A 72,089-nucleotide genomic window follows, 5' to 3' on the forward strand; every position below is an offset into this window, starting at 1 on the left:
GTCTGCATGCAGGTTTGCAGTGATGTTTATATGGATCCATTTAAATATTTAAATGTTAACATAGGTGATTTAGATCAGACTTCATGCTGGCTGCAACATCAGGAATCCGTTTTCAGGTTGAATGCCTCTAAGTTCAATATTTCACTTGCTCAGAGTGGGCCAGACCAGAGGACTCACACCATGCAAATTCATATACTACTGATATACTTCTAAAAGGCAATGAAAAATTTTATAGCAGGATCTAGATTCTTTTACCTTCTGGGATATTTGTATTATCCAAGAATTAAGAAACTTTGAGAAAGTGAAAATCACTTTGTTAATGTTACTTAGTTCACATTATGCTCAAATAGTTTGGATGCTGAGAAATTTCATTCAGACTGAGATCACCTGGAAAACTACCTTTTATTATTTTTTTTGTTATCTTGGGGTGAGAATGTTCATATTCCTCAAATACAGGTTTAACTTTCTCAACAAATGCTAGAAACATAGAATCTACCCCCCTTGCTTTTTTTTTTTTTTAAGAGTTGAAGAGTTTTGTTTGCATGTCTTCATGACATCATTGGCTTCATTTCAACAAATTTTCGTAACAAGTAAAAACATTTAGTTTACTCTGATCACATGTTACATCAGTTTTTTCCTACTGATATGAATGAAGGCACATCACGTTTATCATTAATTTCTCTTTGCATTACATTTTAGGATGAGTTGCTTTTGGAAAAATTTTGTTGACTAAACTAATACCATCTATAACATTTAGATTCTTATTAAACTGAAATATTTTTTGAATTTAGTCTGCTTTTTTTTCTCTTTTAAATTAATATCCCTCTTGAGAGCCACCCCTCTGACTGTCAATTTTAGAAATGTAATGATTTTTACACAAGTAATGATAACCAGAAAGGGAAAAAGATGGAATAGCATAACTAGCGATTTATAATTTGGAACACAGATAATAATGATGGTAATATTAATCATAGCATTTACATAGCAAAAGAAAGGGAAGGAAAAGGAGAATGTGGAGAGAACATTGGCAGAGGTATCATCCGAGTTGCACTTTACCTTCTGAGCAGAGCCATTCTGTGAATGTCACTTGCACACTGTAGAGCTCAGAAGAGTTGATATGATATTGTAATTGATGATGGGTAGGTGGTATATCATGGTGTAAAGCAAGATCAACACTAAGCCATTATTCCTTTGGAGGCCATAAGATGAGGAAGTTATGGAATCTGTGCACATTGTTTTAATCCACAGTTTGTTTAGTCTAACTATAGTAATCTGCCAAGTAGAAGTTTAAGAATGTAATCTTTTCAAATAAATACTTCCCCCCCTTTCTGGAGGGGTTCATTAGTTCACCATCAAGGCTTCTGTGTACTGCCAAATTGATAAGGTGAGAAGGGGTTAGCTGGATGATGAAGGGGATACGAATGTTCCAGACATAGGAAACCAGGTGTATGGGTACCAGGAGGTGAGAGATCATGGCACATGCAAGGAATAGGAAGCTCTGTCTTGGAGCACAGAGTGTCAGGTAGAGAGAAGATAGAGACACAGCAAAGGCTTAATCTCTCAGAGTCTTAACAACAGTGAGGACTAGTAAAAGGTTTTGAGTGGGAGACTGCTATCATCAGATTTAGAAACGCTGCAAGCTGGAGATTGCATTGGAAGAAGGATAAGAAGAGATGAAGGGAGACCAGTTAGGAGGTTTTTCAGTAATCCAGGTCAGAAATGATGGTGGTCTGAAAGAGGGTGGTGCAAAGGAGATATTTAGGAGCTAGAATCATGGAAGAAATATGCATTCATTAAAAAAATATATCAGGGGCTTCCCTGGTGGCGCAGTGGTTGGGAGTCCGCCTGCCGACGCAGGTGACACGGGTTCGTGCCCCGGTCTGGGAGTATCCCTACACGCCGCGGAGCTGCTATGGCCGCTGGGCCTGCGCGTCCGGAGCACCGCAACGGGAGAGGCCACAACAGTGAGAGGCCCGCGTAACGCAAAAAATATATATCAAATACTTGGTACGTTTTATGGGCTGTTCCAGGCATTGGGGGTATAGCAGTGAACAAAATACATAAAAACAAATCACCTCCTGGACTTCCTTGGTGGTCCAGTGGCTAAGACTCCGAGCTCCCAATGCAGGGGCCAGGGTTCGATCCCTGGTCAGGGAAATAGATCCCCCAATGCCGCAACTAAAGATCCTGCGTGCAGCAACGAAGCTCCCATACGTGGCAACAAAGATCCTGCATGCCATAACTAAGATCCAGAGCAGCCAAATGAATGAATGAATAAATAAATGAATATTAAAAACAAAACAAATCTCTTCCCTTGGGAAGCTTACACTCTAAGGGCAATATTGACAATAAAAAGCATAAGTAAGCAACATATGTAGCATGCTCCATAATGATAAGTGCCAAGGAGAAGATCAGAGAACAGAGGGAGAAAGGCAAATGTGTGTAGGCTGTGTAAGCAGGGTTGCAGTTTCAGGTATGGAGTGAGAAATTCTGAAAAGACCTAAGGAAAAAGACTTAAAGGAAAGAGGGAGCTAGTTATGTGGATATCTGGAGGAAAAGGTTCTGGAGAGAAAAGAGTAATGTACAAAGGTCTTGAAATGGGAGCATGTCTGGTGGGTTGAGAAACATCAAGGGACTAGTATGGGGCTTCCCTGGTGGCACAGTGGTTAAGAATCCGCCTGCCAATGCAGGGGACACGGGTTCGAACCCTGGTCCGGGAAGATCCCACATGCCCAGGAACAACTAAGTCCGTGCGCCACAACTACTGAGCCTGTGCTCTAGAGCCCGTGCGCCACAACTACTGAGCCCATGTACCACAACTACTGAAGCCTGCATGTGCTCCGCAATAAGAGAAGCCACCGCAGTAAGAAGCCTGAGCACCACAACAAAGAGTAGCCCCCACTCACTGCAACTAGAGAAAGCCCGCGCACAGCAACGAAGCCCAAATGCAGCCAAAAATAAATTAATTAAATAAATTAAAAAAAAAAAAAGGGACTGGGCTTCCCTGGTGGCACAGTGGTTGAGTGTGAAGGTATTTTGTAGATGTGGTTAACATCTACAACCAGCAGTCTTTAAATAAAAGGAAATTATTCTTGATAATGTGGATGGGCTTCACTGAATCCATTGCAAGCCTTTGAAAGCAAAACCAAGCTTTCTCTGTGCTATAGACTGAATGTTTGTGTCCCTCCGAGGTTCACAAGTTGCAATCTAATCTCCAATGTAATGGTATTTGGAAGTGTGGTGTTTGTCTCAGGGTCCAGCAAAGAATCATGACATTAGAGCTATACAAAATGTAGCCAATATTCAATTCACAAATCACTTGGTTTTTGCACAAAACACAGGTTAGTCAAAGTAGGGAAAATAGGAAAGGGGTTAAGAACCACTCCAAGGAGAAGTCTGGGAAGGAGGCATCTTAGCACAAGCAGTGGTCTCTGGTCCTGCCACAGGTTGTGAGCGAAGTCGCCCTCTACTCTGACACAGCCTCCAGCAGCTGTCCGTCTAGAACAGCTCTCAGCAGGGGGTATCGGGTCCTCTAGTGAAGAGCCTTCAGTGGGTTCATTTCAAGGAGTGTGCAAGTGGGGTGTAACGATTATGCCCCAGGGGGTCTTGTCTCTATCAGTTACTCCTGTTCCAATGAACTCTTCCTGCGATGCTGCCTCCAAGATTCCTTATTTAAAGGAACACACTTAATTTATCACTCTAACACACTTGCAGTTCTATACCAGCCGTTTCAAAACAACTAATATTGAAGTTGACATTGGCCATCATAACTTGGGGCCTTTGGAAGGGCCTTTGGAAGCCCTCATGAAGGAAATTAGTATCTTATAAAAGAGACCTCACGGGACTTCCCTGGTGGCACAGTGGTTAAGAATCCGCCTGCCAGTGCAGGGGACACGGGTTCGAGCCCTGGTCCGTGAAGATCCCACGTGCCTCGGAGCAACTAAGCCCACAAACCACAACTACTGAGCCCACGTGCTGCAAATACTGAAGCCCGTGCGCCTGGAGCCCATGCTCTGCAACAAGAGAAGCCACTGCAATAAGAAGCCTGTGCACCGCAACAAAGAGCAGCCCCTGCTTGCTGCAACTAGAGAAAGTCTGCGCGCAGCAACGAAGACCCAACGTAGCCAAAAATAAATAAATTAAAAAAAAAAAAGAGACCTCAGAGAGCTCCCCTGTCCCTTCTGTCCTGTGACAACACACCGAGAAGATACGCTGGCTGATTGTGAACCAGGAAGCAGGCTCTCACCAGACACTGAATCTGCTGGTGTCTTAATCTTGGACTTCCAGCCTCCAGAAGTGTGAAGAATAATTTTCTGTTGTTCATAAGCCACCTGGTCTTTGGCATTCTGTTACAGCAGCCTGAACTAAGACACCCTGAGTAAGAAGAAATTCTGCCTCAAGACTGCAATATCAACTTCTGCCCAAGAGTTTCTAGCCTGCCAGCTTCCTCTACAAATTTCAAATTTTATAGCCTCCACGATCATATAAGCCGATTCCTCAATTCCTTGAAATACATCTGTCTCTTTCTCTCTGTCTGTCTGCCAGTATGTATGTATATAAAACCTCCTACTGGTTATGTTTCTCTGGAGAACCCTGACTAATAAGGTAGTAAAGTAGCAGGTAAGAAGACTGGACAACATATGGCCTTGTAGGTCATGGTAAGGACTTTAGCTTTTAGATAAGAAGTTAATGAAGGATTTTGAGTTGAAGCATGACATGATCTCATATTTCAAAGAGTCAATCTGGCTGCTGTGTTTGGAGTAGCAGAAAGGGGAACAAGAGGTGAGGGAGATGGATTGGGGGTAGCAGTGAAGATGAAAAGAGGTGACAGAATTCTGGATATATTTTCAAAGTGGAGCAAACAGAATTGTTTTCATGATGGATATGGGAGTGAGAGAGAGGAATTGAGGATGACACGAATCTTTTTGGCCTGAGGAACTAATTAATGGGGTTTGGAACAGGTTTGGGAGAACACTAAAAGCTCACTTTCGGCAATGCTACCTTGAAATGCCTATTGGCCATATGGGCAGAGATATCAAGAGGGCACTGGATATCTGTCTGGTGTTCAGAGGGAAGATTTGGGCTGGAAGTATAAATGTGGGAATGATGATTGATATTGAATGTGCGTGCTGGGGATTAGGATGTTGGTGAGGTGAGAGATGAAGGTGAGGGAAGAGGAGGCAGGTATACCTCCAGGATTCTGGCTTAGACACTTGTTAAAAGTGTCATTCTGTTAGGGAACACAGATGGGGTAGAGAAGATGCTAGGTTTTCCATGTGTTGATTTAAAAACATCTATTTAACTGGAACTGGAGATAATCTAGGAGCCTATGTAATCTAATTTGATCCTTTTATAGATGAAAAAACTGAGATTTCAGAAGAGCTAATTTGAATTACATTGACCAGTGCTCTTTTTGCAGTTCTAGGGTGCCTGTAATTATAGGGATGACTATAAAAGTAAAAGGCACATCTTCCCAATTCTGAGGTTGACCTAGTCATCCCTAGACCAAAAAACCCCCCAAAACCAAAGAACTCAAGTGGTCAGATTGGCTCTCAGGTCAAGTGGAAACTCCTATCTATTTGGGGGAAGGATTTGATGTCCAGTGTAGATTACGACTATTCCAATATTTTCAGGCTCAGTATTTTAATTTCAAGAAACTTTACCTATCTATTTATCTATCATCTATCTCTCTGTCTATCTATCTAGGTGGCTTGTGGGACCTTAGTTCCCCAACTAGGGATTGAACCTGCACCCTTGGCAGTGAAAGCAAAGAGTTGTAAACACTGGACCACCAGGGAATTCCCAATTTCAGGAAACTTTAGACTACGGTGATTTGGGGCCAGGCCTGGTTGGATTGTTTTAGGTGGAATAATTGGGCATCCGCATTGTAGCATTTTATTCTACTTTAAAATAATCCCAGATTGAATAGCTTCAATTGCCATCAGAGATTTTCATTGGCTGATTTTGGAATATTGTTTAAACATAAAGGAAAGCTTGGGTAAAAGTAGAGCTTGTATAGGGTGATGGTTCAACTCTCCAAGAATTCCACTGAGGCTGTATGATAGTGAGGTCAGCAAACATGGGTTCAAATCCTGAGCTTGACTTCTAAGTAGCCATGTGATTTTACGTGTTTGGTGAACTTCCCTGGTCTATAGTTATCTCATCTTTGAAATGGGGATAATGATGTCACACACATGGAATTGTCCAAGGAGGTAAATCTATCACCCAGCTTGGGAGAGGAGGCTCTTAATTGCTCCCCTTCCCCACCGTAAAATACTTACTGGCCATTTACTCACTAGCCAGGTTGGTGTTGAGAAGGTATTGAGGGTCAGTTTTAACCCTTTTCTTTGGTCTGATTCCCCACTCTTTCTAACCCTCATTTCCATTAAGAAGTGTAGATTTCTGGCAAGTGAGAATGGTGGCATGGGGGCAGGGGTGGGGAAGAGTGTTTCTGAAGCAAGCATGGGAATATTCTCAAAGGGAATAGGAGAGAGGCTGGTGAGCCTCAGCAGTCCCATGGCAGAGCCCCAGCGTGATAGCAAGGGCTCAGAAGAAGGCTTTAGGGTGTGTCCAGGGAGGGTGGCTCACCGCCACAGTCAGGATTTCTGTACCCTGCAAAGGAGAGAGCCATCGGTCTTCAAAGTCCTAGTTTAGGACCACAGGGTACCATGACAGTTGAAAATTGGGAGTCTTTCTGTATTTACCTGAAAACAATGTAAGCCTCTCTGATTCTGGTGTGACCCTTACAAGCAGCATGGTTGATGGCTAAGATGGATTTTCCCATTAAACTATTGAGAAGTGGGTTCAGAGTTAGCATAATATCCAGGAAGTACCTCGCAAAAAAGAGACGTAGTACTTATTTCTCACAATGGTCAATGCCAAAATTCATCCAAGTGCTAATTTTAGACAAGTGTGTTAAGAGCCAAACCAAGTTTATTGTGAAAAGACGAAAGTTGTCAGTACATTTTGGGCCTCAGTTATTTTACTGAAGTTTCACTAAAGGCTTTCTCCTAGCCTGTTGAAATTTGCCACTTGACAAGCTGGAACAGGTATAACTTAATCAAAAGAATAAACAATCTGTTTCAAAATGAGTTAGAAGATGACTATAACGGACTCTCCACCTTCTCGTGTCATTCTCTGCTAACATAATAGGGTCTAGGTATATCCACAAATGCTTGCGATTCACAGATACTCTAGTAGAACTAAAGTATGGAGAGGACTCCAAGTTACAATATTCAATATAATGATGTTTTGGAAAGCAGACTTTTTTTTTTTTTGGCTGCACCATGTGGCATTCCAGATATTAGTCAAACCCGTACCCCCTGCAATGAAAATGCAAGAGTCTTAACCGCTGGGCCACCAGGAAAGTCCCTGGAAAGCAGGCATTTTTGACTCTGATATATACTTACATCAAGTAAATGTAGAATATATATTTTGATGTATATTCTACATTTAATTTTGATTCTCTGTATTAGAAGAAGTTAGTTGATGGGAAAGAGGGAGAAATTTATTGTAGAAATACCTTCAGATGAAATTTACTTATATGTTACAGAATCTATAGTATAACTTTCCTTAAACAGATTTCCAGATACTAAGAGAGAAAAGGAAAAAGACCTTGATCACATAATCCATTTTCCTTTCATTTGAAGGTTAAGCTATGTTCTGTTCAAAATAAAAAGATAGAAACACCAAAAGTTTAAGTTTGGTCCATCTATTATTGTTGCTACTTATGGGTACATTCTCCCAATTCTCTGCCTCAAATCCCAAAGATGCTTTTATCCTTGCAACACGTGTTCATCTCTAATTTCCTTGTGCTGAAATGTTTGGCATTGGAATGTGAGGTATTTCTCAGAAAACAGTAGTAATGTATAGGCTGGAATGTTTGAGCAATGTTTCTTATATTGCATGAGATTCATTATGAAATACCACTAGATATAGTCCTTCATTGTATTTAGTGAGTTTGAAGTTTCCATTTTGATGTAGAATAGAAAAGGAAATGTGAATTATATAAAATTTAAGTGTAATTAAAAATAAAAATACATCTTAAATATTTTTAGTACAAACCTTGCAGAGCCTTCAATGAGCCACAAAATCTTGGGAATTATTGTAAAACTGTTTCTCTTCATTTTTTCACAAAATCAGTTCCTCATATATTTCTGTGTATTATATGAAATTAGGACCTGCCTGAACCTCAAAAGATGGTATTGAAGAAAAAAAGGTAATTAGGAAAAGCAGAAGTCCAAACATTAAAATTCTGATTACTATTAGATGAAATCAACTTAAACTTTGTAAATTAGTTTTCAAAAGACCAAGAACTTATTTTTCTTTCATTTTATATCCAATAACTGCATCAAACCTAACATCAATCTTTCATTTTAAAATTGCCAGGAAACGCTCAGGAAGGATCCTAAAAGAAAGATACATGAAAATCATTAGGAAATTAATATTAAGTACATTTGTAAAATATCTTTAAGAATACTTATATTTATCATATACCTTGTCTATGTTCATCTTAAATAAGGTTAAGAACATTTACTCTGAGTCACTATTATATGTTCTTTCCAATGAAATCCATTTCCTTTTGAAAAGGAAAAGGAAGGAAGTTTAGCCTTCTTTAGGGTAGGAGTGACTTGAAAGATTTAGTCTTCAAAATAAATATACTTGAATATTCTTCAAAAGATCTAAGATACAAGGTGTATAGAACTGAATAATTCAGATGCTAAAGGCTCTTAAAAAAAGAAACATGACATTGGAAAGGAAATAAGAATAGGAAATAATTTTATACTTTATAATCCAGAAACTAATAAAATGTTCCACTAAGAGACTGTGGAAGCAGAATTGCTAAAAGAAAATGCAAACAGTATACTTGGTTTTGAGCATAATGCTGAACAAATTAACAAAAGCGTTTAAATTCCTTACATGTAAACGAAAGAGTTAACACATACCCCAGAGTGTTCTTGTGAAGAATCAATGTGTTAACATAAATGCCTTAAATGGTGATGGACACACAGTAGGCTTAATTTTTTTCTCCCCACCCTATACTTAAGAATTTTGAGGAACTTGTCACATTCCAATGAGTCTGAGAGAAACTAAACAGAATAAGTCAGTGTAACTATATAGAGCACCAAACATTTGTAGTCAGAGGAATATCAGGGCAATATTAATAATAGTGATAATTACAATGATAGTAGTGCATAACATTTATTACTTATAGTATACTATAATATTTTATAGTATATACAACATATATACTATATATAGTATATATTATATTACTTATATAATATAGTATACTGAATATTTTGAATGTATTATTTTGTTTATTCCTCACAGCCCTATGATATGTTGTCTCCATGAAGAAACTGAGCTTCAAAGAAGTTAGATAACTCATCCATGTTCATGTAGCGAGCAAGTCAGAAAAACACAACTTTACCTAACTCCAGAACACAAACTGTGAGTCTCTATGTTAAAGGTCTAGGTAATCTTTGTTTAATTAACAAACATTTTGGTGCCTCCTATGTGTCCATCAACTCTTCGAAGTGCGAGGATATAGGGCTTCCCTGGTGGCGCAGTGGTTGAGAGTCCGCCTGCCGATGCAGGGGACACGGGTTCGTGCCCCGGTCCGGGAAGATCTCACATGCCGCGGAGCGGCTATGCCCGTGAGCCATGGCTGCTGAGCCTGCACGTCCGGAGCCTGTGCTTCTCAATGGGAGAGACCACAACAGTGAGAGGCCCGCGTACCGCAAAAAACAAAACAAAACAAAAAAAACAAACAAAGTGCGAGGATATAGTGATGAAAACCAGGCAAAATTACTTCCCTCAGAGAGTTACCTTCTAAAGGACTGTGATCACTGAGGGCTTACATAATGTGATAAGTCAAATGTGAAACCCTTCACAGGTTTTAATTCATTTATTCACCAAGAAGATCCTTGAGCTTTACTACCTAAACCTTTAAGGTAGTTTCAACCATAGTTCCTAGAAGAAGGGGCTAAAAAGCCTGACACAAGCCACTTAATGCTTTTGATCTCCTGAATTTTTTTTTAAGGCTCTAGGTCAGTAGTTCTCAAAGTATGATCTTTGAAACAAATGCCTGTGACAGTTGCTTGTTAAAATAGAGATTCCTGGATCCCAATTCAAACATCCTATATTAAAATCTCTAGAAGTGAGATTTTTCTATTTTTAATTTTTTAATTTTTTTTTTTTTTTTGGCAGTACGTGGGCCTCTCACTGCTGTGGCCTCTCCCGTTGCGGAGCACAGGCTCCGGATGCGCAGGTTCAACGACCATGGCTCATGGGCCCAGCCGCTCCGCGGCATGTGGGATCCTGCCCGACCGGGGCACTAACCCATGTCCCCTGCATCTGCAGGCGGACTCTCAACCACTGCGCCACCAGGGAAGCCCTATTTTTTAAATTGACTTCCCAAGTGATCCATGTCGGGGAAGCCTGACTTTAGGGACAGGCAGGAGGAGGCTGTTTTTCTTTTCCTGACCAAAGGCACCTCTTCACTTTCCCCTGACCAGACTCACTGCCACACAGCCTTCCTCCCAGAAGAGTAATGGGGTAATGTGCTATGATGAGACAGTCTTTAAACCCGCAGTTTCCAATCTTGGCTGTACATTAGAATCACCTAGAAGGATGTATCCCTCAGAGACCAGGCCACAGACCATTTAGATCAGACCATTTAGATCAGAATCTTGGGAGCAGGTATCAGGCGTTAGCATTTTTTAAAATCCCAGGTGAATTCTAATGGGCACCAAAGTTGAGAGCTCCTGCTCCCAAGAAATGTTTCTCAAATTTGAATATGCATACAATCACCTGTGGGTCATATTAAAATACAAATTCTGATTCAGGAGATCAGGAGACTCTGCATTTCCAATAAACTCCCAGGTGATGCTGATGCTGCTGGTCCATGGACCACATTTGAAGTAGCAAGGCTCAAGGGTCTCTAAAATTATAAAAGATTATTTAGCAATACCTATGCTTCAGTATAATTTTGCACAAAGTAAGAGCTCAGTGATTATCTGTTGTATATTTAAATGAATATCTAAAACCTGACTATGGTCTCCTCCAAAATCATTGTCCCATAATTCCATCATGTAATAATGCTTAAAAACTATCCTCCTTCATATACATTCATTTATAAGACAGGACTTCCAGAATTATACAAATTTCTTTCTTCAAAAAACAAACCCACAAAAAACTTAAAAAACATATGGAAATTATTCAGTTCCTTTACCCAAGCTATACCAATCTTGCTTGAATGATTAACAAATGTGGTTTTAAAAATGGATGGATTCTTTAAGCCTATTATTTTTATTAATTTAATTACATTTAATTGTACTTTTATCAAATGCCTGGTTTTAAATCTGAATAAAAACATGTAATAGATAACCTTTATTTATAATGCTGACAAACATCACTGTGGCTTACCTTTCCACCACTGTTAAAAAGCTTATAGAAGATGGAATAAAGATGATTTTCTGCTCAGTCAGGATCCCATCTACCAGCTTGTTTATCACTGCCTCAGGTTCCAGGGTGGGTCCCAAACTGAAATCAGAAGTAGTCTTCAGAAACAAAACATTTCAATGATGTTTTAGCTTTGATTTGGTGCTAAGTGAGTAAGTTAAGTTACCATAGAAACCATAACATAACTGACTTGTAGCATCTAGCCCAACACAGATGCTCAAAAATGATAGCTGTTTTAGCATTAATAATAACAAAAACAGGAGGAGTCTTTCAAGATGGTGGAGTGGAAGGACCTTGCGCTTACTTCCTCTCATGAACACACCAAAACCACAACTAACATCTGAACAGCCATCGATAAAAAAGACTGGAACCTACAAAGATCTTCTACATCTAAAGGCATAAAGAAGAAAGCACAATGAGACGTGAACAGAGTATCTGTCATGTAAGAGCTGCTGTGATGGTTTATGATGATGCCAATAAAAAGTGGGTGCCAGCTGGTGGTTCAGTCAGGTTCAGCAGAGTTCATATATATCATCATACAGGCAACAACACATTCAGAGTTGTGGGCGGGAAGATTCAGTACCATCAGGTTGTGATAAATTGTGCCATTCCTAAAGGGTTGCTAGACAGGTGTCTGGTCTCAACTTTGGCAGCAAAGAAGATGCCAATGTCTTCACAAGTGCCATGACACATGCCTTAGAAGTGTTGAATTCACAGGAAACGGGGCCAATATTGCCTTGACAAAATTCACAACTACCTGCCCAAGTTCAGAATAGCCCATCACAAGAAGAGTTGGAAATTCAAAGAAGGCAACTACAAGAACAGCAATTACAAAAGGAGCTGGAGCAGGAAAGGCTGGAGAGAGAAAGAATGGAAAGGGAGAGACTGGAGAGGGAGAGGTTAGAAAGGGAAAGGCTGGAGAGGGAGCGACTAGAACAGGAGCAGCTGGAGAGAGAGAGAGACAAGAAAGGGAACGTCAGGATCGTCTGGAGGGGAGAGGCTGGAGAGGCTGGACTGGGAAAGGCCAGAACAAGAGCGGCAAGAGCGGCTAGAAAGGGAGCAGCTGGAATGGGAGCGAGAGCCAAGAATGGCAAATGCCGCTGCCCCTGCCTCTGTGGAGATGACTCCTCTGCTTCTGACCCAGGCTCGCAGGCAGCCTCTCAGCCGCAGAATCTCTAGCCCAACAGGACATTGTCATGGGACCGCCTGCAACTCCACCCCCTCCTCCACTCCCATCAGGTCCTGCCCAGGCATCAGCCACGCTCCCTCCGCCCCCAGGGCCCCCTCCACCCCCTGCACTGCCGTCCTCAGGGCCCCCCCTCTGCCTCCTCCACCACCTCTTCCTAATCAGGTACCCCCCTCCCCCCACCTCCTGCTCCTCCCCTCCCTGCAGCTGGAGATTTTTCAGGATCCATGTCTGAAGACCACGGCCCTTTAACTGGACTTGCAGCTGCAATTGCTGGAGCAAAACTTAGGAAAGTGTCACGGATGGAGGATGCCTCCTTCCCAGGTTGTGGGAATACCATTGGTGTGAATTCGGCCTCCTCTAAAACAGATACGGGTGGTGGAAATGGACCCCTTCCATTAGAGGGTAGTGGTTTAATGGAAGAAATGAGTGCCCTGCTGGCCAGGAGGAGGAGAATTGCTAAAAAAGGGATCAACAATAGAAACAGAACAAAAAGAGGACAAAAATGAAGATTCAGAGCCTATAACTTCTAAGACCTCTTCAACAAGTACACCTGAACCGACAAGAAAACCTTGGGAAAGAACAAATACAATGAGTGGCAGCAAGTCACCTGTTATTTCCAGATGGGATTCTCCAAGGTTAAAATCAGGTTGTTTTTGACAACAGGTCCTATGATTCATTACACAGACCAAAATCTGTGCCCTTGTCACAGCCCAGTGCCAATGGAGTCCAGATGGAGGGACTGGACTATGACAGGCTGAAGCAGGACATGTTAGATGAAATGAGAAAAGAATTAACTAAGCTAAAAGAAGAGCTCATTGATGCAATCAGGTGGGAACTGAGCAAGTCAAATACTGCATAGAGAATCAAACTAAGGAGAGATAGGACTTTAATCTGGAGAAAGGAAAAAAAAAAAAACCTACAAAGAACAACTGTGTTACCAACAACAAAACCCTTACATTTTGTGAGCTGTAAGAAGAAAACGGAGACAAGCAGTCGGAAGGAGGGAAAAACCAGCATAGTTTGAAAGACTTCAGGCATCACTACTCTGGTGGTAAGCTATTTCCCTCCCATTTTGCTGCTTTTTTCTGACCTTTACAACACGATGGAAGAGAGTCGTATAGGAGTTCCTGTATCAGTTATGCAGAAAATACTGAATCCGTCAGGCAAGATCACCGTGCATTGAAATATTTTCATGTCAAGAGAAAATCGCACATTTTCCACAATCCATTGCTAAAGTAAAGAGGAGAAAGGCTTGAGAAGTTTTTTTCAGAGAATGGTGATGAGGTATTTAGCAAGTTATGCTATTGTATTGTAAATGTTTCTCTCAGGTTTGTCTTCCTATCATATTTGATATTCCATGAATAATTAAGTTCAGCCCTATGTAGGTTAAGTTCATAAAATGTGGAACAAATGCAATTGTATGTGCTTTCAAAAGGTGATATTTATAAGAATGTGTCCTAAAAATGATTTGTTCGGAGTGAGGAATTTTAGAATGATAAGAAGTCTTTCGAGTTTAGCCTTCATGCAATTTTGTAGATTCAAACATAAAATTTGTCCAGAATTTAAAGATTTAGATGGCTTCCTAAATTGTTACAATGCTTTACCAAATCTGTGACTCCTACATAACACAAACCGGTGGTCAAATGTAAAACAGAATATTGTAGATTTACTGTAGGTTTTCAACCTTTTTTAGATTTATGCATGTGGACTTTTTTTTTTTTTGGCGGTACGTGGGACTCTCACTGTTGTGGCCTCTCCCGTTGCGGAGCACAGGCTCCGGACGCGCAGGCTCAGTGGCCATGGCTCATGGGCCCAGCCGCTCCGAGGCATGTGGGATCTTCCCGGACCGGGGCACGAACCCGTGTCCCCCTGCATTGGCAGACGGACTCTCAACCACTGCACCACCAGGGAAGCCCGCATGTGGACATTTTTATAATGTAATTACAATCACCACAAAATTAGCTTTTTAAATTGCAGACAGTAATGCATGTCAAACTAATATGTAGTGGCCTTTTCAAGGCCTAGTCCCAGGGAAAACATTTTGTAGAGTATAGGGGAATGGGAGGAAGGGAAGGAATAATTTTTTATTTAAAGTTAATTTCTGGGCTTCCCTGGTGGCGCGGTGGTTGGGAGTCCGCCTGCCGATGCAGGGGACATGGGTTCATGCCCCGGTCCGGGAAGATCCCACATGCCGCGGAGCGGCTGGGCCCGTGAGCCATGGCCGCTGAGCCTGTGCGTCCGGAGCCTGTGCTCTGCAACGGGAGAGGCCGCAACAGTGAGAGGCCCGCATACCACAAAATAAATAAATAAATAAATAAATAAATAAAGTTAATTTCTGCACTATCTTCGTTCTCAGTTACCTGCATGAATAATAATGAGGAATATTTTGTGACTTTTATTGGTAAATATGTTAACAGCACCAAGTACTTAATCTTTTACATCATGTCTTCACCTAATTGTATTTTAACTTGAGTAAGTTCAATGGTCTGAAACATGATTCTGAGCTTCACATGAATTACATCTTACTGTGGAACTCAAAAGTTCCATCCCTGAATTTGGCAGTTGTTATTACCTTGGCGCTCTGCAGTTATACAGGTGTTCAGGTACATGTTCCTGACTACAAAGCTGCTTTTGAATCTTGTTACGTTGAAATACTAGAAAAGTAACAATGATGACAGCAATTAAGGTCACAGAAATCATTAGATAAAGGGAAAACAACAAAGGGGTGTCCCGCATAATTTTCTTTTAATAAAGTGAGACTTAGGTGGTGGGAAGAAGGAACTAGATACTCTACTTACCACCGTGTGTGTGTGTGCGTGCGTGTTTGTGTGGGCACTCACGTGTGTGTATGTTATCCACTCTCTTTTCTTTGAAACTTCTAAGATTAAAATAGGGGAGAAATCCTGTATGTTGCAATGATAGAATTTTTTGAAATTTTAGGAAATCAAAATTCTCCAGGCTCTCCATCTTGATTTATGCTTGAGTTGTTATGTGCCATATTTGCTTTGAAATCTTTATCAGTAGTTTTAAAATTTTGAAGAAATAATCCACTTTCATTTGCTTTGTAGATTTCTTAATCTAAGTTCGTAAGACAGAACTTGTTGATAGCGTAGTTAGAATTCTAAGTGCTGCAAGTTTGCAGCCATTACCACTCAAAGAGGTTTGAATGAGGGAATTTTTTCCCCTTGTTAAAATAGTTCCTGTTTCTGTAGAAACTTCATTTTTAGATCTGTGATGGATGAGCTATCATAATTCAAGTATACAGTTCTTTTTTTTTCTATCAACTATTCATTGTCATCCAATAGTGAAGACATTAAAGATGCAGGCAAGCTTATGAAGTACTACTTTCTAAAAGAAATAGGAGGCATTTTCATCTTTATTATTGTACTTTTGGTTACGCAAACACTTTGATGATACAAATGTTTATGTCCCCCATAAATCTGGTCAGAAATCACTTTTGATTCTGTTGATTAAGTTAAACAGTCTATAGTGGGATAGAGTACTGGGTACAAGTGTTCCAAAGTAAGGTAACAGACTACGGTAAAAATGCTAGATCTTAAAAAAGAAACTGGTTTATGCCCTAAACGTTTTGTGCCTTGGTCTAATATTAACATGATGTCTGTGTAAAATGACAAAAAGAACCAGTGTTGAATCACGTTTATTTCCTGTCACTCTGCATTATCCCAGATTGCTAAATGTGTTCTTTCCAAGAAGTTTGATTGAATTCCTGTATACATTTACTGTCCTATGTGACAGTTTTGTCATTGTTAGAGATTTCAGTAATTAAAATGGGAAACAGAAGCTTAGGTTATTTTCCTTATCAAAACTACATTCCTTGGAGCCACAATATTACGATGGTTTTTGTGCTTTTGTCTTAAGCTGAGTGCAGTTTAGGGGATCCTTTCTAATTACAGGAAGGTACTTCTTTCCTTCAACACTGTGATCTGACCTGTGACAAATCTGTACTATACACTATGTAAATGGCTAACAAGTCAACTGCAAACCAACTGAATGTACAAATCTTAGTGCTGGTGATGAAATCTCTTCAGAATACTCATCATGATCTCAAAGTTTGTCTCAAAATTTGCAAGCATCAAGTGTCAATCAAAACTGAAGATGAAAAACTAATGAATGTTGAATTCTCATGCTTTAATTGTACTTCCTTATTAGAATTTTTGGTTCTCTGCTATTTTTACCGTACTGTTTCATTTAAATTTCCTACATGCTAACTTCATTTGTGCGATTGAAATAAAATTGCAGTATATATTAAAAAAATAACAAAAAGACCCCCATTTAGTGCTTATTATGTACTGCATACTGTGTTAAACAATCTACATAAGTTATAACATAATAACATAAGTTATCATAAGTTATAACATATCTCAAAACATAATAACATAAGTTATCATAAGTTAACATAAGTTTAGTGAGATAACATAAGTTATCTCACTAAAGTTTTCCAACAACTCTATGAAGGAGATACTATAGTCCTTATTTTGCAAATGAGAACTATAGAAGTAACTAGGACTCGAAAATAATTTAGCTAGATTAGGACTGACAAATTTCACTTTTAAATCTCTAGAAGTCTTGGGAAAGAAGTCAGATGCCATTATACTAGTTTTATTATCCTATTAAGACTATTTAATGAACAATTTCTAGAGTATCAGAGGAATTAAAATATAGGAATATGCTCAGCTCTAAGTCCTTGATCTCCGTATGTAACCCTTATATTTCTTAGGTCTTGATTTAATTTTCAGCTTTCTTACTTAGTTCCATGTTACATCTTTACTGTGTAACCATCCTGGTATACGTACTACTGAGTAGCAAGTAGTCCCTAAAAAGTGGCCTCTGTTATCTGGGTGTTAGAATAAGGGCACTTAGGATGGAGTTGCACAAGAGTTGGTCCTGAGTATTTAACATTTAAAAAAAAATTATTTATTTTATTTATTTACTTTTGGCTGCGTTGGGTCCTTGATGCTGCACGCGGGCCTTTCTCCAGTTGCAGTGAGTGGGGGCCACTCTTTGTTGCGGAGCACGGGCCCCAGACACGCAGGCCTCAGCAGTTGTGGCTCGCAGACTCTAGAGCGCAGGCTCAGCAGCCGTGGCGCATGGGCTCAGCTGCTCCGCGTCATGTGGGATCTTTGCGGACCAGGGCTCACCGTGTCCCCTGCATTGGCAGGTGGACTCTTAACCACTGCGCCACCAGGGAAGTCCCTAACATTTTTTTAATGACTTAGAAAAAAGATACATAATCAAATTTATTCATGAAATTTGCTAATGTCACCAAACTGGGTGACTAACATTTTGGGGAGGCAGATTTTAAATGTGTGCCACTAGTTGAGAGAAGTAAGGCAAAAAAAATTGGATGAGATTCTTTAGGAACAAATACAGAATATTCATTCAGAAAGAAGAACAAGTAGTAAAGTAAAACTGGGACAATTGGAAAGTGTAGTATTGTACTTAAAAGTGAGCATGATAATTGGATACATGAAGGAGAGCAGAGCTTAAAACATACATGATATAACCTTTCATTCTCAGCATAGGTCAGTCATTTATTAGAACACTGTGTTCACCCCAGCACCCCGACGCAACAGTATTACATATGAAAAGCTTGGAGATGTCACTGCAGAGGAAATATAATAATGAAAGCGATGGCTTTTGGCTCAATAGAGGCAAAAATGAAAGGCAATGGAAACTTGAAGAAGACTAAGCAGTCCTTTAGCCTGTGGGATAAGAAGGTAATGGGTGTTGAGGAGGGTGACTCTAGAAGCTGAAGGATGCTTGTGCCTTGAAAAGTGTTCAGAGGGAAATTCACTTTCAAGCATATCGCTACCAGACTTCAATATTCCCAAGCTCCATCAAAGCTCACAAACGCCTGCGTAAACAGTATAGCATACTCTCTCGAATTCACACTGTGGCCTTGCTAACCTACCAATTCAATGGTGTTGCATTTATTGAACTTTCCTTAGTTACTTGATCTCTTTACCTAAGGTCTTAGCCTCTGTCAGAAGAATTTTCATTAAACTTAAAGGCTGTCCAATATCATGATATTAAAAAGATCAAAAGAAAAGTCTTCCAGAAAATATTCAATTTCTTGGCAGACTAAAATCTTAATCATTAAAATATCAGTACGTGGAAATATTTTATTCCCTGATAGTCTAATTTTAACAAGAGTTGCAAATCCTATTAAATAAATGTAGGTAACGGATTTTGTAGAAACTATCCAAAATCACTCCAGGCCAATCTGCTGGGGTTGAGAAGAAGAATCCTGTAGGATCACAAGAATACTTAGGGAGAAAGAGTACTTTCAGGTAGAAGAACTGTGTTTGATTATCTAATTTTACCACTTAAGTAGCTGAATAATTTTGGGGATGACATCTCTACTCTTTAAAGCTCAGGTTTTTGTTTTTATGTTTAATATGAAAAATGGAGATAATGCAGTGGTATGCTGGTAAATGTGTAACAACTGGCTCTCCTGGGGACAGAATTACCAGTTTTGTAGCATTTTCCAGTTTCTATGGTATAAATACTCCCACCAAAATAGCCAATTTCAAGCTACCAACATGGTGTCACTGAATGAATATAAGTCAGCTTTAGCACTCTGTGGGTAACATGATGGTTAAATGGGAAATGTACATATAAGTACTTATACAGTTATACTATACAAATGTTACTTGTCACCTTCTTATATAACATCTTATTTTACGGTACTAGCCAATGAAAACAGAAAATATCTTTCTGTAGCACACACACAAAAGCTAAATTTTTAGAGAAAATAAATTTTGTTATGTATATTACATATAGGAGAGTAGACGTTTTAAGAGGATGAATCAGAACATACAATTTTTGTTATCTAATAAATCCAGATTATGCTGCATTATTTATACACTAACAGAAAAGAAAAAAATAACTTATTTAAGGGAAAAGCACTTAATTAAAAATTGTTTGTATATCTAATAATGGAGCCCCAAAATAGATGAAGCAAAAAATAACCGAATTGAAGGGAGATATGGACAGTTTAAAAGTAAGAGTTGGAGACATTAATTCCACTTTCAACAATGGACTGAACAGCTAGACAGAAGATCAGCAAGGAAATATAAAACTTGAACAACAGTATAAATCAACTGGACCTAAGAGCATCTATAGAACACTTAATCCAACAACAGTAGAATATGTATTCTTCTTAAGGGCACAAGAAACATTCTCCAGGACAGATCATATATTAGGCCACAAAACAAATCTCATTAAATTTAAAAATATTGAAATCATAAAAAGTATGTTCTTCGACCACAGTGGGATGATATTAGAAATCAATAACAGTACACACCAATGTTCATTGCAGCATTATTTACAATAGCCAAGATATGGAAGTAATCTAAGTGTCCATCAATAGATGAAGGGATAAAGAAAATGTGGTATATATATATATATATATATATATATATATATACAACAGAATATTACTCAGCCCTTAAAAAAAATCTTGCTATTTGCAACAGCGTGAATGGATCTAGAGAGTATTATGCTAAGTGAAATAAGTCAGACAAAGAAAGACAAATCCCATATTATTTCACTTATATGTGGAATCTAAAAAACAAAACAAACAAATAAATGAAATAAAATGAAAACAGACTCATAGATACAGAGAACAAATAAGTGGTTGCCAGAGGGGAGGGGGAAGGAGTGGGGACAAAATAGGTGAACTGGACAAACCTCCAGTTATAAAATAAATAAGACATACCGATGTAATATACAGCTTAAGGAATATGATCCCTATACCCTTTGTATAGGGACAAATGGTTACTAGACTTATCATGATGATCATTTCATAATGTATGTAAATGTCAAATCACAATATAGTACACCTCAAACTAACATAATATTGTTCATCAGCTACATTTCAGTTAAAAAAAGAAATTAAGGACTTCCCTGGTGGTGCAGCGGTTAAGAATCCGCCTGCCAATGCAGGGGACATGGGCTTGAGCCCTGGTCTGAGAAGATCCCACGTGCTGCGAGCAACTAAGCCCGTGTGCCACAACTATTAAGCCTGCACTCTAGAGCCTGCGAGCCACAACTACTGAGCCCGTGTGCCACAACTACTGAAGCCCACATGCCTAGAGCCCGTGCTCCACAACAAAGAGAAGCCACTGCAATGAGAAGCCCGCACACTGCAAGGAAGAGTAGCCCCCGCTCGCCACAACTAGAGAAAGCTCGTGTGCAGCAACAAAGACCCAACCCTGCCAAAAATAAAAAAGTAAATTTATTTTAAAAAATTATGTTAAAAAATAAAACTAGAAGGGACTTCCTTGGTGGTGCAGTGGTTACGAATACACCTGCCAATGCAGGGGACGTGGGTTCGAACCCTGGGCCAGGAAGATCCCACATGCCGCGGTGCAACTAAGCCCATGCACCACAACTACTGAACCTGTGTGCTACAACTACTGAAGCCCGCGCGCCCAGACTCCATGCTCCACAACAAGAGAAGCCACCGCAATGAGAAGCCCACGCACCGCAATGAAGAGTAGCTCCCGTTTGCCGCAACTAGAGAAAGCCTGCGTGCAGCAACGAAGACCCAAAGCAGCCATAACTAACTAACTAACTAACTAAATAAATAAATAAAATAAAATAAAGCTAGGAATAATGAGGCTTTTGGGGTCAGGGACCTAGGTAAGAATTCTAGTCTGCAGCTCTGGGACTGTGTGACCTTGGGCAATTTTCTTAATTTCTCCAAGTTTCAGTTTCTTTCTCCATAAAATGAGCATAGTAAAACTTATCTTGCAGATTGTTATAAGGATTAGAGCTGGGGTAGGCAAACTATGATGTGGGTCCAAATCTAGACCTCTTGTTTTAAAGATTAGAGGTAATTTATGTTAGGTACCTTAGTAGGGTATGTGATATCTAGTAGGCTTTTAATAAATGCTTTTAATAAGATGATTTCTTGATATCCAAGTTTATCTAACAAAAATAACTCTTAGCTGTCAAAAAAAATTACTTGGAGTACCTGATTATACTTAATTCCAATAAACTCATTATATTATTATGCTGCATTATAACACAGTAAACCAATTTCTTTGCAGTTGGTTAGATGTGTAAATATAACCAATGAACTACATCTTTGAGGCGCTTTAAAAGAGAATTTAAGTTCCAACATTAATATAATACAAATTATTTTGAATTGGTCATCTAGAGGTTGTTTCCTTTTTCCTCAAAGGCTATCCCTCTGTGTAAAAAGGAAAGTTTAGTCTGAATCTCAGTTCTGCCAATTTAAGTCAAGTTACTTTATCTCTCTAAGCAAAGTATTGTTGTGAGGTTTAAGAAAATTACAGATTTTATATAGGGTCCAAAATATAAACTAAAGTAAGAATTTTTCTGTTTTCTAATTAAAACTAAGTTTCTATATTAAAACTAACTTCACCTTTGGCATCCACTCTAATATCAGCTTATCTTCAAAGGGCTTCGTGTGGCAGGACAAGCCCCAGACCCTTTCTTAGCCAGGTTATATTCCTGTGATTAGGCTAGAATCAGGCCAACTTCTATTTATACTTCCCCTCCCCACCCCCCACAGCAAGCGTCCCAGTGATTTTTTAATTGCACTAGTAAAGCTTTGCCAGGAGAGGGCACCCTTGCCCACATGAAGGTTAGCTTTGTGCCGGATTCTTCTGGGGGCAAGGGTAAAAAATTCAATTATAATTAAAAAACATATTTAATATCATGTCTGTTTTTAACTGCTGCAAGACAGTCTGAGTGAAAAACTTGACTCAAATATATTATTTTAGTGTCTAAATATTGGCAAATTTTATCCTTGGGGATGGTACTCTCTTCCTCCTTAGACAACATCTTTCAGTTTTAGTGAACTCTTTTCAAAATTAATTAACTAATTAAATAATACTTATTGAGATACAACTGACATATCATATGATATAAGTTTAAGGTGTACAACCAGTTGATTTGATACATTTATATATTGCAATATGATTGCCACCTTAGCATTAGCTAACACCTCTATCACATTACGTGGTTATTTCTGTTTTGTGATGGGAACAATTAAGATCTATCTTCTTGGAGGACCTTCAAGATGGCAGAGGAGTAAGATGTGGAGATCACCTTCCTCCCCAACCAATACATCAAAAATACATCTACGTGTGGAACAGTTCCTACAGAACCCCTACTGAATGCTTGCAGAAGACCTCAGACTTCCCAAAAGTCAAGATACTCCCCATGTACCTAGGGTAGGGCAAAAGAAAAAAGAAAAAAACAGAGAGAAAAGAATAAGGATGGGACCTGCACCTCTGGGAGGGAGCTGTGAAGGAGGAAAAGTTTCCACACACTAGGCAGCCCCTTCACTGGTGGAGATGGGGGGTGGGCGGGTGGGAAGCTTCGGAGCCTCGGAGGAGAGCACAGCAACAGGGGTGCAGAAGGCAAAGCGGAGAGATTCCCGCACAGAGGATCGGTGCCGACCAGCACTCACCAGCCTGAGAGGCTTGTCTGCTCACCCGACGGGGCAGGCGGGGCTGGGAGCTGAGGCTTGGGCTTCAGAGGTCCGATCCCAGGGAGAGGGCTGGGGTTGGCTGTGTGAACACAGCCTGAAGGGGTTAGTGCATCACAACTAGCAGGGAGGGAGTCCGGGGGGGAAAAAGTGTGGAACTGCCTAAGAGGCAAGAGACCATTGTTTCAGGTTGCGTGAGGAGAGGGGATTCAGAGCACCACCTAAACAAGCTCCAAGGAAGGGCGTGAGCCGTGGCTATCAGCGCAAACACAAGAGATGGGCATGAAACGCTAAGGCTGCTGCTGCAGTCACCAAGAATCCTGTGTGTGAGCACAGGTCACTATCCACACCCCCCTGGGAGCCTGTGCAGCCCGCCACTGCCAGGGTCCTGTGATCCAGGGACAACTTCCCTGGGAGAACACATGGCGCGCCTCAGGCTTTTGCAGTGTCACGCTGGCCTCTGCCACCACAGGCTTGCCCCGCATTCTGTACCCCTCCTTCTGCCGCCCCGGCCTGAGTGATCCAGAGCCCCCTAATCAGCCGCTCCTTTAACCACCTTCCTGTCTGGGTGAAGAACAGATGACAGAGGGTGACCTACACACAGAGGCGGGGCCAAATACAAAGCTGAACCCCAGGAGCTGTGCGAACAAAGAATAGAAAGGAAAATTTCTCTGTGCAGCCTCCAGAGCAGCGGATTAAGTACCTACAATCAACTTGATGTGCCCTGCAACGGTGGAATACCTGAACAATGAATCATCCCAAAATTGAGGTGGTAGACTTTGGGAGCAACTGTAGACTTGGGGTTTGCTGTACACTACTGACTAGTTTCTGATTTTTATGTGTATCTTAGTATAGTTTTTAGCACCTGTCATCATTGTTGGATTTGTTTATTGGTTTGGTTGCTCTCTTTTATTTTTATTTTTTACTTTTTAAATTTTATTTTAATAATATTAAAATTGTTTTTTATTTTAATTATTGTATTTATTTATTTATTTATTTTTCTTCTTTCTTTTTTCCCTCCCTTCTGAGCCATGTGGCTGACAGGCCTGAGCCTCTGAAGTGGGAGAGCTGAGTTCAGGACATTGGATCACCAGAGACCTCCCAGCCCCATGTAATATCAATTGGTAAGAGCTCTCCCAGAGATCTCCATCTCAACGCTAAGACCAAGCTCCACTCAATGACCAGCAAGCTCCAGTGCTGGACACCCCATGTCAAACAACTAGCAAGATAGGAACACAACCCCACCCATTAGCAGAGAGGCTGCCTAAAATCATAAGAAGTTCACAGACATCCCAAAACACACCAACAGACACAGTCCTACCCACCAGAAAGACAAATCTAGCCTCAGGCACCAGTCCCCTCCACAAGGAAGCCTACACAACCCACTGAACCAACCAACCTTAGCCACTGGGGGCACACAAAAGAAATGGGAATTATGAACCTGCAGCCTGCAAAAAGGAGACCCCAAACACAGTAAGTTAAGCAAAATGGTAAGACAGAGAAACACATAGCAGATGAAGGAGCAAGGTTAAAACCCACCAGACCAAACAAATGAAGAGGAAATAGGCAGGCTACCTGAAAAAGAATTCAGAGTAATGATAGTAAAGATGATCCAAAATCTTGGAAATAGAATGGAAAAAATACAAGAAACATTTAACAAGGACCTAGAAGAACTAAAGAGCAAACAAAAAATGATGAACAACAAAACAAATGTGATGAAAAATTCTCTAGAAGGAATCAATAGCAGAATAACTGAGGTAGAAGAACAGATAAGTGACCTGGAAGATAAAATAGTGGAAATAACAACCACAGATCATCTTAAAGAAAAAAGACTGAAAAGAATTGAGGACAGTCTTAGGGATCTCTGGGACAACATTAAATGCACCAATATTCAAATTATAGGGGTCCCAGAGGAAGAAGAAAAAAAGAAAGGGACTTAGAAAATATTTGAAGAGATTATAGTTGAAAACTTCCCTAATATGGGAAAGGAAGTAGTCAATCAAGTCCAGGAAGCGCAGAGAGTTCCATACAGGATAAATCCAAGGAGAAACGTGCCAAGACACATATTAATCAAACTGTCAAAAATTAAATACAAAGAAACACTACTAAAAGCAGCAAGGGAAAAACAACAAAGAACATACAAGGGAATCCCCGTAAGGTTAATAGCTGATCTTTCAGCAGAAACTCTGCAAGCCAGAAGGAAGTGGCATAAAGTGATGAAAGGGAAAAACCTACAACCAAGATTACTCTACCCAGCAAGGATGTCATTAAGATATGATGGAGAAATTAAAACCTTTACAGACAAGCAAAAGCTAAGAGAATTCAGCACCACAAACAAGCTTTACAACAAATGCTAAAGGAACTTTTCTAGGCAGGAAACACAAGAGAAGGAAAAGACCTACAATAACAAACCCAAAACAATTAAGAAAATGGTAATAGAAACATACATATCAAAAATTACCTTAAATGTAAATGGATTAAATGCTCCAACCAAAAGACATAGACTGGCTGAATGGATAAAAAAACAAGACCTTTATATATGCTGCCTACAAGAGACCCACTTCAGACCTAGGGACACATACAGACTGAAAGTGAGATGAAAAAAGATATTCCATGCAAATGGAAATCAAAAGAAAGCTGCAGTAGCAATTCTCATATCGACAAAATAGACTTTAAAAGAATGTTACAAGAGACAAGGAAGGACACCACATAATGATCAAGGAATCAATCCAAGAAGAAGATATAACAATTGTAAACTGCACCCAACATAGGAGCACCTCAATACATAAGACAAATGCTAACAGCCATAAAAGGGGACCTCGACAGTAACACAATCATAGTAGGGGACTTTCACACCACACTTTCGCCAATGGACAAATCATCCAAAATGAAAATAAATAAGGAAACACAAGCTTTAAATGATACATTAAACAAGATGGACTTAACTGATATTTATAGGACATTCCATCCAAAAATAACAGAATACATTTTCTTCTCAAGTGCTCATGGAACATTCTCCAGGAGAGATCATATCTTGGGTCACAAATCAAAACTTGGTAAATTTAAGAAAACTGAAATCATATCAAGTATCTTTTCCAATCACAATGCTATGAGACTAGATATCAATTATAGGAACAAATCTGCAAAAAATACAAACACATGGAGGGTAAAAACAATACACTACTAAATAACCAAGAGATCACTGAAGAAATCAAAGAAGAAATCAAAAAAATACCTAGAAACAAATGACAATGAAAACATGAGGACCCAAAACCTATGGGATGCAGCAAAAGCAGTTCTAAGAGGAAGTTTATAGCAATACAATCCTACTTCAAGAAACATCTCAAATAAACAATCTAACCTTACACCTAAAGCAATTAGAGAAAGAAGAACAAAAAACCCCAAAGTTAGCAGAGGAATGAAATAAAAAAAATCAGATCAGAAATAACTGAAAAAGAAATGAAGGACACAGGACTTCCCTGGTGGCCTAGTGGTTAATAATCCACCTACCAAGGCTGGGGACATGGGTTCGAGCCCTGGTCTCAGAATATACCACATGCCACAGAGTAACTAAGCCTGTGCACCACAACTGCTGAGCCTGCACTCTACAGCCTGCAAGCCATTTCCTCTAAGATCAGGAAAAAGACAAGGTTGTCCACTCTCACCACTATTATTCAACATAGTTTTGGAAGTTTTAGCCACAGCAATCAGAGAAGAAAAAGAAGGAAAAGGAATCCAAATCAGAAAAGAAGAAGTCAAACTGTCACTGTTTGCAGATGACATGATACTATACATAGAGAATCCTAAAGATGCTACCAGAAAACTACTAGAGCTAATCAACGAATTTGGTAAAGTAGCAGGATATAAAATTAATGCACAGAAATCTCTTGCATTCGTATTCACTAATGATGAAAAATCTGAAAGAGAAATTAAGGAAACACTCCCATTTACCACTGCAACAAAAATAATAAAATACCTAGGAATAAACTTACCTAATGAGACAAAAGACCTGTATGCAGAAAACTATGGGACACTGATGAAAGAAATTAAAGACAATACAAACAGATGGAGAGATATACCATACTCTTGGATTGGGAGAATCAAAATTGTGAAAATGACTATACTACCCAAAGCAATCTACAGATTCAATGCAATCCCTATCAAAGTACCAATGGCATTTTTCACAGAACTAGAATAAAAATTTCACAATTTGTATGGAAACACAAAAGACACCAAATAGCCAAAGCAATCTTGAGAAAGAAAAACGGAGCTGGAGGAATCAGGCTCCCTGACTTCAGACTATACTACAAAGCTACAGTAATCAAAACAGCAGGGTACTGGCACAAAAACAAAAATATAGATCAATGGAACAGGATATAAAGCCCAGAGATAAACCCACACACATATGGTCACCTTACCTTTGATAAAGGAGGCAAGAGTATAGAATGGAGAAAAGACAGCTTCTGCAATAAGTGGTGCTGGAAAAACTGGACAGCTACATGTAAAGGAATGAAATTAGAACACTTCTTAACACCATACACAAAAACAAACTCAAAATGGATTAAAGACCTAAATGTAGGGCCAGACACTATAAAACTCTTAGAGGAAAACATAGGCAGACTACTCTATGACATAAATCACAGCAAGATCCTTTTTGACCCACCTCGTAGAGAAATGGAAATAAAAACAAAAATAAACAAATGGGACCTAATGAAACTTAAAAGCTTTTGCACAGCAAAGGAAACCATAAATAAGACGAAAGGACAACCCTCAGAATGGGAGAAAATATTTGCAAATGAAGCAACTCAGAAAGGATTAATCTGCAAAATATACAAGCAGCTCATGCAGTTCAATCTCAAAAAAACAAACAACCCAATCAAAAAATGAGCAGAAGACCTAAATAGACATTTCCCCAAAGAAGATATACAGATGGCCAACAAACGCATGAAAGGATTCTCAACATCACTAATCATTAGAGAAATGCAAATCAAAACTACAATGAGGTATAATCTCACAGCAGTCAGAATGGCCATCATCAAAAAATAAACAAACAATAAATGCTGGAGAGGGTGTGGAGAAGAGGGAACCCTCTTCTACTGTTGGTGGGAATGTAAATTGATAAAGCCACTATGGAGAACAGTAACTAAACATAGGGGCTTCCCTGGTGGCGCAGTGGTTGAGAGTCCACCTGCCGATGCAGGGGACACGGGTTCGTGCCCCGGTCCGGGAAGATCCCACATGACGCGGAGCGGCTATGCCCGTGAGCCATGGCTGCTGAGCCTGTGTGTCTGGAGCCTGTGCTCTACAACGGGAGAGGCCACAACAGTGAGAGGCCCGCATACTGCAGAAAACAAACAAACAAACAAACAAACAAAACTAAACATAGAACTACCATACGACCCAGCAATCCCACTACTGGGCATATACCTGAGAAAACCATATTCAAAAAGAGTCAGGTACCACAATGTTCATTGCAGCACTATTTACAATAGCCAGGACATGGAAGCAACCTAAGTGTCCATCAACAGATGAATGGATAAAGAAGATATGGCACACACATACAATGGAATATTTCTCAGCCATAAAAAGAAACGAAATTGAGTTATTTGTAGTAAGGTGGATGGACCTAGAGTCTGTCATACAGAGTGAAGTCAGAAAGAGAAAAACAAATAACATATGCTAACACATATATGTGGACTCTAAAAAAAAATGGTTCTGATGAACCTAGGAGCAGGACAGGAATAAAGACGCAGATGTAGAGAATGGACCTGAGGACACGGGGAGGGGGAAGGGTAAGCTGGGACAAAGTGAGAGAGTGGCATTGACATATATACACTACCAAATGTAAAATAGATAGCTAGTGGGAAGCAGCCGCATAGTACAGGGAGATCAGCTTGGTGCTTTGTGACCACCTAGAGAGGTGGGAGAGGGAGGGTGGGAGGGAGATGCAAGAGGGTGGGGATATGGGGATATACGTATACGTATAGCTGATTCACTTTGTTATACAGCAGAAACTAACACAACCTTGTAAAGCAATTATACTGCAAGAAAGATGTTAAAAAAGAACTATCTTCTTAGCAACTTTGAACTTTTTAATACAGTATTGTTATCTATAATCATAATGCTTAGTGAAGCAAGCAGTTTACTTACTGCTTCTAGAATCCTATATGTAACATATGCTAATTATATGAAATTATACCTTTAATCTGTACATAAAGAGATGACCAAATTGATGTTCTTCAAAATGTTGAAAGTAGTTTCCACTGGATAGAGGGTTTTAAGGAAATTTAAGAAGAAATTTTATTTGTATTTTTGTGTATGTTGGAATTTTTTTTTAAAAGTATGCATCATGTTTACAAAAACGTTAAAGCTATTCCCAGAGGAAATATTAAAAATAAACCTCAGCACCAATCCTTTGTAATTTTATTTTTTAACCAAGGACAGACTATGGTCTGCTACTTATTTTGGAGGATAATCTCTAGATTACCAAAGGAAAGGCCTTTTTTTACATTGTGGTCCTGGGTCACCTCTATCAGAATTACTTATGAGGCTTGTTAAACATACAGAGTTCCAGGCTCCCTTCCCCACCACTACTGAATCCCAACCAAAGCGAATAAATCAACATCTCTGTGGGGTAGGACCCCTACATGGTTCCCAAGCGCTCCTGGAGAAATGTATGTACACTTAAGTCTGAGAACCACCAGACCTAAAGGAAGGATTAGCAACTTCACTGTGTCATTCATATCTATAATTATATACATTCTCTCCCTCTCTCTGTCTCTCCACCTATTTTCCCACAGTCTACAGAAGCTGAAACTGAGATGAGGTAAAGGCCTCGAATATCAGGTGTTTCAATGATTAAAATACTTAGCAAAACCCACAGAATTGTTGATATTCATAGCAATCCCCAATCTTTTTTTTGTCCATTTCTGTCTCAACTTACCTGGTTCTTCGGTTTTTGATGAAGCCAGTGTTTATGAAATTAGGGCAGAGACATGTTGTTTTGACTCCAGTTTTTTCTAAGGCAGCCAGTTCTTCAGTCAAAGCTTTATGAAATCCAACAGGAGCAAACTTGCTTGAACTGAAAATAAACAGTTCAAGAGAGCGTTCACAAGATAATTCAGGAAACCTGCTGCATCTATTTAATGGCAATGTCTGTTTTCCTTAGTTAAATGTGGTGCTCTGCCAGGCAGCACGGCCACATCTGGATCCCAGGGCCTGGCCCAGACCTACTGAATCAGAATCTGCATTCTAGATGACCCTCAGGAAAATTTATAGGCACAGCAAAGTCTAAGAAGTGCTGGCATAGAACATTTACTGCATCCCAGCATCATTTGTCAGTGTAAGAACTGAGTAGGTTTAAATGTCTTGTTAGGAAAATTGGTAGGGTGTTTGTTTTTGTTGTAGCTGTTTCCCTAAAATTTAATGTTGCTATAGGCTGTTCGTTATTTACTATAGTATGTTCATGGAATTCATTGGGAAATTCTCCAGCATAAGTCCTAGTCTTCTCTTAAGCCTTAGCTTGATTTCCTCAAAGAGGCCTTTCCTGACCCCTAGTCTAAATTACTTTCCCATTATACAAGAAGCACATCTTGGACTTGTAATTAAATATTCATTTGGGTGAATTTTTTTAATGTCTGGCCCCCATACCTTTACTATAATAATCTCCATGACTGTTTTGGTCTCCAATGAATCCCCAGGGGCTGGCACAGTGCTTGGCCTATAATAGGTACTCAGTAAATATTTGTCGAATGAATGAATCAAAATGCAAAGCAATTCTTATTGTCATAGTGCCTTCATTTGGAAAGAGAAGGGAAATTTGTCATATTCTAAGTGGACATTACTTTTCCAGCTAGGCTTTTAAAGAAAGCAGCATTAGTGAGATATAAACTCACATACCATATAATTCACTCACTTAGGTGTACAATTCAATGGGTTTTGGAATATTACATTATTAATTTTTAAAAATTATACAAAATATTTATAATATAAAATTTACTATTTTAACTATTTTTAAGTGTATAATTCAGTGGCATTAATTACCAGATTGTTTTTCTCTAAGCCTGTACAGATTACCAATTTTTTTAAATGAATTTTTAAAAAATTATTTATTTTTGGCTGCATTGGGTCTTTGTTGCTGTGCGTGGTCTTTCTCTAGTTGCAGCGAGCAGGGGCTACTCTTCGCTGTGGTGCGTGGGCTTCTCGTTGCGGTGGCTTCTCTTGTTGCGGAGCGTGGGCTCTAGGTGCACGGGCCTCAGTAGTTGTGGCACACAGGCTCAGTAGTTGCAGCTCACGGGCTCTAGAGCGCAGGCTCAGTAGTTGCGGCGCATGGGCTTAGTTGCTCCACGGCATGTGGGGCCTTCCCAGACCAGAGATCTAACCCGTGTCCCCTGCATTGGCAAGCAGATTCTTAACCACTGCGCCACCAGGGAAGTCCCCAGATTAGCAATTATACAAAGTAAATTCTTGCCAATTAATCTGTGCTTTGGATAATAGAAAGTTGTGGAAAGTTCTCTTTTATCTTTTTTTTTTTTTAAAGCTTAGACACTTATTGAAGGCTTAAAAGAAAGATTGCTAGATTCAATTACATAAAATGTAAATCTTCTATACACTGAAAAACAACACAAACAAAAATAATATCTAAAATTGATCATTATATACCAGACACTGTCCTCAGTTATTCAGATGCATTATTTCATTTAATCCTCACAGCAATTCTGTGAAATAAATACTATTTATGATCTCCATTTCCCAAAAAGGAAACTTAGGCAGAGGCGGGGTTATAGAACTTGCCCAAAGACACAAAACAAAGTGGTGGAAACAGGCTTTAAACGTGGGCAACAAACCAGGCCTCTATATTATATACTCTAAACTTTATTAGCTCCTAACCAAGTTAAGAGGTGAATGCAACATATAGGACAAAGATTAAGGGTGAACACATGACAACTTTTATAAATGAATAAGACAATACTCTAATGGATAAATGCCTAAGGACATTAGCAGAAAGTTTACAGAATAAAAATACCAATAGATATATGTATATAAATTTTTTTAGGAGTAATTAATATAAATACAAAGTAAAAAAAGATGAAATTTTTGCCTAGCAGTAATGGTAAGGATATGAGGAAACTTTTTATTTGTTTGAGTTGTTTTTCAATGTACAGAATACTTTCATTCTACATAATTGAACTGGCAATCTTTTAAAGCCATAAATATATGTCTAAGCTTTAAGAAAAAAAAGTGAGAGAGAAATTTCCACAGAACTTCCTATTTTCTAAAGCACAGGTTAATTGGCAGCATTTTCTGGAAGGCAATCTGGCAAAAGGTATAAAATTCATTAAAAATATATCATGCTCTTAGATCTGGTAATTTCTCTTTTAAGTATATATCCCAAGGAAATAATCATGTTTCTAAAGATTTATGTTCAAGGATAGTCCCTGGGGTATATAGTCCATGAAGGCAAATAGTTGCAAACACTGAAAATGTCTGGGGTGGACAGATGCTGTTTTTGCCCATCAGCATTCATATTCCCTCATTCTGGTAAGATTGCTCTGATTTTGTCGGATTGCACCCAGCTCCTCCTCTCCATACAGTGATCGAATCCAAATTGGTCTAGTTAGAGTGAACTCTAGAACTAGAACATTTGAAGGCATGGCTTTTCCCCCACCTGCTGAACTTGGAGTTGAAAGGATATTATTCCAGAACTGCTGGTAGCTATCTTGCCAACAGAGGACAGCCTACCTAAGACTTTTCCTCTTTTGGTCTGGGGCAGTTTAAGTTTTGTGTTCCTTGCAACTGAAAGAGTCCTGAAAAATAAATTATCCAACAATAATGGATAAACTGAATAAACAGTGGCACATATATACCATGCAAGAATTGAAAATGATGTTGCACATATATATTTATTAACAAGCAATATGTTCATTTTAAATTAAAAAAAAGCAAATTTACGTATGCAATTTTTTTTCAATGCATGACTATATATCTACATTTAAAATGTCCTAAAAAATGATAACAAATGCTTATCATGGTTATTTCTGTGTGGTGAGACTATCAGTAAATATTCTTTTTTTTCTTTTACTAAACTGTATTTTCTGATTTTTCTTAAGTGAACCAGAAGTGCAAGGATATATTAAAACTCATAGTTAATGATCTTGAGTGTGTTAAAGGAATTTTATATTTTTGAACTTCAGAGTGAATTTGTTTTTAGACATATATATGAAAGCTAACAGTGAGTGTATTTTTTCTGCACTTTGTGACATTACACCAAATTTCTTCTTACTGTCAATAATCTGAATTAATATTTTTCATTCCAAATTATTCTTTTAGATAACATTTCATTACAAGTTAATGATCAGGACTCAGTTTTGCCATGTCTTCCCATACTGGTAACTTTCATGCTTATAAATTGGCTGAGTTGACAAAATACATTAGCCAGAGTTTATAGGTGAACAAAAAGAACAAACAAGTTTGCAAGGATAGTCTAACCACATCTGCAGAGTGGTTGTTCTTATGTCATGGCAAGATTCCCCTACCTCCCTCAGCAGATGTTTCAGTGTGGAAGCATGATCTGTAAATGTTACAAAGTTTTCACAGAGTTTTGTTAAAATGTCCATCTCTTCATCTCCCATCTGCCTAAGAATATCCTCTTGCTGATTCCGTAGAAACAGTCTAAATTGCTCACATTCAGAATTTATTTCTTCTCTCCTACATTTAACCTGGTTTCTCACATTCAACTGATTGGCTGGCTTGCAGAGTTATCACTTTTTCAACTTGTTCCATATCACTCTTCAAGGGCTCAATGGTACATTCTAGAACTTTCCTGTGATGAGAGGCAGCTTTCATGATGGGGCAATTGTAGTGTTTCTGGTGTTGAATGGAGAAACAGCACTGTGTACATAAAACCTCTAGGTCCTTCCCACAAAAAAGGGTCAGAAACTGATTGTGCTTCTCACACACAGAATTCTCTTCCTGCCCCTTCCATGTGCTCCTTCTGATCTGGAGTAAATTAGCAACTTCAGTCAAGTGACTGAGCTGGGTTTGCTCCTGATGTTCTTATCTCCAAACCACAAATGGCAGACAGGACAGGGGAAGGTATCACCTAGGTCCTTCCAAGTCATGTTGATGCATGAGCAACAGAAGCTGTGCCCACAGTTGATGGTTACTGGATCTTTCAAGTTATCCACACAGATGGGGTAGCTAGACACCTCTTGTGCCTATACCAGGGCTCTCACGAACTCCACTGAGTTGAGAACAAAAGTGGTGGATAAGAATGCTCCCTGTGGCAAGGCCTGCCTCAAGCTCAAGACCCAGTGAGAAGTGGATATCTTCCTCCAGAGATCATAGATTGACCAGCTTTACGTTGCACTGGACCGGCATGCTGATGACAGCCACCGAAGTCTTGCTGAGTCCCCTGCACCTACCTCAACTTGAAGGGCAAGAGAGATTCACTGCTTGTACCTCTATTGCAAATTAGCCCACCGAAATTTAACATTAATGAGTTTCTTCTACAAGTAAGTAGCCACAGGTTCAAGAAAGCAATCATTCCTATGGGGGAGAAAAGCTTTTAATTTCAAAATTTCCTAGACTGGCAATCACAATATAATAATTAATTCAGGCAAGAATCATCAATGACTGCAACTACTGTAAGGTAAAATTTCATGGGAAATAATATATTCACACAATCTCAAAATATTATTCTAAGAATTATAGTTCATGTGTAGAGAGACAAAATAAGTGCCTTTATGATGTAGAGATAGAGAACACCTCCTGACCAATGAATGGATAAATTGATTGCCTGCGATGGGAAGAAAAACAGCACATATGGAACAGTTCTGCCCCCACCCCCATTACCCAAATCTAATCACAGGGAAATAATCACCAAAATTGAAACCATGGAACATTCAATGGTCTTAAACACTGCATAAACAAGAATGACACTGAAAAAAATATGGGGGAGTGTTCTACATTAAAAGAGACTAAAGAAACAACTAAGAGAAATTCATGATCTTAAGCTTTGATTCTAGATAGGGAGAAAAACTGCTATAAAGTGGATAGTATGGGACAACGGGGAAAATCGGAATATGCACTATTTATTAGATAAGGGTATCATAGTTAACCTTCTTGAATTCTAAAATTACACTTTAGCTACATAAGAAAGTATTCTATTCTTAGGAAAGGCATGATGAAATACTTATAGATGAGGGGTCATGAACTTTGAATGTTATTCTGAAATACTACTTTACAAAAAGCGGGTGTCATGGTTTTGGTATGATGTGGGAGTGTGATGGCTGTGACTATAAGACTTCATAGAGATGGAATAGTTCTCTATTTGGTGGTGGCTACATGAATCTGCATGTGATAAGTGTCACAGAACTATATGTAATCATTTGACCAATACCAAATTCTTGGTTTTCATATAATATTGTTAAGAAACATGGGAACGTAGACAGTGGGTCCATGGGACCCCTCTGTACTATCTTTAAAAGTTCCTTGAATCTATCATTATTTCAAAATATTAAAGTTTTAGAAAAATCACCTGCAGGCTCATCCAAATGGTTAACTTAAATGGAAGTGGTCTCACTCCTTTTGTAGTACACTGGGATATAAATCACTATATCCCTTGCTTTTTCTACTCATTTATTGTTCTGTACATTTTGGGGGCAGTCCCCTACCTTGTGAGATATATGAGTGCAGTACAGAAGCCTAACCTAGACCAAGCCACCAACAGTTCTCCACTTGGTTATGGTACCACCCTTCTACCTGGTCAGCCTGCTTCCACTCTTGCTCCCTTGCATCCATTCCCACTCAGTAATCAAAATTTTCCATTGAATAGACAACTTATATCCTCTCTTCCCAGTGATTAAATTTTTCCAGTGTCTGAATGCACTTTAAAACCTCAACTCCTCAACATGATATACAAAATCTTAAGTACTGATCCTGACTAGTCACTTTGAGGTTGAGTCCTATCTTTCTTTCTTCCTTGGTACACTGCAGCAAAAATTAACTGTTTTTGGTTGAATATGGTGATTACAAAATTTAATTAACAATCAAGTTAAGAAGAAAAAAGGGGAAATTTTATTCGAGCCAAACTGAGGATTATAACCTGGGAGACAGACTCACAGAAAGAATTGTTCCACCTGTTAGAAGTTGGAAAGCAAAGTCGTATACATTTTCAAGACAAAGGATCTTATATCAAAATGACATACTGATATTTTACATAAAGTTCATGAAGGATACATAGTCCAGGTAAGCATGTCCAAAGTGAGCAGCAAGTCACTATGACTCCTACAGAGTTGGGAAAGAATGCTATTCTTTTAAGAAGTTAAGTTGCTAGGGTCAGATGAACGGGAAAACAATTGATCTTTAAGGTTGAGCAGGCAGTCCCATCTTTGAGGAGCTCTGGTTTATGTGTAATGCAGAAGCACCCTGCACATTGGGGAGGGAGAGAGGTGGCCCAAACAAACACAGAAGGAGGATTTTATGTTTACATATTCTTGTCCTGCCTTAAAATATAAATTTTATTTCATCGATGCTGAGGTCATTGCTATGGAGTTAAGCATTCTCCGCAGGAATCTTTGTACACCTCTGTGTTTTCTTTCAGGTCTCCTCTCTCAAATGCTATCTCCTCGAGGAAACAGTTTCTACTCACATAGTTTGACTGTCTTCCTCTCCCTGCACTCTCTTGCTATCCCCTCTGTTTTCTTTCATAGAATGCAATCATAATCTAAAATTGTCTACTTCATGTGTGTGTTTGTTGGTTATTTTCTCTTTTGTCCATCAATAGTAAGATAAGTAGGTTCTTAGTCTACCTTGCTCATTGGCCTGTAGTAGATATTCAAGAAGGGCTTTTTATTAAAAAATAAATAATAATAATGAATACAAAATGAATAAACCCTAAAAAACATTAATATTAAAAATGTCAATGTTATAAAAAAGACAGAAGTGGGGAGACTGTTCAATTACAAAAAATTGAAGAGAAGAGACAACCAAATCTAATCTGAATTTCTCTGGGAATAGAGAGAAAAAGTTATAAAGGACATTGTAGGTCCAACTGAGAATATTTATACATGAACTGGTATTAGATGGCCTGGTTGAAGGGCAGTCAGGGCCCTGCATTCTTGGCATACATAATAGACTTCAAAGGCCTATGTTGAAATTCCTCTCCCAGCACTAATTTCATAGTTGGTGTGAGGGTTTAACTGAGAATCAGTGACTGTGTGGAAGGCACTTACCACAGTGCCTGATGCACAGCAAACCTTACCAGAGAAGGGGACTCAAGCTCCTTCCACAAAGTCTCAACTCAACCCAGGGAAATGTAAGGAAAGGGTCACCTAGTCAAAGGGAATAATATTTATACAGATGAGACACTAACATAGAAGGGTTTCAGAAATACTGAGCCCTGCTAGATCAGAGGAAAAGGAGACAGGAGCTGTGAGTCAGTCTGTGTTTGAAAACCCACCTTCTACCAGCCCATTCCTACCATTCACACACACCATACAAACGCTGCTGTCCAAACACACACATGCGGATAACAGTGGCCAGAATATCTGGCAAGTAATTCCTACTCAAGGTAAGTGTTAGCTGGGGTGGGGTGAGGAGTGTGATTTACCTGTGGAAGAGGATTACCTGCATGTATATTCAGGAAGGCAGGCCATACACAGTCCAATTGGCTTAAGCTCCTTCAGGACCCTACGCCCAATGTTCTCCTAAAGTGAGCTGGATTATAATGGGCAAGGAGGGACGATAAAATGCATGACAAGTATATACAACCATATTTTATTAATTCTAAGATGCATTTTTTTTCACATTTTAATAATTCTGAAATAAGATAGCGTAGAAGTGATGAGTCAGAATGGGGTAATTTCCCCTTGGTTATAAGCACAAATCCAGCATTAAATGTGAAATCATGACAATTTTACTATATTCAAGCACCATTTTATGTGAAATGTGAACAGCAGAAAAAGTTAAAAAATGGTGCCTGATAATGTGGGGGAGAAGGAAAAGGAATAGTGTACTGATGGTTGAGTAGCCACTATTTGAGAGAATAACTCTGCCTGGAAATTAGGCATGACAGGACAGAATAAACCAGCCAGAGGTTTCTCTAACTTTTCCTTTTGAAAGTCTTCAAAACTACAGCAATATTGAAACAATAATGTAGTCAACCCCCTTATTCCCTTGCTTAGAGTGTCCAGTTTTTAAGATTTGGGCTGACCAGTATTTCTCACTACATGTGAGGGCAAGAGTGTGTATGAATATATACGTGTGTAGAATATATTATTTCGAACAGTTTAAATTACAGACATCATGTCAGTTTTCCCTTAAATACTTAAACTAATATTTCTTGAGAATATGGACAGTCTCCTTTTTTATTATAAAACTTTATTGTACCCAGTTTACGCTAATATACCTATACCATTGGGGCCATTTCTCAGGGTTGTGTTTGCAGAAAGCATCCTTGAAAGGGGAGGTAAAGTTTCCCTGTGGGACCAGAAACAGGCTTGCTATGAAAGGGGATCCCCCAAACTCAGGGATCTCTGAATGTGTTGCAAACCCACAGTGTGCACAGCATCCACGTGGCCCCTCCACATCACCTCTGTGGGACTTGGGAGGTATGGGGAACTGACACATCATGATGCTCATGCTTCTGGCTGTGCCAATAGTAAGAGTCCTCTGTCTCTGACCCTAGGAGTTTGTGTCATCTGGCACCAACTATGAAACATTAACAGGCTAACTTATTAACTTCCCAGTAGCATAAAACTCTAAACTATTAAGCACACTGTACTTCTTGTTACTTCTGTACCTAATAAATATATATTTAGTTTTTATCCCAGGTTCCTGACACAGGACTCTTAACAACCTTGGAATCTCCCTAGTGTTAAGAGGGTCTTTCGTATGCTAATGAGATGAGTGATGGCCAAGGACCCATAGACAGCACCAGAATGGAGGCAAGTCACCAGAAAGATCAAGGTACGATTAGAGGGTTGGAACTTTCAGTCCTAACCTGTGACTTCCTGGGGAGAGGCACTGGAGATTGAGGTAATCACCAATGACCAATGACTTAATAAACCATGTCAACATAGTGAAACCTCCATTAAAAAAATAAAACCAAGAAAACCCCCCTGAATGTTAGGGTTCAGAGAACTTCTGGGTTCTGATGAATACACCATGGTGCTTTGGGGATGACATGCAGTACCTAACCCAGAACAGATGCTCAATAAGTGGCACTGTACAAAAAAGAGTTAAAAGAGCAGGCTTAAGACTGCTGTCCTTAGAAAGGCCTGCTTAAAAGGCTGGCCCTTGGGTCCTGTCTGGGAACTTGGATTTTGTAAGGGTTACCACCATTCCCTGATAATGGCTCACTGTGCTAAAGTGTAGGTACAAATGATGTGGTTTATGCTAACCACCAGTATTCCTTCTGGGAATCTGGAGATCTGATACATTCTAGGCAGAGGCTGGCTACATGACCTGTTCCCCCCAGATTTGGGGGCAACAAGCCTCTAAAGAGCTTCCCTGGTAACAACATTTCACACATGTTGTCACAACTTGTTGCCGGAGGTGTTAAGTGGGTCTGTGTGACTCTCCTGGGAGAGGATTCTTGGAAGTTTGCCTTGGTTTCCTGAGACTTCATCTCATGCATCTTTTCCCTTTGTTGATTTTGCTGTATCCATTCACTATAATCAATCACAGGTCTGAATATCCTTTACCCTGAGATTTCTGAGTCCCCCTAGTAATAGCTGTACCTAGGTCTCGGGGACTCCTAGACACAAGATCTTATACATTTTCAAAGTGAAAAAAGCTCTTAGAAATCTATCTCAACTGCCTAGATTTTTATTATATCATGTAACATTGTATTAAAGTATATACGATAGCACTATTTCAGTCTAAAAGCTACTATAAATTTTGGTACTGCTAAATCTTTAGTGAGAAGAAAAGGTGTTAACTGCTCATGGCAGTAGTTTGGCAAAGAAAGTTTGCATGCATCTAGTTTTGAAGGAGCTGTAAGGTATTAGTGCATTAAAATTCTTTTTTGTTATATTGTAATTAAAGGATAACAGAATATGCCACCCCAAAATATGCCCATTTGGCATAAGGATGATTTTGAGCAGACTATTTTGAGAAACTGTAGACACAGAAGCTCAGAAAACAGAGTAGAATTTAGGGAAATTTATATTAGAAAGGGAGACTGTACCTGGCAGTGCTCTATTTCCAGAGATCACTCATCTATTTGACTTATTTGCATGGCAGAGCAAACTTTACCAACAATTTCCTCTACTAACCTTCCAGTGAATTGCCTTCCTCCCATTGGAAACCCAGGCCCCTATCCCTTTGCTCTTTTCAGTCTGGTATATAAGCCTCAGTTGCCAGGCTGCCTTTTGAGTCTCATTCCTTTATGGAGCTCCTACATGACCATACGTATTTAAAGTTGTTTTGTTTTTTCTCCTGTTAATCTTTAATTATGGAAGGGGAGATGGGTGTCTCAGCCAAGAACACAGCAGAGTAGAGGGAAAAATATTTTTCCTCCTCTATGGTATAAAAAGAAATGTATAAAGTAATGAAAATGTGTCTTCTGACCTTCCAATCTAATGTTCATAAATAACACTGTCATGTCATGGATTCCTAATCCTTGTTTAAAATTCCATATTTTACAAATGCATTTTGGCTGATTAAATATATAAGGTTTTAAGAATATTGCCCAAGGCTATACAGGTAGTACATTACAAGTATGACTAAAGAAGATGGCAGAGCAGAAGGATGCAGAGTTTGTGTCTCCCCACAACTAGGGCACCAACCAGATGCTGGGGGGGACCTCGACACCCAAGGGGATATAGGAGGAACTCCCGAGTGACCGGGTAGGACATGGGGGGTAGCAAGCAAGAAGGAGGGGTGGAGGCCAGATGGAACTGGCGCCATTGAGGGGTGGCTGGGAGAGAGAGGGCTTCCCACACCTGGAGGGACCCTCGGGGGTTTAGACGATTGGGGGGAATGCAGCTGGCATTTCCCCTGCCCAATCAGGTTTGGGGAAGCCTGCTGGGGTACCGGGGGTGTCCTCAACCCTCTGGGGCCCCCTCTGGCTGCAGAGATCCTAGGGGCATAGAAGGGAGAAAGGGGGGAAAAACGGAGGAGGGGCAGATGGGGAGGGACCCTCTGGGATCTGAGGATGGTGGGGAGGGAAGGCATGGATGGTGTTTTCCCCACCCACTGGAGCCTGCTGGGTTCCTGGGCCTGATCATCCACATTCCAAGGCCTGAGGCACTTAAGGGCCCCTCCAGATGACCCTAAGCCCTGCCCCCCCACCCCCCAGGGTCTTTTCTGGCTAAGGTCCTAAGCATAGGCCACCACCTACACCCCACCTGTGCCAAAGCCCTGCCCCCCACATAAGCCCCATCCCCCATGGCCAAGTCCTTTTGCAGCTTTTTTTTCCCCCTCATTTTTGCTTTTGTGGTTCTGTTTTAACTTCTGGTCATATTTCATCTATATTTTTATTTTTTCTAACATATTTGTTAGTTTTCTAATTTTATTTTAATTTTTACTGTCTGTTATTGTTCTGCTCCTTTTTTTTTTCTTTTTTTCTTTTTTTTGCTGCCCCACATGGGTTGTAGAATCTTGGTTCACAGGCAGGGCATAAAGCCTGAGCTCCTGTGGTGAGCTCCGAGTCTGAACCAATGGACAAACAGATAACCTCAGATCCCAAGGAATATTAACTAGAGTGAGGTCTCCTGGAGATCCTCATCTTGGCACCAAGACCCGGCTGTACCCAACAGCCTACAAACTCCATGCTGGAAGCCTCAGGCCAAACAACCAGTAAGACAAGAACACAGTCCACCCATCAAAAAAAAAAAAAAAGAGACAACAAAAAAATATGTCACAGATGAAGGAGCAAGGTAAAAACCTACAAGACCAAATAAATGAAGAGGAAATACGCAAGCTACCTGAAAAAGAATTCAGAGTAATGATAGTAAAGACAATCCAAAATCTCGGAAATAGCATGGAAGCACAGATCGAGAAAATACAAAAATGTTTAAAAAAGAAGAACTAAGGAACAAACAAACAGAGATAAACAACACAATAACTGAAATGAAAAATACACTAGAAGGAATCAATAAGAGAATAACTGAGGCAGAAGAATGAATAAGTGAGCTAGAAGACAGAATGGTGGGAAAAAATGCTGAGGAGCAGAACAAGGAAAAAAGAATAAAAAGAATTGAAGGCAATCTCAGAGACCTTGGGGACAGCACTAAAGGCACCAACATTCAAATTATAGGGATCCCGAAGAAGAAGAGGAAAAAAAGGGTCTGAGAAAATATTAGAAGAGATTATAGTTGAAAACTTCCCTAACATGGGAAATGAAATAGCCCCCCAATTCCAGGAAGCCCAGAGAGTCCGTACAGGATAAACCCTAGGAGAAAAACACCAAGACACATATTACTCAAACTAACAAAAATTAAATTCAAAGAAAAAATATTAAAAGCAGCAAGGGAAAAGCAAAAATAACATACAAGGGAATCCCCATAAGGTTATCAGCTGATTTTTCAGCAGAAACTCTGCAGGCCAGAAGGGAGTGGCAGGATATACTTAAAGTGATGAAAGAGAAAAACCTACAACCAAGATTACTTTACCCAACAAAGATCTCATTCAGATTCGTCAGAGAAATCAAAAGCTTTACAGATATGTAAAAGCTAAGAGAATTCAGCACCACCAAACCAGCTTTACAATGAATGCTAAAGGAATTTCTCTAGGCAGGAAACACAAGAGAAGAAAAGGACCTACAAAAACAAACCTAAAATAATTTAGAAAATGGTAATAGGAACATACATATCCATAATTACCTTAAGTGTAAATGGACTAAATGTCCCAACCGAAAGACACAGACTGGCTGAATGGATTCAAAAACAAGACCCATATATATGCTGTCTACAAGAGACCCACTTCAGACCTAGAGACACATACAGACTGAAAGTGGGGGACTGGACAAAGATATTCCATGGAAATCAAAAGAAAGCTGGAGTAGCAATTCTCATAAAAGATAAAGTAGACTTTAAAATAAAGAATGTTACAAGAGACAAGGAAGGACACTACATAATGATCAAGGGATCAGTGCAAGAAAAAGATATAACAATTATAAATATTTATGCCCCTAACATAGGAGCACCTCAACACATAACACAAATGCTAACAACCATGTAAGGGGAAATCAACAGTAACACAGTAATTGTAGGGGGCACTAACACCCCACTTACACCAATGGACAGATCATCCAAACAGAAAATAAATAAGAAAATACAAGCTTTAAATGACAAAATAGACCAGATAGATTTAATTGATATTTATAGGACATTCTACCCAAAAGTAGCAGAATACATTTTCTTCTCAAGTGCACACAGAACATTCTCCAGGATAGATCACACCTTGGGTCACAAATCAAGCCTCAGAAAATGTAAGAAAATTGAAATCATATCAAGGATCTTTTCTGACCACAATGCTATGAAATTAGAAATCAATTACAGGAAAAAAAAACTATAAAAAACACAAATACATGGAGGCTAAACAGTGTGCTACTAAATAACCAAGAGATTACTGAAGAAATCTAAGAGGAAATTAAAAAAATACATAGAAACAAATGACAATGAAAGCATGGCAACCCAAATCCTATGGGATGCAGCAAAAGTAGTTCTAAGAGTGAAGTTTACAGCAATTCAATCTCACCTCAAGAGACAAGAAAAATCTCAAATAAACAATCTAACCCTACACCTAAAGCAACTAGAGAAAGAGAATAAAGAAAACCCAAAGTCAGTAGAAGGAAAGAAATCATAAAGATCAGAGCAGAAATAAATGAAATAGAAATGAAAAGCAATAAAGATCAATAAACCTAAAAGTTGGTTCTTTGAGAAGATAAACAAAATTGATAAACCCTTAGCTAGACTCATCAAGAAAAAAACAGAGAGGAAGCAAATCAATAAAATTAGAACTGAAAAAAGAGAAATGACAACTGACACTGAAGAAATGCAAAGAATTATAAGAGTCTACTATAAGCAACTATATGCTGATAAAATGGACAACCTGTAAGAAATGGACAAATTCTTGGAAAGGTACAATTTTTCAAGAGTGAACCAGGAAGAATTAGAAAATGTAAACAGACCTATCACAAGTAATGAAATTGAAACTGTAATTAAAAATCTTCCAAAAAACAAAATTCCAGGACCAGATGCCTTCACAGGCAAATTCTATCAAACTTTTAGAGAAGAGCTAAAACCTATCCTTCTAAAACTCTTGCAAAAAATTGCAGAGGAAGGAACACTCACAAATTCGTTCTATGAGGCCATCATGACCCTGATATGAAAATGAGACAAAGATATCACAAAAAAAGAAAATTACAGACCAATATCATTGATGAACATAGATGCAAAATTCTCAACAAAATATTAGCAAACAGATTCCAACAACACATCAAAAGGATCATACACCATGATCAAGTGGTATTTGTCCCAGGAATACAAGGATTCTTCAAAATATGCAAATCAATCAATGTGATATACCATGTCAACAAATTAAAGAATAAATCCACATGATCATCTCAATAGGTGCAGAGTAAGCTTTTGACAAAATTCAACAACCATTTATGGTAAAAACTCTCCAGAAAATGGGCAAAGATGGAGCCTACCTCAACATAATAAAGACTACATATGTCTAACCCACAGCAAACATTATTCTCAATGGTGAAAAATAGAAAGCATTTCCACTAAGATCAGGAACAAGATGTCCACTCTCACCACTGTTATTCAGTTTTGGAAGTCCTAGCCACAACAAGCAGAGAAGAAAAAGAAATAAAAGGAATCCAAATTGGCAAAGAAGAGGTAAAACTGTCACTGTTTGCAGATGACATGATACTATACATAGAAAATCCTAAAGATGCCACCAGAAAAATATTAGAACTAATCAATGAATTTGGTAAGGTTGCAGGATACAAAATTAATGCACAAAAATCTCTGGCATTTGCATACACTAACAACGAAAGAAAAATTAAGGAAACAATCCCATTTACCATTGCAACAAAAAGAATAAAATACCTAGGAATAAACCGACCTACGGAGGCAAAAGACCTGTACTCAGAAAACTATAAAACACTGATGAAAGAAATCATAGATGACATAAACAGATGGAGAAATATACCATGTTCTTGGATTGGAATAATAAATGTTGTGAAAATGAATATATAACCCAAAGCAATCTACAGATTCAATGCAATCCCTATCAAATTACCAATGGCATTCTTCACAGAATTAGAACAAAAAATCTTACAATTTGTATGGAAACACAAAAGACCCTGAATAGCCAAAGCAACCTTGAGAAAGAAAAACTGAGCTGGAGGAATCAGATTCCCCAACTTCAAACTATACTACAAAGCTACAGTAATCAAGATGGTATGGTACTGGCACAAAAAGAGACATATAGATCAATGGTACAGGGTGCCACATCTGTCACACCCTAGCATATATGGTCACCTAATTTATGACAAAGGAGGCAAGAACATACAATGGAGAAAAGACAGACTTTTCAATAAGTGGTGCTATGAAAACTGGACAGCTACATGTTAAAGGATGAAATTAGAACACTACCTAACATGATACACAAAAATAAACTCAAAATGGATTAAAGATTTAAATTTAAGGGTGGACATTATAAAACTCTTAGAGGAAAACATAGGAAAAACACTCTTTGACATAAACCACAGCAAGATCTTTTTTGACTCACCTCCTAGAGTAATGAAAATAAAACCAAAAATAAACAAATGGGACGTAACTAAACTTAAAAGCTTTTGCACAGCAAAGGAAACCATAAACAAGATGAAAAGACAACCAACAGAATGGGAGAAAATATTTGCAAATGAAGCAACAGAAAACAGATTAATCTCCAAAATATACAAACAACTCATGGAGCTCAATATCAAAAAAACAAACAACCCAATCAAAAAATTGGTGGAAGACCTAAATAGACATCTTACCAAGGAGGACACACAGATGGCCAAGGGGCACATGAAAGGATGCTCAACACCACTAATTATTAAAGAAATAGAAGTCAAAACTACAATGAGGTATCACACCAGTCAGAACGGTCATCATCAAAATATCTACAAACAATAAATGCTGGAGAGGGTGTGGAGAAAACAGAACCCTCCTCTACTGTTGGTGGGAAGGTAAACTGGTACAGCCATTATGGAGAACAGTATGGATGTTCCTTAAAAAACTAAAATTAGAACTACTATATGACCCAGCAACCCAACTACCAGGCATATACCCTGACTACCATAACTCAAAGGGACACATGTACCCCAATATGCATTGCAGCACTATTTCCAATAGCCAGGACATGGAAACAACCTAAATGTCCAACAACAGATGAATGGATAAAGAAGATGTGGCACATGTATACAATGGAATATTATTCAGCCATAAAAAGGAAAGAAATTGGGTCATTTGTAGAGATGTGGATAGACCTAGAGTCTGTCATACAGAATGAAGTAAGCCAGAAAGAAAAAAAAACAAATATCATATATTAATGCATATATGTGGAATCTAGAAAAAGGGTACAGATGAACCTATTTTCAGGGCAGGAACAGAGATGCAGACATAAAGAATGGACATGTGGACACAGTGGGAGATGGGGAGGGTGAGACCAATTAAGAGATTGGGATTGATATATATACACTACCATGCATAAAATAGGTAGCTAGTGGGAACATGCTATAAAGCACAGGAAGCTCACCTCAGTGTTCTGTGATGACCTAGATGGGTGGGATGGGGGTTGGGGTGGGAGGGAGGTCCAAGAAGGAGGGGATGTATGGATACATGTAGCTGATTCACTTCATTGTTACAGCAGAAACTAACACAACATTGTTGCAATTATACTCCAATTAAAAAAAGACTAAAAATAAGAAAAAAGGGAATTCCCTGGTAGTCTAGGGTTTAGGACTCTACACTCTAACTGCCTGGGGCCCAGGTTCAATCCCTGGTCAGGGAACTAAAATCCCACAAGCTGTGTAGCACAACCAAAAAAAAAAAAAAAAGACTGAAATTTCTGGAACCAGAAAGAAACATTCTATTGTTTCATAGAGAGTATTTCATTTAAATTAAGCAGGTGCCCTGGCGTTCCCACACATATTCCTAATGGGTTCTCCCCTCCCCCATACTTATCTCCCCAACCCCACCTTCCAGACTCAGGCCTTGGAGTGAAAAGAACAGTTTTGGGGGACACTTTTCCAGTCCAGGCTACATACACAGGCCGACTATTCTGACTACCGTCTTCTACTCCATGCCGACCATCAATTCCATAACTCTATAGCACTCTACACTCAAATGTAATCCTCTTACTCTCCAATGTTCATTACTGTTAAAACAGTGAGATCCTGAGGATGCGGCCCTCCGGCCCCTCTGCTCGCCCTGCCACCACACATCTGTCACGCCACAAATCCCACTTGAGATTTTACATTTATTTTTTGTCAGCCATTGGTTAATGACACTAGAGTGTATGGTTCATGGTCTGAATTCTTTGCTATTTTTCCTCAAAACTGATTATCTACTCCATTCTTATAGCTGTTGAAAAGCTCGGCTAGCGTGCGCTCAATAAACATCAGGCTAAGAAATTAAACCTGTGGCGGATTCCCAGCTCCAAGATTCGACCTGTGACTTTTCTTAAGAGACCACTAAGTCTGGCGCCAGGAGATGCCCAGAAAGCCCCCTGCTCAGCTAAGCTCCCTCCGCCCTTCCTCAGGGCCCTCCTGGCTCACCTGGAGTAGGTGGCTCAGCCCTCTCAGGCCCGAGGCTCTGAGGAGTCTGGAGGCTCCAGGGCAAGGCTCACACCTCTGGCCGCTGAGAGGCCAGTCCCTGGAAACGCTCTCCGGGCCACGGTGATGGGTGGGTGCACTGAAAGTGGGCGCGGATGAGCCTGCGCATGCTCAATGTCTAAGGGTGGGGACCCGGAAGAGCCTGAGCAAGATGGTGGGGAGGGGTCGTTTCCCAGGTGACCGGGCAGTCATTGGCTTCTGCTGATCCTCTAATTCCGGAGCAACATTTTCACGTTATTAGTGCTTTGAGGTTGGTTTGAAAAGCTTCGCCACCGCGTCTTCCTCCTTCCCTGCACAGTAGAGGAGTGAAGAGCACAGCTCCAAAGGCTTCAGGTGGGCTGGCGTCACAGGGTGCAGTGGGCGAGGGGTAGTTTTGTTTCTGAAACCTAAGAACAATCAGTCACCTCTTTGGATCAGTTGCTTCTGGGTGGGTGAAGATTATGCCTGACCTCCCCGAGGAAGTAACTTTTTTTTGTTTTTGTTTATTATTGTTTATTACAAGGATGTTCCCTGAACACAGGGAGAAAATAGAACATACACACTGTCTTCTAAGGGGGCTCAGTACTCATCTTCAACTAGACTTACTGTAAGTGATTTTGAAAGAGGTCCAATAGAGAAATCGGGCATAAGTTTTTCTGTAAAAATGTCACTGAATAAATATAAAGGAGATCTCTTTTTCAAATTATAAAAAGAAATTTCTCCCAACTCACAGTCCAGAAAAACGCCAATCCGACATGGGTTTCCTGAATCCCCTGTGTTAGGTGCACTACCCCAGAGCTGAATTTGCCAGCAGCCATTGCTTGGGGATGGTGATATAAGAGCATTTCTGGGGAAAGATTCTTTACACATACCTAAGGAGCAGTCACCCAGGCCTTTTTCTTTTACCTGCCAAAAATGCCTGCCAGCATCAAATTCCTCAGAACTCAGGACTTCTAGGTGAGAAGTAAATGCCTCAAGATTATGAACACAGTTTGGTTCCATCCTTCGAAATGTTGCAGTTTTCCTGTCCTGTGAGATGATGAGACTGTGGTGAGCAGTTTCAGCATCTAGTGTGAGATGTACCTGAAATGTGCAGATCATTTTGTGGAGGCCAAAATATTGTAGGGGGAGAGTGAAAACCTCCTTCTTTAATTTGTAGGAAAAGGCTGCCGGGCTCTTTAGGTTTCCATATGTGCTGTTGATCCTTTCAATGCCTGTCAGTAAATCCAGGTCAGGTTGCAACACTTATTTATTTCACCAAGTAGATTTTTCAACGTGGATCCGTGGCCCGATATTTGGTGGTTTTTTTCAATTATTTTATCTTGAACATCCTTCTTTTCACTTAGTAACCTAACATGAGTTTCATCATGCTCTGTTCCCAAGAAATGCTTAATGCATTCAACTTCGGAGTGCAATTCCCTCCTTTGATTGTTCACCTTCCGCACCAACTCAAACAATTTTGAGGCTTGCATTTCTAATGACTTTTCAGCATCTTCAAGCTGCTTTTTCAGGGGCTCAATGTGGACTTTGTGCCTCCTCCTGTGACAGGCTGCAGCCTGCTCCATGGGTGCCAGGGGGTGATCGCGGTGGTCAGAGGAGAGACCCTGCACTGAAGACACAGCAGCTCCAGGTTCTTCTCACACAACAGGCTCAGAAGCTGCCTGTGCTTCTCGCACGGGGGTTTCTCTTTCTGCCATTTCCTCTTTTCCTCTGTGCTGGGAAGCTGCTTCACAAAATCAATCATGAGACATAACTGAGTGTTCCTTCCAAAGCCCTTGTCAGGGCAGGGCTGGAGACAGACATGACAGGGGAAGATGTCGTGGAGACCCTCCCAGCACTGTTGAATGAAGGGGTGACAGGAGTTGTGCCCAGTCAGTGGTCACTGTGTCTCTCAAGTAATCCAGGCAGATGGGGCAGCTGGCCTCTGCTTGGAGCTGTGCCAGGGAAGATGCCAGGGCCATCGTGCAGGGAGGGTTTCTGTTTGAGGAGACTCCCTTAAGAGAAACCTGGCTCTCCAGGGGTGGGGACAAGTGAGAACCATCTGACCCTTCAGCCTTCTCTCTGCTCCTTCACGGCTGCCAGTAGGTTTGCCAGGATCTGCAGGGAGCTGTGGCCACTCAGGCCTATTTCTACCCCTTCCCTTCAACCCTACAGCAGCTGCCAGGAGGACTGAGAGCCCCAGTCAGTCTCTGCTTCCTTTGGCACTTCTCTCCCTTTTACTTAATGGGCTGAAATCGAACTTGCTAGGTGGTCCTCTTCTTCACAGAGAGCCACTGCTCCCAGTAGTGACGAAAATCAACAGCACAGGGACACAATTGGCAAAATCCAGGTGTGGGCAACTCTATGGCACAACTCACCAGCTCCTTCAAGAAAATGATAACAAGAGGGAAAAGAATGTATATTACAGAAATAAAGAGCATGTATATAATCAACAATATTTGACCAAGGTTTTTTTTGGATTCTAATAAATAAACTTCCAAACAAAATCTAATTGTAATCAGTTGGGATTGTGGGTCTCTGATGATGTTTTTTTTTTTTTTTTTTTTTTTTTTTTAACGGTACGAACGGCTTTTATTGTTTGCAACGGGAAGTGGAAGAGGAGGGGATGCGACAGCTCCGGCTCCTGGGGCGGCTCCACAGACTCGGTCGCTGTCCTCGGAAAGCTCTGATGATGTTTTTATAGGTTACTTAATGTGATTTTATTAATGAAAAGAGATCCATTTACATATAAACCCTATGATATCTAGGATTTGCTTCCCTGTGATGAGGAGCAGGGATGGCTGGGGGCATCACTCACTGGATGTGTACGTGGGATGTTGTGGGCTGAACTGTGTGCCCCCACGGTTCATAAGTTGAAGCTTAACTCCCAGTACATCAGAATGGGACCAAGGCTGACCAATGTTCTCAGTGTGCTCCTGCCCAATGTTCTCAGTGTGACCAATGTTCTCAGTGTGCTCCTGCCCCAGCCAGGCCACAAGGCTGACCAATGTTCTCAGTGTGCTCCTGCCCCAGCCAGGCCACGCCAGCTTCTCTCTTCCTTCTTTGAGCCACAACTCTCCCTCTCCCTCCATCCTAAAGTGTCCACATCCCTTCAGTCTCTATCTCCAGGGGAAATTTAGAGATTACAGCAGACTCAAAAGGCGTACCAACCTGGGAATGTAAGTTGGAGTAGCCCATATGCAAAACAGCATGGAGTTTCCTCAGAAAAACTAAAAATGGAAGTGCCATATGATCCAGCAATGTCTCTCTAGGCACATATTGAACAAAACTATAATTCAAAGTGACACATGTGTCCCTATTTTCATAACAGCGCTATTCACAATCTCCAAAACATGGAAGAAACTGAAATGTCCATCAACAGAGGAATGGATAAAGAAGATGTAGCACATGTATACAGTGGAATACTACTCATCCATTAAAAAGAACAAAATAATGCCTTTTGCAGCAACATGGATGGAACTTGAGATTATCATACTAAGTAAGTCAGAAAGAGAAAGACAAATTCCATATAATATGACTTACATGTATAATCTAAAATATGACACAAATTACCCTACCTACCTCTGAAACAGAAACAGACTCACAGACATACAGAACAGACTTGTGGTTCTAAAGGGGGAGGGAGGGGGTGGCAGAGGGACAGAGTGGGAGTTTGGGGTTAGCAGATGCAAACTATTATATATGGAATGGATAAACAACAAGGTCTTACTGTACAGCACAAGGAACTATATTCAATATCCTGTTATAAACCATAATGGAAAAGAATATGAAAAAGAATGTATATATATGTAATGTGAATTACTCTGCTATACAGCTGAAATTAACAAAATATTGTAAATCAGCTCTACTTCAATTAAAAAAATATGACGTACCACCATTACAAGTAATTGATGTGAGTTGGCTGCAAGTTCAAACACATGAAAATAATACTATTATTTTGAGACAGGAAGACAAGAGCACAGCCATTCTGGAAAAAGACCTAGGAATGGCCTTGGGCAAAACAGGCACTGCAGGCTAAAGAACAAACTCCCTGGGGTCTGATTCCCAAAAGGAGGAAAAAAAAAAAGAAGAAACAGGGCTTAAAAGATTGACCTTATCTCTATTATGCTAAAACAAGTGTCACAGGTGAATACAGTATAAAAAGAAACTGTGTGTATATATGTCCTTTATGATAGCCAGCAAATATTTATCTTCCATAAAGTAACCACACAGGTACATACATAAAACCTTAACTAAGGAGCCCATATATTGAGAAGAAAACGAAACAGCAGTGAGCAGGGTGCCTGACACACAGCAGGTCCATCCCACAGGAGCCCCTAGGACTTGCCCACACCTCCCACAGGTATGGTCCAGGTGACAGGCAGATTCCAGGTCACACCCACACCCACAACTGGGGCTTCCTTCCTCCTACTGCATCTTCCTCTGAACCCATGGAATTTTCCACTCTGCTGGCCAGAGAGTCTGTTCCAAATGAATCCAATGAGAACCTCCTGCCCTCTAGCACCTCCCAGACCATCCTGACTTGGCCCTTCTCCATCAGAGTGTGGTCACCCAGTGTCCCCTGGGCAGCTATGTTGTCCCTGCTCAGGCCCACCTGAGATTCTGGCCCCAAGTCCATACTCACCTGCCCATGCTTCTCAGTCTTGGCTCTGTTCTGCGGGAGCTGGTCTGTGTCCTCAAGGTCTTGGGGGCATCCTGGCTCCACCCACTGGGGCTCTGGGCTTCTTCCTCACAGAGCAGAAGGTCTTCCTCGATCCAGGTCTTGATCCAGGTCTGAAGGCACGACACAGCCCACCTTCTCTGTTCACTGCTGGGGTCAGAATCGGGCCCCTTGGGCCTTAAAAGCCTGTAGGGAGACTCCTTTCCTTTATCCCATTAGACAGACTGCAGATGCAATCAGCCTGGGAGATTACAGACTGCTGATGATACCTCTCATCTTCCTCTCTGATTGAATCTTCTGTCCAGGGTGTGGCAGACACTCCACCCTAATCCCCTCTCTCTAATTCTATCAGTGATCTAGTTTCTGGCTCCTTGGAATACTTTTTTTTTTTTTCCCAGAAGAAGGCCATAAGTTTATTTATTTTTTCTAGTTTTATTGAGATATATTTGACATATAATATCATATAACTTTAAGGTATACAACATAAGAATTTGATATACGTATATATTGTGAAATGATCACCACAATAAGTTTAGTTAACATTTATCACCTCACATAGTTAGAATTTTTATTTTTACTTGTGATAAGAACTTTTAAGATCTACTCTTTTAGCAACTTTCAACTATACAATACAGGCCCACAGGCTGCCTCCCCTGGGCAGGGGCGCTGGACCTGGCTGGCTTGAGGGCACTGATCTGCAGTTCCCTTCCCACTGGCTGTCCTGCTTGGGTGCCAAGTTCCATACGGGATTTCATGGATTGGTAGTTCTGGAGGCTAGGAAATCTGACACCAAGGAGCTGGAAGATTCAGTGTCTGAATCAAAGTACCAATAAAATGATGTCCCGTGAAAGCTGAAACTCTCCATGTGAATATGACGGACAGACAGTGCATCTTCATTCAGTGAGCAGTTCTGAGCACCTGCCACACCAGGTGTGTGCTGGTTGCTGGAATCCCTGGCTGTTTGGTATGAGGTTCCTGCCCACGAGAAGTTAAGAATCTGGAGGCAGGCGGAGTTAAGATGGTGGAGTAAGATGACGTGAAGTTTGCGTCTCCCCACAAGTACAACAAAAATGCATCAGAGCAATTCTTGCAGAGCACGTAATGGGTGCCGGTAGGGGACCTAAGGCACCGAAGAGGATGGGACAAATCCCCGCATGACCAGGGTCTTTGTTCCAAGGCCAGGGGTCAGGCCTGAGCTCCTGTGGTGGGAACGCTGAGTCCAAGCTGCTGGGCTAACATAGAACTTCAGGCCCCAAGGAATATTAATTGGTGTCAGATTTCCCAGAGGTCCTCTTCTCAGTACCAAGACCTGGCTCCACCTAACTGCCTGCAAACTCCAGTGCTGGATGCCTCAGTCTAAACATCCAGCAAGACAGGAACACAGCCCCACCCATCAGTAAAAAAAAAGAGACTATAGAAAAATATGGTACAGATGAAATAGCAAGGTAAACACCTACAAGTCCAAATAAATGAAAAGGAAATAGGCAACTTACCTGAAAAAGAATTCAGAGTAATGACAGTAAAGATGATCCAAAATCTCAGAAATGGAATGGAATCATGGATTGAGAAAATAAAAGAAATGTTTAACAAAGACAAAGAACTAAAGAACAAACAGTGATGAAAAACACAATAGTTGAAATGAAAAATACACTAAAAGGAATCAATAGCAGATTAACTGAGGCAGCATAATGATTAAGTGAGCCGGAAGATAGAATGGTGGAAATTACTGCCAAGGAGCAGAATAAAGAAAAAAGAATGAAAAGAAATGACAGTCTCAGAGACTTCTGGGACAACATTAAACATACCAACTTTCAAATTATAGGGGTCCCAGAAGAAGAAGAAAAAAATAAAGGGTCTGAGAAAATATTTGAAGAGATTACAGTCAAAAACTTCCCTAACACGAGAAAGGAAATAGTCAATCAAGTCCAGGAAGAACAGAGAGTCCCATACAGGATAAACCCAAGGAGAAACATGCCAAGACACATTAATCAAACTAACAAAAACTAAATACAAAGAAAAAAATATTAAAAGCAGCAAGGGAAAAGCAAAAAAGAACATATAAGGGAATTCCATAAGGTTATCAAATGATTTTTCAGCAGAAACTCTGCAGGCCAGGAGGGAGTGGCAGGATATATTTAAAGTGATAAAAGGGAAAAAATTACAACCAAGATTACTCTACCCAGCAAGGATCTCATTCAGATTTGATGAGAAATCAAAAGCTTTACAGACGAGCAAAAACTAAGAAAATTCAGCACCACCAAACCAGATCTACAGCAAATGCTAGAGGAACTTCTCTAAAAGGGAAACACAAGAGGAGAAAAAGACCTATAAAAACAAACCCAAAACAATTAAGAGAAAGGTAATAGGAACACACATATTGATAATTACCTTAAATATAAATGGATTAAATGCTCCAACCAAAAGACACAGTATGGATACATTCTGGCTGAATAGATGCAAAAAGAAGACCTGTATATATGTTGTCTACAAGAGACCCACTTCAGGCCTTGGGACAAATACAGACTGAAAGTGAGGAGATGGGAAAAGGTATTCCATGCAAATGGAAATCAAAAGAAAACTGGAGCAGCAATACTAATATCAGACAAAATAGACTTTAAAATAAAGACTGTTACAAGAGACAAAGAAGGACGCTACATACTGATCAAGGGATCAACAAAGAAGAAGATATAACAATTGTAAATACATATGCAGCCAGCATAGAAGCACCTCAATATATAAGGCAAATATTAACAGACACGAAAGGAAAACTTGACTGTAACACAATAATAGTGGGGGACTTTAGCACCCTGCTTACATCAATGGATATGTCATCCAGACAGAAACTCCATAAGGAAACACAAGCCTTAAATGACACAATAGACCCGACATATTTAATTGATATTTACAGGACATTCCATCTGAAAGCACCATAATACACTTTTTTCCCAAGTGCACATGGAACATTCTCCAGGATAGATCACATCTTGGGTCACAAATCAAGCCTCAGTAAATTTAAGAAAATTGAAATCATATCAACCATCTTTTCTGACCACAATGCTATGAGATTAGAAATCAACTACAGAAAAAAAAAACCCCACAAACACGTAGAGGTTAAACAATATGCTACTAAATAACCAGGAGATCACTGAAGAAATCAAAGAGGAAATAAAAAAATACATAGAAACAAATCACAACAAAATCACCATGACCCAAAACCTGTGGGGTGCAGCAAAAGCAGTTCTAAGAGGGAAGCTTATATCAATACAATCCTACCTCAAGAAACAAGAAAAGTCCCCAATAAACAGTGTAACATTACACCTAAAGCAACTAGAGAAAGAATAAACAAAACCCAAAAATAGAATGAAGGAAACTGTAAAAATCAGAGCAGAAATAAATTATATAGAAATGAAGAAAACAATAGCGAAGATCAATAAAACTAAAACCTGGTTCTTTGCGAAGAGAAAAAAAATGGATAAACCTTTAGCCAGACTCATCAAGAAAAAAAGGGGAGAGGATTCAAATCCATGAATTAGAAATGAAAAAGAAAAATTACAATGGACATTACAGAACTACAAAGGATCATAAGAGACTACTACAAGCAACACTATGCCAAAAAAATAGACAACCTGGAAGAAATGGACAAATTCTTAGTAAGGTACAACCTTCCGAGACTGAGCCAGGATGAAACAGAAAATATAAACTGATGAATCACAAGTAATGAAATTGAAATTGTGATTAAAAATCTTCCAACAAACAAAAGTCCAGGACCAGATGGATTCACAGGCGAATTCTATTAAACATTTAAAGAGCTAACACCCTTCCTTCTCAAACTCTTCCAAAAAATTACAGAGAAAGCTTGGAAAAACTCCCAAGCTCATTCTACCAGGCCACCATCCACCTGATACCAAAACTAGGCAAAGATATTACAAAAAAAGAAAATTACAGACCAATATCACTGATGAATATAGATACAAAAATTCTCAACAAAATACAAGCAAACAGAATCTAACAACACATTAAAAGGATCATGCAACATGATCAAGTGAGATTTATCCCAAGGATGCAATGATTCTTCAATATATGCAAATCACTCAATGTGATACACCATATTAACAAACTGAAGAATAAAAACTATATGGTCATCTCAACAGATGCAGAAAAATGTTTGGACAAAATTCAACACCCATTTATGATAAAAACTCTCTAGAAAGTGGGCATAGAGGGAACCTACCTCAACATAATAAAGGCCATATATGACAAACACACAGCAAACATCATTCTCAATGGTGAAAAACTGAAAGCATTTCCTCTAAGATCAGGAACAAGACAAGGATGTTAACTCTCACCACTATTATTCAACATAGTTTTGGAAGTCCCCTCTATGACAGTCAGAAAAGAAAAAAAACAAAAGGAATCCAAATTGGAAAAGAAGAAGTAAAACTGTCACTGCTTGCCAGTGACATGATACTATACATAGAAAATCCTAAAGATGCCACCAAAAACTACTAGAGCTCATCAATGAATTTGATAAAGTTGCAGGATGCAAAATTAATGCACAGAAATCTCTTGCATTCCTATACACTAACAACAAAATATCAGAAAGAGAAATTAAGGAAACAATCACATTTACTATTACCACAAAAAGAATACCTAGGAATTAACCTACATAAAGGAGCAAAATTCCTGTACTCAGAATACTATAAGTTACAGATGAAAGAAATCAAAGATGACACAAACAGTTGGAAAGATATACCATGTTCTTGGATTGGAAGAATGAATATTGTGAAAATGACTATACTACCCAAAGCAGATTCAACTGCATTTATGCAGTTGAATTCAGTGCAGTCCCTATCAAATTACTGTGGCATTTTTCACAGAACTAGAACAAAATACCTTAAAATTTGTATGGAGATACAAAAGACCTCGAATAGCCAAAGCAATCTTGAGAAAGAAAAATGGAGCTGGAGGAATCAGGCTTCCTGACTTCAGACTATACTACAAAGCTACAGTAATCAAGACAGCATGGTACTGGCGCAAAAACAGAAATATAGATCAATGGAGCAGGATAGAAAGCCCAGATATAAACCCACGCATCTATGGTCACCTAATCTATGACAAAGGAGACAATAATATATTGACACAATGGAGAAAAGACAGTCTCTTCAATATGTAGTGCTGGGAAAACTGGGCAGCTACATGTAAAAGAATGAAATTAGAACACCCCCTTACCCCATACACAAAAAATAAACTCAAAATGGATTAATGACCTAAATGTAAGCCTGGACACTATAAAACTCTGACAGGAAAACATAGGCATTCTTTGACATAACATTGACATAACATTCTTTGACATAAATCCCAGCAAGATCTTTTTTGACTCATATCCTAGAGTAATGAAAATAAAAACAAAAATAAACAAATGGGACCTCATTAAAATTAAAAGGTTTGTACAGCAAAGAAAACCATAAACAAGACAAAAATACAGCCTTCAGAATGGGAGAAAATATTTGCAAAGGAAGCAACTGACAAGGAATTAATCTCCAAAATATACAAACAGCTCATGCAGCTCAGTGTCAAAAAAACAAACGACTCAATCAAAAAAATGGGTGGAAGACCTAAATAGATATTTCTCCAAAGAACATATACAGATGGCCAACAAACACATGAAAAGATGCTCAACATCACTAATTATTAGAGAAATGTAAATCAAAGCTGCAATGAGGTATCACCTCACACCAGTCAGAATGGCCATCATGAAAAATATCAATAAATCTATAAACAATAAATGGATGTGGAGAAAAAGGAACCCTATTACACTGTTGGTGGGAATGTAAATTGATACAGTCTCTATGGAGAATAGTATGGAGGTTCCTTAAATAACTAAAAATATCACTGCTATATGACCCAGTAATCCCTCTACTGGGCATATACCCTGAGAAAACCATATTTCTAAAAGACACATGCCCAGTGTTCACTGCAGCACTATTTAAAATAGCCAGGACATGGAAGCAACCTAAATGTCTGTTGATGGATGAATGGATAAAGATGTGGCATATATATACAATGAAATACTACTTAGCCATAAAAAGGAACAAAATTGTGCTATTTGCAGAGATGTGGATGGACATAGAGGTTGTCATACAGAGTGAAGTAAGTCAGAAAGAGAAAAACAAATATCATATATTATTGCATATAATTGGAATCTAAAAATGGCACAGATGAACTTATTTGCAAAGCAGAAATACAGACACAGATGTAGAGAACAAATGTATGGAAACCAAGGGGGAGAGTGGGTGGGTGGGATGAACTGGGAGATTGGGACTGACACATATACACTACTATGTATAAAATAGATAACTAATGAGAACCTGCTGTATAGCACAGGGAACTCTACTCAGTGCTCTGTGGTGACCTAAATGGGAAGAAAATCCAAAAAAGAGGAGATATATGTATATATATAGCTGATTCACTTTACTGTACAGCAGAAACTAACACAACATTGTAAAGCAACTATGTTCAAAAAAAAAAAAAAAGAATCTAGAGGCAGTGAAAGACAATTTCAAAAAAAAAAAATACAATAGTGTTGACTATAGTCAGGCCACCACTTTATATTAAACTATATTGCCCAGGACTCATACAAGCTCTCCTTGGCATTTGGTAGCAGCTGAATCATAGTTTAAAATAGTCTGAACTTAACCTCTGAGCTTTTATGGTAGGAAGAAATTCAGCATTGTCTGGAAGCTAAAGTGAATGCCCTGTAGATCATTTCCACATATGAATTTCCTTTGTTCAAAACAAATCCATATTCATTCCAATGATTTCCCCTTCATTCTTTTCAAACTCCCAAGCAGAAAAGATTTAAGTTTCCTTTCATAAATTACAGTTTTAACTCAGTAAATTTGCGTAAGCCTTGAATACCAAACTTCCTACAACTAGTTGAAAAAGACACAGCATTTATGTATCACATTATCTATTCATAGAGTTTCAAATTATAAATTATCTGACTTTTGTAGAATATAACTATGAGAAAGGTTAGCTTCAATTTCCACAACAAAGATAGAGCCAGAGGGTTGTTCTAGTTAATGAGCCTGAGATCCGTGAATTATGGCCCAAGGAAGCACTAGGAGAGTTGAGGAATAGAATAGAATCCCAGAGGAGTGGAATTTAAAACAAAATAACCCTTTGGAGGAGTGTCTCAACATCCAAGCTCATGGTCACTCCATACCAAACCTGATACCTGATATTCTGAATTGATGATGAATTCCTCTAAGGGAGTCCGGGGAGCCTCGCCTGGAGATTGGATGGACTCAGGGTGTTTAGTTCACGTGCCTGGCAGAGTGGAGACAGTTTTGTAGTTCCCGTCCCATCTTCACTTCATTTCCCTTCACTCTGTTGCTTCTGTCCATCAGATGTTCTCATTCCTCTCCTCCTCGTGCCTTTCATTTCCCCCATCAAATGTAAATTAATGGGCTTATTGTCTTTATTCAATCAATTTTAATCTTCTGAAATAACATCTCTCCTTTTCTTCTAACCAGACCATACCCATCCTTCCCGGACCTTCCTGAATTCTCTCGCCTTCAAAAAGCCTTTTATGACTGTCATTCAGCCTTTTCTTCCCCTTTCCCTTTTTCTCTGAATATCTACTCTTCTTAAAATCAAAGCACAAAATTTCATACCTAACTGTTCTGAATTTTTTTAAATAAGGAATTTGTTGCATCTCTTTAATGAACTATAAGTTTTCTTAAGACAGGGACCATGTCCTATACATTTTTCACTTGTTGAACAGGGTTCAGCTGGGCATAAAGCAGGTACTAAAAACCTATTGACTAATTATATTGCTTTCCCTTTTCTTCCTGTCAGGATTGTGCTGTATTATTTGAGGTTTTTAGTACAGTTGCTTTTGGGAAAATTTCACTGTTACAGCATGGGTCTTTCCAAATGCATTAAAATAAAACACAGTGCAAATGAATTCTAGTAATATGACAAATGGATTCTAAGTTTTATCCATTTCACTTATGTGAAATCACAGATTTCTAAGTATTCATTTCACTTATGTGAAATCACACCATTTTCTAAAATAATGATTAATAATTATAAATATATTTCAAGGTACAGGTGATTTTCATGTCTATTTTATTTATTTTGATTTTTGAATTATTTAAAATTTTTTTTTATTTTTTAACTTTTTATTTTATATTGGAGTATAGTCAATTAACAGTGTGATACTTTCATGTGCAAAGCAAAGCGACTCAGCCATACATATATATATATCCATACTCGCCCAAACTCCCCTCCCATCCAGGCTTCCACATAACATTGAACGGAGTTCCCTGTGCTATACAGTAGGTCCTTGTTGGTTACCCATTTTAAATATAGCGGTTCCTTGGAATACATTGGAAAGTCCTCATTTTTTTTTTCCTAAAGTGAAATTGCTGAATATTCTTGGCCTGTCCCTTCAGAGGTTATTTGAATTCTGTCTGCCCCTTAAAGGAGGTGTTTCCCAAATGTATCCTAATCTCCGTTTCTGGATTTCCAAAGCCCTTCTGCAGTTCTCAACCTCTCAGGCCCTCAGGCAGCAGACAAGCTCTCTCCTTGAGGTGCAGCTGCACCTCTCCTTCAGGAGGTGGGGGTTTTGTGGGAGTGTTGTAGCAGGTGGGCGAGGGGCTGTCATGGGGCAGCACCAGGACAGGTTTAGGGACAGGCTTCCCTGGATGGAATGAAATAGAAGTTTGCCTTGAGGAGGCCTTGAATGTACTTTAAATACATTTCCCTGGAGCTCCTTATGTTTTGTAAGTTCTGAAGTAATCCTGAATCTCCACTTCCAGATTTGATCTTTCTCACCTCTTTATATTCATAGAAGACTAAGGATCTTTGTATTAATATATAATGAATGCCTGCATGATGTCCCATTCATTGATGGCTCAATCATTCCTATGTTAATCCATCAAACCTGTCCTAAGTACTCCCTGTCCCTGGATGCTGATTAGCAGCCTGGGACACTAGGACCCCAGCACACTCCCCACAGGCAGGCAGTTATGGTGCCCACAGAGGGAGATGGGTCTCAGATGAAGGTGCTCCTCTTCTCTCCCTGAGGACAGCCATCTACTCCCAGGACAGCATAAAGATTTTCTTAAACAGGAGCACATATGCCTGCACTCCAGAAACATCTTCCTTAAAATGTTGAAGGGTAAAATGATGGGATGTGCATTACAGAAAAGCCTTCCCGGGTAGAATGGTCACATGGGGGCCTCCTTTCCTCTGTTTCCCTTTCTAGAAGAATCCTGCTTAATGGCTTTTTGATGAACCTTCCCAAGTAGCCTACATATAAACCCCAATGTTTATATGATGTATACTTTATGTGTATAGAACATTCCCCTGGGTATATTTGCAATGAGGGCAATCTATCTTGTTTTAACTGCTTATTTTCCACTTATTTTTGTCCTATATCAGCACATGTACTTCATTGTTTTAAAATGTGTTGTCAAGGACAACTCAGGAAATAGTTTAAATAAGCACTTTTATGAAGCACCTACAAGCTATCCACTCCTCAAAAATAATGTTTCCAGTGATGATTTGCCTCTCTAGTTTGGTCCCTGAACATAGATAAACAAAATAAAATGTAAAATCATATTTGATTATTAAAATAGTGTTTTTGTGGATTTTATTCGGGATTTCATTGAGGCAGCAATCCAAATTGGAGAGACATGAAACTTTTAGTATGAGTCATCCAATCCATGGAGGTGTGGTATACTCTTACATTTATAAAGGTCTTCCTTAATCTCTTTCATTAAATGTTTATGATTTTGTTCATACAACTTTTGCATTTCATGTTTAGATTCATTCAAACGTATTTTACATGTTGATGCAATTGTAAAAGATTCACTTTAAACCCTATGTTTTTGTTTCTCACATGTGGATAAAATATGTATTAATACTTTATACAATAATCTTGCTAAAATCCCCTTAAGGCTATATAATTTCTCTTCAGGTTCTTCGAGTTTCGTAACAGACAGTTTTATCCTTTGCAAATAATGACAGTTTTCTTTCTTTCAGTGTTTAAGACTTTTTCAGCATCTCCTTACTGAGCTGGTAGACCCTCTGGTGGGGACTTTACACTTGAGCACCAAGGCTTTGGCACCTTAACCTACTGATCAATCATAGCATCACTAAACAGGAGCAACTACACATTATGTGTACAATTATTTGATGTTTTTTTGAGCTACTCTGCATCACCTATAAATTATCTAACCACAAAACATTGAATCTGAATTGGATGAGCATTTGTAGCATCCTTTCACTTTATGGTGAATGTAGGGAGTAGAGGAGGAATATGTTAATGACCTTAAAAGAAACAACACTTGAATGTGGGAAATTGTACAGGTCAATGAGTCAATGCTGGCATTAAAAAAAAAAAAGAATAGTGTTGAAAATGAAAAAAAAAATCCTAAATGTGAAACATGAAACTTCTTTGGATCCACATTTGAATAAACCCACATAACAAAAGACATTTATGAGGCAGTTGGGGAATTTTGACTATAAAGTATTAAATGATATCACGGAGTTGTGGCTTGTTTTCTAGGTATTATAAAGGTTTTAGTAAAAAATGTCCACATTTTTAGTGAGATATGATGTATACAAGTATGAAAGCAACCATAAAGGGAAGAAAAAAGATGAATTAACAATATTTTGATAAATGTTGAATGTGGGTTGATGGTAATATTTTTTAATGCAATTGTGTCTGCTTCTCTATATCTTTGAAAGTTTTCATAATAATTAATTTTGAAGTATACTGAAAGGTACAAACTAACTTGAGCCACATGAAGAATGAAAATGAAGAATGATTCTGGGGTACCTCAAAATTATCTGTAACACTAATTTTTTTCTTAATATAAAATATTGAATCAAATATGACAAAATATAGCAGGCATTAGTAATACATGAATTAGTTATGCATGAATTTGGCAAGAAATTGTTTATGAAGGAAAAATCAGTAATACATATCCTATCTTTAAGATTTTGACATTTTGTTCATCATGGATTTCTTGCATTAATTTTGAATTTTTTTTTTTTTTTTTTTTTTTTTTTTTGCTGTACGCGGGCCTATCACTGTTGTGGCCTCTCCCGTTGCGGAGCACAGGCTCCGGACGCGCAGGCCCAGCGGCCATGGCTCACGGGACCAGCCGCTCCGCGGCATATGGGATCCTCCCGGACCGGGGCACGAACCTGTGTCCCTTGTATCAGCAGGCGGACTCTCAACCACTGCGCCACCAGGGAAGCCCTAGTTTTAACTTTTAAAAATACTTAAAGTAGTATTGGTCTTGATCCCTGTGTGTTTTGGCACCCCTTAAATTGTGCACCTGAGATGAGTCCCATGTTTTCCTCCCCGTAGACCCAGTCTTGCCACTCAGTACATGGAGCTGAGCTGGAGTCGTGGCTTGAGAGCAGCGTTCTGGACACATGAGAATCTTGTTTTTCATAACTATGAGCCCACCTCCCCCAGTGCACCCCCTACACTGAGGAAACCTGGCTCTACCTTCTCTCCCCACAAGATCTATCTCTCCTCTGTCCCTGTCAACACTCTCAAGCCAAAGGGACGGGAACCACTTTTATTTAGCACCTGGGCTCACTACCCTCAGCAAGGGAGGACACACCATGGGGAACCCTCTAGCATTTCAGGGAGGGGGTGTTATTTTGGTGGTGTTGTGTTATGGGGTTTAGGAAAAGGCTAAGGAAGAAGGACATTGCTCTGATAGGATATTGCCAGTAGGGGATTCATTCTGTGACAGGGTATCTTTATAAACCTCATGCAGAAGGAGGGAAGACTAGACTGAGGCTGAAGATGTGATGGGCAAATAGCCGTCACTCCTATTAGCGAAGAGAGGTGGGTCCTGTCCTGGATGTTGGGTCTTTTTTGTGGTTTGAACAATGTTCATGTTTTGTCTGTGTCCAGACCTGCTTCAAGAGTAGTCTTGTGTTTGTCTTGTTGATCAAAGTCACAGAGTGGCCCTGTCGGATGATGTTGCTGTTCTGTGAAGTTGTTTACGCTCATCAGGAGAACAGCAAGACCTAGGTGAGGGTGCCAGGCCAGCTCCCATTCATGGGGGGCAGGGGTGGGCATTTCTCTCTCCAGGCTCCCCAGTTCTGAGGTTCACTGGGCAGGGAAGAGAAATGAATGTGCTCTGTTGCATAGCAGTCTGTGGGACCAGAACACAGGTGGAGAGACGCTGGTGGAAAGTAAGAGGGAGTCAAGGGCAGAACCCCAGGGACCACAGGCACAGAGCAGCCAGGAAGAGGAAAACAAAGCAGATACAGCTATTGAAAGAGCACCTGCGACTGGTTGACAAAGTCTAGTTCCTGAGCCCTCAGGTCATGAAAGTGTCAATGGTGTTGGAAACAGAATCACCATGAGGAACCGTCTGAGTAGAAAGGCAGGACTGAAACCTTGAGGAGAGAGTGAAAGTTTGAATGTAGGGAGTTGGATTTGATGACTGTAACTCAGGCATTTATTCCAGATGAGGCCATCAAAGTTGAACACTTGACTGTTTACATCAGTTCTTTCGGGCTGGGGAGCTCCAACTAAGGTCTGCCCCTCACTAGTGTGGAAATATCGATTGTGCCCCCAAAATGTCCAAGGGAATGAACTGCTGGGAGGGCTTTAGAGCCAAACTAAGTGAAGGACCTTATCCTGAAGAATGAAGAAGAAATGTATTTATAATTATGTGAACACTGGTAAGCAATGACTCACCTACTATGTTCAATATCGATAGAATAAAATTTATATTTTAAGGCAGGAAAAGAAAATTTAAACCTAAAATTCACTCTCTCTGTCCCTTTGGGCCTTCTCCCTCTCTCCCTAATGTGCAGGGTGCCTCTGCATCACACATAACCCACAGCTCCTAAAAGATGGGAGAACCTGCTTGAACATAAATATCAATCTTTTTCCCTTTCTTTGATGCTAGCAATGTGATTTATTAAAAGAATAGCCTTCTTTCCCAGCTCCGTAGGGAGTCATGGACCTTGCTGCTCACTTTGTACGTGCTTACCTTGGTGAACTTTATGTAACATATCCATACGTTATTTTGATGGACGATCCTGTGTCTCAAACACGTACATGACTATGCCTTCAACTTCTAACAGGTGGAACTTAGGTTATATTCCTCAGTTTGGCTTGAATGAAATTCCCTTCTTAATGTCATTGTTAATTGAATTTTTGTGGACAACACGTACTATTGATTTGTTTCTTTGGTAAAAATCTAGTAACTGGAAGAAGTGACAGATGAGGTACCTAGAGAATCCAGAAGGCTATATGTGGCCCCTTTGCAGCGCCCTCTAGTGGGTCTGAATGTGTGGTTCCCAGACCAACATCATGTGCGTCACCTGAGAGCTGGTTAGAAATGCAGCTTCCAGGTTCCCACCTGGGATCTACTGAGTCAGAACCTGCAGGGATGGCTCAGCAGTCTGTGTACAGGCCTTTCTCCTTTCATCACGCTATGACCTATTTACAAATGGAGGGGTGGTGGCAACCCTGCATGGAGCAAGGCTATTGGTGCCATTTTTCCAGCAGCATTTGCTCACTTCCTGTATCTGTGCCACATTTTGGTAACTGTCACAATATGTCAGAGTTTTTCATCACTATTAAATTTGAACTGTGATCAGTGATCTTTGAAGTTACTACTACAACCTGCTGAAGGCACAGATGAGGGTTAGCATTTTTTTTAGCAATAGTCTTTTAATTAAGGCATTACATTGTTTTTTAGACAAAATGCTATTGCACACATAATAGATGACAGTATAGTGTAAACATACCTTTGATACACACTTGGAAACCAAAACACTCACATGACTCACTATTTTGTCATAGTTGTTTTCTTTTTTTCTTTCTTTTTTTTTTTTCTTGAGGTAGCCTGTAACCAGGCTCTATCTCTGATCTATGCCTGTGTCAGTAAACTCTCCCAGTGATTCTGACACATGTTGAAATTTAAAACTGATCTAGAAACACTTTCTATGTGCTCCCCCTCACTGGGGAGGCCACAGTTACCAGCTGTGTCCTGAAGGCTCTTCAATCTCTCGCTTTAGCTCAGGTGGATCTACCTGAAAGCCTTGTGTCCAGATGCCATTTGGCCACTTCTTCTGCCTCTTCCCAGAGTGCCAACACTTCACTCTCTTACACTGAATCCTGCACTCAGCCTGTTACTCACAGGATTGCCTATTTCAGTAAATAATATCTCCACACCCAATGGCCCACACCACTTTTCCTCAACTCCATTTCTCTCTCCCAAACCAGGGCAGCAGCAGCTCTCACCTGGGCCACTGCTCTATTCTCCTAAGTGGCCCATTCACTGGGTCATCTGCCACCCCTGTCATCATTCTGTTCTCTGGCATTCACTTTTCAAAAAAAAATTGATCTCATTACACCTCTGCTTAAAAAACTCATCTCTTTTACTGTTATTAGGATATGATCCTGTCCCTAGATTAGGGTTTGTGGGGGGAGATTGCTGGCAATGCCTTTTGTTTTTACAGATGAGATCTTGTTTCAGACCTACATTCCCTTTGTGATAATACACTAAAGAATTTTGCAACTTTCCTGATATGTGTGAGACTTCTATTGACAAATTCATTTAAAAAGCACATGCCAGCATCAGACCCAGTCACCCCTCCATCCCGACTACCGAGGTGATGACAAGGAGTTTGTATTTTCCTGAACCCCTAGATCATGAGAGAGCCCTTTCACCAGAGCCGGAAACCACTGCAGTTACTACAGTAAGGCAAACAGGTGTTCAGACTCCTGGCCTGAGCACAGCTGAGTGAACATGGGGCTGGCACACAGTAGGGGCACAGCTGGTAAGTGGCTGAGCCAGTGTCAGATCCACTCTCACAGGAACCACACTCTTCAGATCTGAGACTCACAGTAGAGGCTAATGGGTATCTACTTCATGTGCAATTATAATCATCCTCACTACAAGAGTCACTGACATAGCACTTTCTGTCTTCTCACTGCTTGCTTGAGTCTCAAGTACCCGAGGAGGTAGGTTCTGTCACCAACTCACTTCACAGAGAATGAAATTGAGGCACAGGGGTGTGAGCTCACCTGTGCTCCCAAGCTTACAGCTGATAAATGGCAGAGCCCGGACTCAAACGCAGAGTCTTGTTCCAGAGTCCACTCCACACTGACCACACCTAGGGTCACTGGGACATGGCAGAGGACAGGGGACATTGTGCAGCTTGGAGGTGGGGCTGGAAGGAAGGCTACTTGAGACCCCACCATGACGCACGTCCGTGGTCACACAACTAGTCAGTGAGCAACCAGGGGTCTGAACTCAGTTTCCTCTTACTGCATATCTCTGTTATCACCGTTTCCCTTGGCTGGGGGTCACCAAAATGCTTGTTGCAAATGCAGATTCCCTGGCTCACCTATGGAGACAGAACAGAAGCAGTTTCTTTTTTTAAGTAAACATTTATGGATGTAGACCATACATACATAAAGACATGCACCCATCATTTTACATATCCTGAGAATGATTGCAAAGTGAACATAGTCCCGTAAGCCACCAAGCCCACAAATAGAACAGTACCTGCTCCCTTTCCCCTCCTGGCCACTCTCCATCACTGCCTCCACGCTCCTCCCCAAAGATAACCGCCACCTGCTGCTAAAAGATTCGCTGGTTTGGCCTGATTTTGATCTTCATATGAGGGGAGGCATACACTATTCTATTTTAATTCTGGGTTCTTCATGTCAATATGATGGATCGAGAATTCATCCTTATTTTTCTGTTTTTCATTCCTTTTTCTTGGTGAATAGTATTCCATCGTATGCCTGTACTACTGTTCATTAGTCCATTCTGTTGTTGAAATCTCTTGGGTTGTTTCCAGATTTCCCCTTGGGAATTGTGCTCCTATGAGCATCCTTGCATACATGACCACATTCTGAAAGATAAATAACAAGAGTGGAATTTCTGAGCCATAGGGGAGCATATATGCATACTCAGCTTTAGTATCAAGAGCCAAACAGGTTTCCAAAGTGGTCTGAACTATTTCCATGCTGATTTTCCTTTATATAGCTGTCATCACCTGACACATTATGTTTGTATTGAGCCAGATGTTAGAAATATGTTAAAACGTTTTCCTCATGTGCATATATGCAGGAGATTTATGTTTTTGTTTTCCATCTTTGATACTCTAGGAGAGCAGAGACTTGGTTTTGTTCACTGAAGTTTTCCCAATGCTAGGAACACTTAGCTGCTATTTGGTGCTCATGTTAGGATGTTTAAATACACTAGTAATGATGTGGTGAGTGTACAGTATATATAGTACAAAAAGTTCTAAACGATTAACAGAGATTATTTGGGGGCATGGGTGGACTTCCTTTTCTGCCCTTTACATTTTATAAACTATATATTACTCTTTTTTAAAAAATTGTATTTCTTACTAGAGAAGTAATTTTATGACAGTGAAGGACACATTTCTATCTAATGTTAAATGGACAGATTTAAGGAACTATTTGTAAAATATACTACCATTTATGCTAAATCATCCGTCACATAAAAATATAAATATGTGGATATATAAAAGTTTCTGGAAACACACAGTTGAGAATATAAGTCCTGATTTATCTAAGGGGAGGATGATGCCTGATTATTCCCCCTGTTAGTGTTTTTTATGTGTTTTAGCATATTTCTTCTCCTGACATTACATAAAATGATACTAGAAAAAATATTACTCAAAAGATTGAAAATCATGCCAATCAAAAATGAAGTACTTCATGGATAGTATGTACCTTACATGTATTCTCATTTAAAATATTTACTGAATTTCTGGTTATTAGGCTAGAGTTACTCTAAGTGTAGAGTACTATTTCTGTCCCCAGCTTACAAATGGGGAAATGGCTTTCAAGGGATACAGGATAACCTGCCCTCTTCTCAGAGATGTAGTGCAGCTAAGCCTGATGGAAGTCGTGTAATCTGCATATGAATGATCATAATAAATGTTCTCTGCCAACCAATAAACCTCAACCCAGTGCTCAGCACTTCTTTGCTGTTCCGTCATCAGTAACTTTTGTTTTACTTAATATTCCCCGGGATCCCCACCACCTTCTGCAACTTTTGCTCAGGGAGGTGTAACTTGGCAGCCTCCCTCACACTTGGCTACCCAACCATGGCTCCTCCCCAGACTCCACTGGGACCTCTCCGTTGATCCCCCTCTGCAGTCAGAGTGATAACTCTGGCTATATCTCAACCAGAAATCTGTCCTGTTACCCTCCTCCTACCATGCATCAATTCTCCAGGGAGTCTTTCCTCGACTTCCTGGCAAAGGTAGTGTCTTTAGGATGCCAGGGTATACTCCCTGCCAGCACCTCACACTGACTCATGAATCTGGTGGTTGTTTCACCCCTTTCCCACCTATGAGACTGGACATTCTGTGACTGCTTTTTCCTTGGTCACGGTGTCTTAAAAGTCTAGTACACCAACTAGCTGAGAAATTATGCTCAATAACTATTTGTCAAAGAAGTTCACCTTTTTTAAAAAAGGTTTTGGTTGTCATTTGGAAATTGTTCTCTAAATATTGTGAGTATATTCATGTAAAACACTGGATTTATTTTAGAATTAAAATACTTTACAAATGTTGTCACTCAGATGCCCAGAATCATTATTCTTATCCTTCTGCTTCCCTGCTACCCACATTCCAATCACATAAAACCAATCTTTACTGAGGCTACAGCCAGGGATCCTCACACCTGTTTTCAATTGGAACCTCCTTGGGAATTTTGTCAAGTGCAGCTTGGCTGTACACTGCCCAGACTCTCTATGGTCTCTCTTAGACCAGCACGAGAGGCACCTGCACCCAGGAGAGTTCTCACTATGGGTGAAGAAGCTGCCAGCACTCAGGGCTGTTGGGAGAAGGAGTGAAGAGCATCCACTGCAACTTACCAGCAGAGACACAGGAGGCAGAAAAAAGACACAGAAGGTAAATCACGCAGGGAACCCACCATTAGAACAAAACAGGAGCACCAGGTAGGGGGGAGCTTTGCTAAGAGATCTGGCTACTTGGGGGACCCTGGGGACTCTTTCTGTGGGGCCTAGAGTGTGGTTAGAAGCAAATTCAGAGGTCTGATGTTTCCTCTCACAGGTCCATGGGCTTTAGCAAACTGAGAAGTTATGGTGGCATTTCTTCCTGAAATGAGGGCACAGAGAATGACTTCCTGAAGCCAGTGAGTGAGGCAAGGGACAGCTGGCCTGGAGCCCTGTTAGGAATTTTGGGTTTTGACCCTGAGAACAGTGGAAGCTGCTGGCAGATTTCAAGCAGAGGGACCCCAGGAGCAGCAGATGCTTTTGAAAAGATCTCCCTGGCTGCTTCTTAGACTTGGGTGGATGAGGTGGGAAAGGTGCAGCTGCCCGGTTGGATCCCTAGGGGGCTCTTGCTAGAAACTGTGGCGTCCCGAAGCCACGTGGTGGAATGAGGTGAGAAGTGGACCCACAAGATTAGTAAACGATGGGATATGGAGAGGAAGGCCAGGGCTTTAGCCTCTGAAATAGCAAGCACTGGGCCAGGGCAGGATTGAACGGGAAGCGAGTTCAGATTGAACACAATGTGTGTTTGGTCCACGAAGAAATAGAAATATCTAGTTTGCACTTGATTTTACTGGTTTGATATTTAGGGAAGAGGTTTAAGCTATAAACACTGATTTGAGACCCTTTAAAAAAGATCATGTAGTTGAAGTCTTCAGAGTGGCTGACACCTGACAGTCAATGAGTTCTCTGATGTGCCGTCATTTCCTGCTTTTAACTCTAAAAAACGACTCCGTTTTCAAATATTCAATTTTCAGGCAGAGAATTTACACTTTCAGTGCTGATCCTGTCACCAAAAACCAGAAAACTTCCTCTTTTAACCCAGGATTCTCCTGTGCTGTATTCTCCTGTGACAAATTCCTTTCATCATCTTATGGGGATGGAATTATCCAGTAGGGTGAGGAAGAATTGTTTGCTTTGAATGTGTGGGCCAGGCAAAATACATCCTCTACCCAACTTTAATTTTAGCTGAGAGTCTCAGACAGAAAAATTAGCACAAGGAAAACAGTGAATTAAGTCAGCAACACCCCTCTAGCTGAACGAACCTAAAGGAAAAGGAACCCCAAATGGTGGCTTAGAATCCCAGTTTATAAAGCAGCTTCAACAAAGGGTAGTGCATTTGTAGGCAAGAGAGAGGGCTTGGGAAGCAGATTTAGGCTTTCAAGGGTGGCCAAATGCAGGAAGTTAAATCCACGAAAGAGAATTAATGGAGTGAGGTTTGTTTGCATGTTCCTCTGGTGCCCTCTCTGGGCTGATAAGCATCTGCCTCCACTAAAAGAAGAACTTATATCCCACCTCTAGGCAGAAAAAGGGAGTTTTTCTGAGTTTGTTGCTTCTTAGTTGCTTTTGGCTCAAAATAATTTTTATGTCAAAATCACAACTTTTAGAGGGACATATCCTAGTTT

At 39.9% G+C, this 72,089-nt stretch overlaps 3 pseudogenes across 3 annotated transcripts; 1 reads left to right on the top strand and 2 right to left on the bottom strand.

The window, feature by feature from the left end:
- The first annotated feature begins 11,881 nt into the window (after positions 1-11,881).
- On the top strand, positions 11,882-13,694 carry LOC309961144 (protein enabled homolog; annotated as a pseudogene). The gene is made up of 2 exons: positions 11,882-13,275; positions 13,340-13,694. The product of its transcript is annotated as a protein enabled homolog (transcript).
- LOC309961145 (tripartite motif-containing protein 60-like) lies at positions 13,519-35,942 on the bottom strand (annotated as a pseudogene). The gene is made up of 4 exons: positions 35,852-35,942; positions 33,630-34,383; positions 30,085-30,222; positions 13,519-13,546 (listed from the first exon to the last, which is right to left on the bottom strand). The product of its transcript is annotated as a tripartite motif-containing protein 60-like (transcript).
- Positions 35,943-48,450: 12,508 nt separating this feature from the next.
- LOC309961146 (tripartite motif-containing protein 60-like) lies at positions 48,451-49,922 on the bottom strand (annotated as a pseudogene). Its single transcript has one exon. The product of its transcript is annotated as a tripartite motif-containing protein 60-like (transcript).
- Positions 49,923-72,089: the final 22,167 nt, after the last annotated feature.

Source organism: Leucopleurus acutus (assembly GCF_964270905.1).
Source record: "Leucopleurus acutus genome assembly, chromosome: 4".
NCBI lineage: Eukaryota > Metazoa > Chordata > Mammalia > Artiodactyla > Delphinidae > Leucopleurus > Leucopleurus acutus.